The sequence below is a fragment of the Rattus rattus genome, chromosome X, assembly GCF_011064425.1.
Source record: "Rattus rattus isolate New Zealand chromosome X, Rrattus_CSIRO_v1, whole genome shotgun sequence".
In the NCBI taxonomy this organism is placed as follows: domain Eukaryota; kingdom Metazoa; phylum Chordata; class Mammalia; order Rodentia; family Muridae; genus Rattus; species Rattus rattus.
Window position 1 is genome coordinate 62,716,913 of NC_046172.1, and position 72,089 is coordinate 62,789,001.

The 72,089-nt window shown below is 36.2% G+C and overlaps 1 pseudogene; it reads right to left on the reverse strand.

Annotated features, from left to right (window-relative positions):
• Window positions 1-38,225: 38,225 nt before the first annotated feature.
• LOC116889381 lies at window positions 38,226-38,760 on the reverse strand (annotated as a pseudogene).
• Window positions 38,761-72,089: the final 33,329 nt, after the last annotated feature.

The window sequence follows — 72,089 nt, forward strand, 5'->3', positions numbered from 1 at the left end:
TAACATAGCTGAAGTACAATAATAGAACTTTAAAACCAGCTGTATGAAAGTGATTAAGGTTTTTAAAAACAGAATTAATAAATTCTTTAAGCAAATACAGAAACCACAAATGAACAATTGAAGGAAATCGAGAATTGTTCAATAGAAGCCAGAAATACACAAACAAACAATTTGAGGAAATGAATAATCCCCCCCCCAAACAGCCAGGAAAACATGAACAAACAATTAAAGTAATAAATGAGTAAAATATCTTAAAGAAGGTCAAGGAAAAAAAAACAATCAGTTGAAGGACACAGAACTGTTCAAGACCTGCAAATGTAAATAAAAGTAATGAAGGAAACACAAACTGAAGCAGGCTTCAGTTACAGAATATAAGAGATAAATGAGAGTCTCACACATTGAAGATGTAATAGAAAAAATGAATATATTCATCAAAGAAAATGTTAAATTTAAAAAATTCTGTCATAAAACAACCAGGAAATTTGGGATACTATGAAAAGATGAGACCTACAAATAAAAGAATAAGGAGGAGAAGAATGCAAGCTCAGATGTCCAGAAAAATATTTTCAAAAAATCATAGAAGAATTTTTATCTAACTTAAAAAAGAGGAGATGAGTATAAAGGTAAAGAAACATACAGACACCAAACAGATTGGACCAAAAAACAAAGTCCCCTTGCCACATAATAATCAAAGCACTACACATACAGAATATATAAAGAATATTGAAAGCTATATAGGAAAAAGATCAAGTAACATATAAAGGCAGACCTATGAGAATTAAGCCTGACTTTCCAATGGAGATCAACAATATAAATAGACCTATAATCACTAGTGAAATAGAAGCAATCATTAAGTCCTCTAGGAAAAACAAAGTCCAACGTGAGATGGTTTTAGTGTAGAATTCTACCAGACTTTCAAAAAACAGTTAATGTCAATACTCCTCAAAATATTCTACAAATTAGGAATAGAAGGAGCATTGCCAAATTCATTTTATGAGGTTGTAGTTATTCTGATACCCAAAACACATAAAAACTCAGCAAAGAAAGAGAATGTCAGACCAATTTTCCTTATGAACATTGTTTCAAAAATACTCAAAATACTTGCAAGCCAAATATAAGAACACAGCAAAAAGTTCATCCACCACAATAAAGTAGGCTTCATCCCAGGGATGCAGGAATGATTTAAGATAGGAAAATCAGGGAATATAATCACTATATAAATATACAGAAAGGAAAAAAAAACATGATCATCTAATTAGTTGCTGAATTTGAGAGGAGATGATTATGGGAATATGAAGAGTTGGAACAAGGAAAGGAAAGGAGAAGGAAATGACAAAATTATTTGTTAATTTAAAACAATAAAAATAAAACTAAAGAAATTTTACAGCTTTTCTGACTGCTGTTATGACCAAATCATTATTTTTTTTAATTTAAAAACTATTTTTATAAGTGTATAGTTGTTTTTAAATGAAAAGCTTTTTTGACAATTAATAAATATATTTAATTTGAAGTCATAATACCTCATGACAATATAGTTCTTTTTCTCTCTTTTTTTTTAAATGGGTATTTCTTCTTTACATTTCAATGTTTTTCCCTTTCCAGGTTTCCTGTCCATAAGCACCCTAACCCCTCCTCCTCCCCTCCTATAAGGGTGTTCCTCTCCCCATCCACTCCCCCTTACTCCCTCCCCCACAATCTCCTACACAGGGGGTCCAACCTTGGCAGGACCAAAGGCTTCTCCTTCCATTGGTGCCCAGCAAGGCCATCCTTTGCTACATATGAAGTTGGAGCCCTGGGTCAGTCCATGTACAGTCCTTCGGTAGTAGTTTAGTCCCTGGAAGCTCTGGTTGGTTGGTATTGTTGTTTTTATGTGGTTGCAAGCCCCTTCAGCTCTTTCAGTCCTTCCTCTAATACCCACAAAGGGGGTCCTGTTCTCAGTTCAGTGGTTTGCTGCTAGCATTCATCTCTCTCTTTGACATGCTCTAGCTGTGTCTCTCATGAGAAATCTATATCTGGGATCCTGTAAGTAAGCACTTCTTAGGTTCATCCATCTTATCTAGTTTTGGTGTGTGTATATACATGGACCACTTGTGGGGCAGAGTCTGAATGGCTGTTCCTTCAGTCTCTGGTCTAAATTTTGCCTCCCTATCCCCACTATGGATATTTTTGTTCCCCTTTTTAAGAAGGAGTGAAGCATCTGCATTTTGGTCATCATTCTTCTTGAGTTTCATGTGGTCCATGGATTGCATTGTGGGTAATTCGAGCATACCAAGTGTGTTTCTCTGTGATTGGGTTACCACACTCAGGAAGATATTGTCTAGTTTCATCCATTTGTCTATGAATTTCATGAAGTCAATTTTTTGATAGCTGAGTAGTACTCTATTGTGTAGATGAACCACATTTTTCTGTATCCATTCTTCTGTTGAAGGGATTTTCAGCTTCTGGCTATTATAAATAAGGCTGCTATGAACATAGTGGAGCATGTGTCTTTGTTATATGTTGGGGCATCTTGTGGGTATATGCCCAAGAGAGATATAGCTGGGTCCTCAGGTAGTTCAATGTCCAATTTTCTGAGGAACCTCCAGACTGATTTTCAGAATGGTTGTACCAGCTTGCAATCCCACCAACAATGAAGGAGTGTTCCTCTTTCTCCACATCCTCACCAGCATCTGCTGTCACCTGAGCTTTGATCTTAGCCATCCTCACTGCTGTAAGGTGGAATCTCAGGGTTGTTTTGATTTGCATTTCCCTTATGACTAAAGATGTTAAATATTTCTTTAGGTGTTTCTCAGCCATTCGGCATTCCTCAGCTGTGAATTCTTTGTTTAGCTCTGAACCCCATTTTAAATAGGGTTATTTGTCTCCCTGCAGTCTAACTTCTTGAGTTCTTTGTATATTTTAGATATTAGCCCTCTCTCAGGTGTAGGATTGGAAAAGATCTTTTCCCAATCTGTTGGTGGCCATTTTGTCCTAATGACAGTGTCCTTTGCCTTACAGAAGCTTTGCAGTTTTATGAGGTCCCATTTGTCGATTCTTGATCTTGGAGCATAAGCCATTGGTGTACTGTTCAGGAAATTATCCCTAGTACCCATGTGTTCAAGAATCTTCCCCATATTTTCTTCTATTAGGTTGAATGTATCTCGTTTGATGTGGAGGTCCTTGATCCACTTGGACTTAAGCTTTGGACAGGGTGATAAGAATGGATCGATCTGCATTCTTCTACATGCTGACCTCCAGTTGAACCAGCACCATTTGTTGAAAATGCTATCTTTTTTCCATTGGATGGTTCTAATCCCTTTGTCAAAGATCAAGTGACTACAGGTGTGTGGGTTCATTTCTGGGTCTTTAATTCTATTCCACTGATCTATCTGCCTGTCTCTGTACAAATACCATAGTTTTTATCACTATTGCTCCTAATACTGCTTGATCGTCAGGGATGGTGATTCCCAGAAATTCTTTTTTTTTCCTTTTCTTGAGCTGGGGACCCAACCAGGGGCCTTAAGCGCTAGGTGTAAGCCTCTACCACAAAGCTAAATCCCCAACCCCAGAAATTCTTTTTTTGTTGTTGTTGTTGTTGACAATAGTTTTAGCTTTCCTGTTTTGTTTTTGTTATTCTAAATGAATTTGCAAATTCTTCTTTCTAACTCTATTAAAAATTGAATTGGAATTTTGATGGGGATTGCATTGAATCTGTAGATTCCATTGAATCTGTAGATTGCTTTTGGTAAGATGGCCACCTTTACTAATTAATCCTGCCAATCCATGAACATGAGAGGTCTTTCTATCTTCTGAGATCTTCAATTTCTTTCTTCAGAGACTTGAAGTTCTTGTCACACAGATTTTCACTTGCTTGGTTAAAATCACCCCAAGTTATTTTATATTATTTGGGACTATTGTGAAGGGTGCTGTTTCCCTAATATCTTTCTCAGCCTGTTTATCCTTTGAGTAGAGGAAAGCTACTGATTTGTTTGAATTAATTTTATATGCAGCCACTTTGCTGAAGTTATTTATCAGGGTTAATAGTTCTCTAGTGGAATTTTTGGGGTCACTTAAGTATACTATCATATCATCTGCAAATAGTGATATTTTGACTTCTTCCTTTCCAATATGCATCCTTTTGACGTCATTTTGTTGTCTGATTGCTCTGGCTAAGACTTCAAGAACTATATTGAATAAGTAGGGAGAGTAGGCAGTTTTGTTTAGTCCCTGATTTTAGTGGGATTGCTTCAAGTTTCTCTCCATTTAGTTTGATGTTAGCTACTGGTTTGCTGTACATGGCTTTTACTATGTTTTGGGATGGGCCTTGAATTCCTATTCTTTCCAGGACTTTTATCATGAAGGGGTGTTGAATTGTGTCAAATGATTCCTATGCATCTAATGAAATAATCATGTGGTTTTTATCATTGAGTTTGTTTATATAATGGATTACATTGATGGATTTCCATATATTGAACCATCCCTGCATACCTAGGATAGAACCTACTTGTTCAAGATGGATGATCGTTGTGATATGTTGTTGGATTCTGTTTGCAAGAATTTTATTGAGTATTTTTCCATTGATATTCATAAGGGAGATTGATCTGAAGTTCTCTTTCTTTTTTGGGTCTTTGTGTGGTTTAGGTATAAGAGTAATTGTGGCTCCATAGAAGGAATTTGGTAGTTCTCTGTCTTTTTCTATTTAGTGGAACAGTTTGGACAGTATTGGTATGAGGTATTCTATGAAGGTCTGATAGAATTATACACTATACTCATCTGATCCTGGGCTCTTTTTGCTTGGGATACTTTTAATAACTGTTTCTATTTCTTTAGGAGTTATGGGGTTGTTTATATGGTTTATCTGTTCCTGATTTAACTTTGGTATCTGGTATTTGTCTAGAAAATTGTCCATTTCCTCCAGATTTTCCATTTTTGTTGAATATAGGCTTTTGTAGCAGGATCTGAGGATTTTTTTCAGTTTCCTCAGATTCTGTTGTTATGTCTCCCTTTTCATTTCTGATTTTGTTAATTTGGACACACTCTCTGTGCCTTCCCTCTTGTTATTCTGTCTAAGGATTTATCTACATTGTTGATTTTCTCAAAGAACCAGCTCTTGGTTCTGTTGATTCTTTGTATGGTCCTTTTGTTTCTACTTGGTTGATTTCAGCTCTGAGTTTGATTATTTCCTGCCTCCTCCTCCTTTTGGGTGCATTTGCTTCTCTTTGTTCTAGAGCTTTTAGGTGTGCTGTCAAGCTGCTGACATATGCTCTTTCCTGTTTCTTTCTGCAGGCACTCAGCGCTATGAGTTTTCCTCTTAGCACATCTTTCATTGTGTCCCATAATTTGGGGTATGTTGTACATTCATTTTCATTAAATTATAAGAAGTCTTTAATTTCTTTCCTTATTTCTTCCTTTACCAAGTTATCAGTGAGTAGAGCATTGTTCAACTTCTATGTGTATGTGGACATTCTTTCCTTATTTTTTTATTGAAAACCAGCCTTAGTCTATGGTGATCAGATAGGATGTATGGGATTATTTCTATCTTCCTTTATCTGTTGAGTCCTGTTTTGGAGAATGTACCATAAGGTGCTGAGAAGAAGGTATATCCTTTTGTTTTAGGATGGAATGTTCTATAAATATCTGTTAAGTTGATTTGGTTCATAACTTCTGTAAGTTTCTATTTGTCTCTGTTTAACTTCTCTTCCCATGATGTGTCCATTGATGAGAGTGGGGTGTTGAAATCTCCTACTATTATTGTGTGAGGTACAATGTGCTTTTAAAAAGGCTTTAGCAAGGTTCTTTTTACGTATGTAGGTGCCCTTGTATTTGGACATAGATATTTAGGATTGAGAGTTCATCTTGGTGGGTTTTTCCTTTGATAAATATGAAGTGTCCTTCTTATCTTTTTTGATGACTTTTGGTTGAACATCAATTTTATTTGATATTAGAATGGCTACTCCAGCTTGCTTCTTCAGACCATTTGTTTGGAAAGTGGTTTTCCAGCCTTTTACTCTGAGGTAGTGTCTGTCTTTGTCTCTGAGGTATCTTTCCTGTATGTAGCAAAATGCTGGGTCTTCTTTACATATCCTGTCTGTTAGTCTGTGTCTTTTTATTGGGGAATTGAGTCCATTGATGTTGAGAGGTATTAAGGAATAGTGATTGTTTCTTCCTGTTATTTTCGTATTTAGAGGTGGGATTATGTTTGTGTGTTTGTCTTCTTATGGTTTTGTTGCAAGGAGATTACTTTCTTGTTTTCTCAAGGGTGCAGTTTCCCTCCTTGTGTTGGACTTTTCAATCTATTATCCTTTGCAGGGCTGGATTTGTAGAAAGATACTGTGAAAATTTGATTTTGTCATGGAATATCTTGGTTTCTCCAGGTATGTTAATTGAGAGTTTTGCTGGATATAATAGCCTGAGATGGTATTTGTGTTCTCTTAGGGACTGTATGACATCTGTCCAGGATCTTCTGGCTTTCATAGTCTCTGGTGAGAAGTCTGGTGTAATTTTAATAGATCTGCCTTTTTATGTTACTTGACCTTTTTCCGTTACTCCTTTTAATATTCTTTCTTTGTTTTGTGCATTTGGTGTTTTGACTATTATTTGACAGGAGGAATTTCTTTTCTGGTCTAATCTATTTGGAGTTCTGTAGGCTTCTTGTATGTTTATGGTCATCTCTTTCTATAGGTTAGGGAGGTTTTCTTCTATAATTTGTTGAATATATGTACTGGCCCTTTAATTTGGGAGTCTTCACTCTCTTCTATACCTATTATCCATAGGTTTGATCTTCTCATTGTTTCTTGGGTTTCCTGTATGTTTTAGGCTAGGAGCTTTTTGAGTTTTACATTATCTTTGATAGATGTGTCGATGTTTTCTATGGTATCTTCAGCCCCCGAGATTCTTCTACCTCTTGTATTCTGTCGGTGATGCTCACGTCTATGACTCCTGATCTCTTCCCTAGGTTTTCCATCTCCAGGTTTGTCTCCCTTTGTGCTTTCTTTATTGTTTTTATTTCCATTTTTAACTCCTGGATGGCTTTGTTCAATTCTTTCTCCTGTTTGGTTGTGTTTTCCTGTAATTCTTTAAGGGATCTTTGTGTTTCCTCTTTAAGGGCTTCTACTTGTTTACTTGTGTTGTTCTGTAGTTCCTTAAGGGAGTTATTTATGACCTCCTTGAATTGCTCCATCCTCATGATAAAATGTGATTTTAAATCTGAATCTTGCTTTTCCCATTTGTTTGGATATCCCGTGTTTGCTTTGGTGGGAAAACTGGGATCTGATGATTCCACGTAGTCTTTGCTTCTGTTGCTTGTTTTCCTGCACTTGCCTCTCACCATCAGTTTGTCTCTGGTGGCAGCTTGTCTTGCTGTTTCCGATGGAGGGTTGACCCTCCTGTAGGCCTGTGTGTCAGCACTCCTGTAGACCTTGTTTCTTGTTTGCTTTCATCTGGTTATGGGAACAGAGGTGCTCTCTGCTCTCAGGCCTTTAGTCCTCCTGGCAGCTGGCTTTCATTCTTATGGCGAGGCAGTAAACCACAGAAGGTCCTGCACCTGACTCCTCCTAGGTCCCCCTATACAAAGGGCTGGATGGCACCTGGGGTGCATTTTCCTTGGTTCAGGGAATGTGGGCAGACAGTTGTCTCCTCTGATTTCTTAGGAGTGTTCACACATCTGAGGGTCCAGATCTCCACCCCACAGGATTTGGATGCAGGGAACTGTTTGGCCAGTTCAGTTCAGTTTTGGGTGCAAATCTGGATTGCAGGCTCCTGCAGCTGACTGCTTCTACATTCCTGTGTCCAGAGGCCCTATGCAGTTTCCTCTTGGGCCAAGGATGCAGGCAAAGGTAGGCAGAAGTGGCAATCTGTCCTGCAGTCTCAGGATTGTCTGCACTTCTTGGTGTTCAGCTTTCTCTTCCACGGGATTTGGGAGCAAGGCACTGTGGGATGGGATCAGATCAGTTCCGGGCACACCCAGAAACTGGAAGTGCCCTGTTCCAGAGGACTTCTGCCTTTGTGTGTCCTGAGTCTACCAGGCAGGTCACTTGGAGCAGAAAAGTTGGTCTTACCTCTGCTCTCAGGCATATAGTGGCTCCTGGCAGTTGGCTTTCAGCTCTAGGTGAGGGCAGTAACTGGAAGGGTCCTGCCCCTGACGTCTCCTAGGTCCCTATGCAGACCAAATCATTCTTATCAAATATTATAAATATTCTACTGGATATAAACACAAATAGACTCATGCTTCCCTGCACCACTTCCCTGTCACACAAACAGAAATATTCACAAGGGTTATCTTGAAGCACTAACTTAGTATGAAAGTAATGTGGTTTTTTACTTCATCACTTTGTAGGGGGTGATCGTACATCTTCTTGCTGATCTCAGTAGATTTGACAACAAGAAGAGTGACCTCTCCAACTCAGAGTGAAAACTATAATTTTTTCAGATGAATTTCAAAGCTTATTGGTATTGAATAATCATAATGATAATATTTGTACATGTTTATTATGACAATTCTAATTTATCATACTAAGTCATAATATTAGAGTTAAAATAATTTTTATAACCTGATGGTTTTTCATTTGGCATTATACAACTATTGTTTATATACCTAGAACATCTACTTGGAACAATCCTTAATTTTCTGAGACATATTTTTAGCATACAGAATAATTTTATATTTAGCAAACATTTTTCTTAATAGTCATGCATCTAAGCACATATATATGACATGATAAATACAACTCTGAATTTTTTCACAATTGATATTTGACTGATCAAGTTATAAACTGGAACTTGGATTATCTTTGTATTGTCATTTAATGATGCTTCAGCACAATTTGAGGAAAATTTATATTGTTACATTCTAATTGTGATATATGAAGGGAAAATCTTAATGATTATATATTATATTGTATATAGGTAAGATATAATTGTTTTACTTTGACTCTTGCTTTACATATTTTGCTTAGGTATGTGTGTTAACACTATCATGTGCTGAATCATTCAACTTAGTCTTAAATTACAGATTTCTTGACAATGCATCTTGTACATATTAAAATGGACTAATATTTTCTATATAATCTAGTGTATAATAAAATTTTATTTATATAAGATAGATTAAAATAGATAGAATGATATCTGTAATTGCTTATTAAAATGTGTCAAATGTCTCAAACTACATTTAGTGTGATATTATATTGACTGAGGATTACGCATTGTATCTAGTTGTTATATTTTATCCACATTTACTGTGAGATTACATTCCAGATTTTCATTCTTTTATGACACTGGCATTTTAAAATAAATATTTACAGATCATCATTAAAGTCTAATTCATTTTGTTTTATTCCTCCTACTCAAATTTATGTTGTAAAATTTTATAATGCCATATAAAGTTAAAAGTTTAATTTTAATATTCAAACACGTTGTTAATTACTCTTTTCCCCACCTTTGGCACATTTCTCTCTAGTATTCCTTTTTCCTAATTTGTTTACAAGTTTGTTTTTTATTTTCTCCCATAATTGCACTTATGATGTTCACATTATACTGTGTGGCTTCATTTTTCTATGCTTATCTCTACTTTATCAAAGCCAGTCTGACAATACACATTTCCACATAGGCTTCTTACTCTCTGCATTTTCTGTTTCCCGAATTTGTTTTTCCTATAGCATTTGTGTGCATAATCATGCAATATTTGCAATTTATCTCTAATTTCTGTCATGCTTCTCAGTTCCGTAAATTATTGATCCATGTCTCCTATTTTATCTGAAATGTCTAGCCTGATATTGGTAGATGGTTTTATGTTTCATATGACAGCAATAGAGTAGTGAACTTTCCTAACAAGGACCTTTTCAAATGCTTTTCTTTTAAAATGCAAAGGTATATAGAGATGAAATTGTGTAATTTCTTGATATTATTAAAATTCATTTTAAAATTTTGGCAATACGAAGTAATAGTATTCATAGACCCTTTTCATGTATCTGTATATATTTATGTTCTAATTTATATTTTCTCTTCCATGATTCTTTTGTTTGTCAGTAAGTGATACAGGTTTTTATATATGGTATATAGTTAGATACATATCTTTGTCCATTTTAATTATGTTTTTTGGGGAATAGTTCATTTATTATTCATCCACGTGCAATAAAAATAGATGGCTGACAAAAAAGGCAGACATCATGCCTATGCTATGCAAAATATGACTAATACAAAATTCAAATTTTCACACTAACGATGTGCTTTAAAATTCTCAGGGCATCTATTACTTTTGAGTTTATTATGCACAGGTTTAGAGAAAGGGATTTTACCTAAGGTTGTGTTATTATCATAATTAAACCATTTAATACAGAACTCTGTGTCATCAAGTAACTGGTAAAATATTCTTAGTGCTTTCATAACATTCTCTGTCATTACCTCTACTGCAAAGATATTATACTTCTGTTTATTTCTTCAACCCATTAAATGTACCATATTTTTACCTTAATGTCTGTTCAAATTGTTCCTTCTACCAGATAATCACATAGCTACTAATTTCTTGCCATTTATCTTAGCTTAAGGGTCATGTCCTCAGAGATTTTTTCTCTTATTCTTTAACATTTCTTTATTGTGTCAAATGACTGTGTGTATTTCTCATAATTATATATATCAGGTATTTTATTGTGTATTGATTAATTGATCGATGATTGCAACACTAGAAATTAAAACCATGGTTTCATGCATGTTAGGCAAGCACTCTAGCAGTATAAGCTAATTAGATTACTATTTGAATATATTTTATGTGTTTTCATATTTCATATTTCAGTGAATTTTATTTGTGAGGCACTACAATGCTTTTGCAAACTCCATGGATCAACAGATTTTTATTACCTCCTTTTCATTCTCTCTCTCATGCTTTTATCTTTATATAATACAGCGACAACTTATAAAATTACATCTCTTCAAAGCCCAGTAAATTTTGTGTGCATTTATATTTCTTTTATATACCAATTGCTATGGCAACAATTTAGACTGATTTTGTTTTTGAGCCTAATACTGCCACCTACTGTCCTTCCAATACCATTTCAGAATGAAAGCTTGAGTCTAATTTGCAATAGAATTCTGAGATCCTTGGGATATCCGGTATGCTGTTTAATCTGCAAAACATATGTAGAGGTAGACCTTTATAAAATCTTTCGGAATGCATAAAAATTTTTACAGTGTTCCTTGGTATCTACAAATACATATTCAGTAAACATTTTTCACCCAGGATTGTGAAGCCGAAAATCACCATGACTTTTTTTTTCATTTTATGTTTCTTTTGTAAGCTTACATCCAGATTTTTGAAGCAAAGCATTCACAAAGGTGCCTCACCCCATTCTTTGAACATGCATTGTATCTAGTGTACTTTTCTTTCGTGGGCTTCTCTGCAGCGTCGATCTTGCTTGGCTAGTATTTTGACATTAATAAGATTTCTTTCTTTCTTTCTTTCTTTCTTTCTTTCTTTCTTTCTTTCTTTCTTTCTTTCTCTCTTTCTTTCTTTCTTCACCTGTTTGACTTTGTTGAGTTCAATATGTTTAGAATTTCTTCACTGGCACCTATGTGACTGGCACTATGAGTCTTAGGTCTTGAACTTTAGACTGCAGTGCAAGCTTCCCGCCCCCCAATTAATTAATTATTGGGATTTCTGTCTTTTTGCTTTTTGCATAGATTGAAATATTTATTTTTAAATGTATTTTATTAGCTGAAAGAGTAGTAGCATACACCTTTAAACCTTTAATACTATTTTATGTGTATGGGTGTTTTGCCTGAATGTGTTTGTTTACTATGTGCACAAAATAGCTCGATGTTTCCTGGCTGTACATTTATCAGCACAAAAAGAGAATCCTTGAAAGAGCATAGTCTGAATGTGGAAAGTAGCAAATGAATAATAATATTATAAATATTCACTGTCCATAGTACTTTTATAAGAATGTGATATTTATTTGATCAGAGGAATATGTTATTTTTGGATTATGACATAATCTTGGAGAAACTATTTTGATTAAATTTATAGAATATTTATTTACAATTGCATATTTAGCTAAAGATAAAATAATTCTCTAATTTTGCATGTATTCATTTTTCTAAGTTGATCAGTAATTGATTTGACCGTCTCTTGTCTCTAATTTCAGAAATCAATGCCTAAAACTGTACCATTTGTCCAACAGCAACCGTCTATACTATAACAACCCATAAAATGCTGTACATATATGGAATAAATATACATAGGAAAATTTATGTAGACTACACTGTTGAGGAAAATGAAAATTTTAGAAAATAGAAGTTATAGCATGATCATTTTGTAGAAGTCATTTTTTCTGACATAGAGTACTATAGAAAATACATTAGATATTTGTGTTTATATGTGTGTATAAAAACCTGTTTACACATACTGTAGGGTTTCAATAGTTTTTTTCTTATAGTGAAATAACTTATTGGATATTATTTAATATATATGGTTGGTAGTATGTGCATATATAATTTTGTAATGAGAAACACAAAAGCATTTAGAAAGAAAATTCTTAGAATTGAAGAAAGTAGAATCCAGGGTAAAAAATGTACATTCTAAACTCAAGGTTGAGAATCTTTATGAATTTCTAAACAATTGTCTGAAGTTAAGCATGGTCATTTTAAGAAAAAGCAAAGAATAGTTAGAACAAGATATTAAAATAGTATTCACTAAGATCAAACAAACTTTTTGTTGGGTTATTATTCACTTTTTTAAATATGGACTTTACCAGATGAATACTACATACCACGTGCAAATTGTCTCAGTGGGATCGTTGATACACGGAGCTCCTAGCTCTATGAAAAGGAAAGATAAGTGGGCATTGATTGCATGCCGTCTGCTGTAAATACAAGAGTAAATTAGGCTTTGGGTGTATTTACAATGAGTAATTATCATTAATAGTTTTATTTATCATGCCAGGCCTATACAATTAAGACATTATAGAAGGCTTAATATAACTTTGATGTATTTGAGAAATGTATGCAGCAAACTTACATTTAGGAGCCTAAATATGAATTTCATTGTATCTACGTTATACAGATTGTCTCTCATCATTGCCTCAAGTAACCATGGAATTTATTGTCTCTAATTTCATAATAGAAATGTGGCATTAACAGTAGGAGATGAAGTAAGTTTTATGACGGCTCGTCTTTGTTGTTGTCAACTTGACTGGAATGGAATACAACCCAGAAATGAAGGGCTTCAGATTTTTTCCCTTGATTTGAAGTGGGTTAAATCACTTCTATTTTAGACCTTTGAGGTAGGAAGATACACAGCTTTGATAATTATCATGATGTGGGAAGATACTCCTTTAATCATAAATTGTGCTGCAAGTCTACATAAGGGCACAGAAAGAAGCTTTTGCTCTGTTTGTCCTATCCTTGTTAGCAAGTCCATTTCTTCACTGACATCAGAGGCTATTTCTTTGGGATTCAGGCATATACTAAGGACCATCTGAGACATCCACCTTGTGGACTGAACAACTAATGGATTCTTGGACTTTCCATTCACAGGAAACCATTGTTGGATTAGTGAATCTGCAGCCTATAAGTCATTCTAGGAAGAAGGTGGGGGGGAGGGGAGGGAGAGATTCATTGTATAAATTTTGTTGCTTAAGAGAACCCTGACTAATACAAGTTTATTTTTAGAGTTTGATTGCCCTTTCTTAATAATATTGCCTTCAAGATTTAAAAGGAAAATAGAGGATTAGTTATATGATTTTCATGTTGGTGCTGTTATAAGTAACATAAGAGTGAAAAGCCAAAGTCTGTTATTATTGAGTAGTAACAGACTTAAAAATAAACCATGATTCCTAGAAATAGTATAAAGAAGCATAATGTTTGCCTGGTCTCGGGTGATCATATTTATCATAATTTTTATGCTTCTTGCTAAATGAGTAAGTGCTTTAAGTGACATTTCAACAGGTGTTCCATCTGCATCTGTTTTGAGTGACTGTCCTCTGAGCCAAGCAGCTGTCATCTTGGGCATTCAGCTGTGCTCCTTGCACATAGTTGTCCCAGCCTGGCATATTGACAGTTTACATCTCCCTACAGTATCCACCTGCTCCCTACCAACTGTCGACTCTGCACATGGCCTCGGGGAGGGACTAGAGTATGTATTAGCCTTGGAGGGTGATAGTGGAAGGCTCTGTTTACTCTGTTATGGGACATTCTCATGCAGAATAATGCTTTCTAGGCACAGAATGTAGGGAGAAGGATCCACATTCCTGTAAGGAAGTCCAATAAACTAATGGGTTGCACAGAATGAACTTTGGTGGAATCATGCCTTGATTTGTTGTTGGAAGGAAAATGCATAGACATTGCTTGCATCTCCTCGCCCTGGGAAGGAATTTTAGCAACAGCATCTGCATTAAACTTGTTCTGGGCAATGTGTTATTACCATTGTATATACAACTTTGATTTATATGAAATAGGCAGCAGTTAAATTTCAATTTTTAGCATTCATAAAAAGAACTGCTCATCTATTAGAATATATATTTAAATATTCCATCTGCATCAGAATTCATTATTTTTAATGTTTTTTTTTATATTTTGATTTTAAAAATGGGTGCTGTATGGTAGTTCAGAGTGGGCTTGTCTCAGCTTTCCTGAGATTTCACGCATACATCACCCAGCCTGAAAGTGAGGTAGCCCCTGCACCTTGCCCACTCCAGCAAACTCTACAGGATAGAACCCAGACACCAAATTTTCAACAGAAAGGATTTTGAGTGTGTGTGTGTGTGTGTGTGTGTGTGTGTGTGTGTGTGTGTGTGTGTAGGAGATTTGGGGGAGCTTCAAAGGTAGCAGCAGCAACAGAAGCACAAGCAAGCAGGAAAAACATGAAAGCAAGAGACAGGCAAGAGAAGGTGTTCTATAAGAGTGGGTTTTTAAGAGGAAAAGCAGGGAGTCTGAGAGCGGGAGTTAGTAGATCCTGACTCAGTTTTGATTGTTGTACCTTGGTGTTTTGTCTCAGGAATGTGTCAGTGGCAAAAGAAGAGAATGGACACTGGGAGCTAACTTTAGGTTTGTAATCTAACAGTTTTCAGCAAGGTAGAGAGAAGGGTAAAGGGCAAAGCCTGTGTGCAATTTTTGCCAGGCTTGGAACTGTGTTTGTCATGTGTGGGTTTGTTAGAGCCCTTTCACTGACCATCACATTTCTGCTTCTCAATCCTCTTTCTATACTCTTCCCTCCCCCATTCACGCCCAATAATCCTTTGAAAGCTTCCTTGGGGAAAATTTTTTGGTTTTTAGCTTTTGTGAATATGCTTATTGAATTTGTGTTTTTATGTGTTAGATGAATATAAGTAGCATAGGTTTTTCTCTGGCCATAGTCATGAAACAGTAGGTAGTATCCTTTATTACTCAGAATCAGGAATTTATGACTTATAGTCGAGAAACGATGAGCATAAACCTTTATAAATTCAGGAGAGTGGTAATATTTGTTGAGTAAACATCACTTTATTATATAAGTAGAGTGAGTCTAGGTACTTTTTTTTTCTTTCTTTTTTTGATAGTTCCAAATTAACCCAGACCCATCCATTATGAGTATTGACAAGGAGAAAAAATGAAAAAGTCAGTATAAGTCATGTTAAACTTGTTATTACTGGGAAAGTGCTTTAGTAGTTTCTAATTCACTGCCAGTGCAGAGTACCCAAAGCTGGTGAAAGATGATGTCATTTTCGTAAGTATTCAGTTTTCTACAGGAAACCCTATGGTAATTGATGTATTACAGAAATTGGCTGTTTATTATTGAAGAACTGTTCAATTCCACTTTTAACAGATTTAGATCATGAAAAATATAGTGATTATATATCTATATCACTATATTTTCTATCTATCTATCTATCTATCTATCTATCTGACTTTAGATAGTATTTCTCTGTTAACTTAAAAATACAGAAATACTAAGGCACATCAGAATCCTATTTTTCCATATTTACTGAAAAAAATTATGCCACTGGATAAACTACAATTTTGAAACAAAAGTTTATTTTTATCCTAGAAATCCATGATTTTAACTTGTCCTTTCTAAGAGTTTTCTCTAAAGATCCACATTTTATTGTTGTGCAATTTATAGCCTTACATGTACATGTAGGAAGCACCATCTAATATAAGCATGGAAAAATTGTGGTGGTAATACGTTGGACAACAGAGACTCCCTGATTTAGAAACACAAGGAGTATAGATTCAGTTGTTATGAAAATCCCTTTGACATTATCAAGGAAAACTGAAATGTAAATATTTAATAATATTTAATAATAATGACAACTCACATAAACTACAAATTATTTTCTCCAATTGGTATAAAAGTGCAATGTATTCATCTCATGAGTGAAATAAGGTAGTTCTTATACTTTTTTTTTTGTGCCTGAATTAATAGAAATTCTTTCTGGTGAGCTAGGTGTCAAACTATTTAAAGATACCAGATGATTTCTGCAGATGATATGCTGTCTTGGAATTCTATGATGCTACAAATCGTAATTTGAACATTCATCTCTTCTTTTACAATGGTGCCTTAAAGTGACGATTAACAAAGACAATTAACTTTTATTGGACCGTTATTATGCACCTTGCACTGTACTATCATTTTATAAGGATTATTCTAGCAACATTTCATTATACTTCTGTGCAGTCATTACCATCATTATTTCCATTAAAGCACTGAGAAGGAATAGGTTTATAAGTTATATAACTTTCTCAATGTTGTACAGTCAATAATTTAGAATTTATATCTGCTAGTCTTAATCCAGAGACATTGCATCATAACTTGAAAATTCATTATCAACCAAGCTGTTTTCTACTGTCAAAGTCCTTTCCTAGGTGTCTCATAATTGCTAGGGGAGGATGTTTTCTATTCTCCATAGGCATATGAACCTAATAGCTCATTTACATTTTATACTTTTATTTTCTAAAAACATAAAATAGATAAGGCAAATGAATCATTACCTATGTTTTTTACCTGGCTAAATAATTACTGGATCTCTGCAATTTTGAATACACTTATTCTCTCTTTCCTACTCACTCTTAACTTCTTCTTCTGGAATAACTTCAAAACAAACTACAGGCATATCATTTATTGACAAATAATTTTAGCAGGTTAACAGCAACAATACTACATCTATGACACCCCCAACTAAAAATTTGTACCCATTATCATCCAACAAGCTTTTATATTCAACTTTTTATTCATCTCAAAAATATTTCTTCACATTTGCTTTGTTGACATGAAACTTGAGTTTATATAAGGCCTTGAAAAAGACATTTCTCTAAGGTTTGTGTAAAGTTTAAAGTACAGTAGCATTCATAGTCACAAGATTGACATCGTTGTACATATTTTGATAAAACTATAAAAATGCTTATTAGATAGATCTAGGAAATTATAGTCATGCACATTAAAGAAACCCTGAGAGCTTACATGTGTTCTGTGATCAACACAGTATATCTCAATATATCTAAATCTTTGTTTTTAAAGTTGAACAGCTTTTAAATCTGGAGGAATAGCTTAGCCTTAATGAATAAGAGCACTGAGTCCTCTTCAAAGAACCCAAGTTTGATTCAGAGTACCCACATGATGATTTATAAATATTTGTAATTCGAGTTCTGGGACATCCAACGCCGCTTAATGGCCTCTGCAGGCACTAGGTATGCACACAGTACAGACAGATTCATGCATGCCTATCTATACCTATAATATGAAAACAGAATTTAAAAATGAACAATTAAAAAAAATAAAATGTGACTTAATTATGTAGTATATTTTATATTTAAAGTTACAGAAAATATTTATTATTTTGCAATCTTATGCATGTACATGTTGTGCTTTGATCATATACAATGCCTACTTTTATGCTTATCTTGCTCCTATTTTAGCTGAGCACTTTCTTCCCAACAAGTTGCTTTCCCACTTTCAAATCTTTTGAGCAGATTGTGGGAAAATTGTAAGATCCAAATGATGATGAGGAAAGCTATATAAATGCTATCCCATGGAAACATCACTGCAATCGTGGAATCACAGTAGCCACAAGTCCTCCATGAACATGATGAGTACCTCAATACTCAGTCATGAAGGGGTGAGGAATTTGGGAGATTTCACCCTTCCTTGAACAGACTTTGGCAGTTAATGGCTACTCTGAGAGGAGGAGTGATTTTCTACAGCAGTTTTTACTGGCCCATACTCTAGTAAATAATCCCCAACAATGTTGTTGCAAGCAACCTGAATTAAACTTAGTGACCTACAAAATAATAATTATTATGTTTTGATCACACAATTTGTATAGTACACGGCCAGACACTGTAGATATATGTAGTGTTTTCATAAGATCTCTAGTTATTGTTTCTGAAAGAATCCTAGTCATCATACAACAGAGTTACCTGCCCTTCTGCATTTATTTTTGCACTGGTCCCAACAAAAATAAAATATGTAATACATGAGGGTAGACATTATTTAAACTAAAAGTTTCTGAGATAAAATCAATTATTTGTGAATTAGAAAATCTATTTATTGAGAAAAACCATAGGTTTTATTACATTTTCATACATGTAGAGCAGGCACTTTGATCGTATTACTCTCTCACTCTCATTTATCCCCTACCTCTTCATGATGTCTCATTGCTTTTCCCAACTAGTCCTTCCTTTTTACATCTTATTTTCCTTTTAAATTTAGATTCCAAATGCAAGAAAAAAGTGTGGTACTGTCATTTCGAGAGTGCCTCTCTTTACTTAGTGTGATAACCTGTAGTTTCATATTTTTCCATATAAATTAAATCATTTGTTTATTATTACTGAGGTAAAAACTCCATCGAGTTTATGTAGCATATATGATGAATTCATTAATCTGTTGCTGGGCATTTATATTGATTTTATAACTTGGATATTTGGAATATGTCTCAATGAACATGAATGTCAACTTAAATACTTACGCACATGACAAATTCCTTTTTATAATGTTTGAAAGTAGACATTATTCAAACTGAAATGTTCTGAGATAAACTGAATTATTTATATATCAGAAAACATATTTATTGATCAAAAGCACAACAAAATAATCTGTCATGCTACAGAACAACAGGAAATGGAGCCTAGATTTCCAGAACAGTGATTTAAATAAACTGGTTTTTTTAGGTAACACAAAATCAGCTATTTCACAGTAACATATTAGAAGTGTCGATTGTCCTCTTCAAGATTACTACAGAAATATAGATATGAATGAGACAAAGACAAAGGAAAATGCCACAAATCCTTACATGTCAACTTTAACTATTTTCTCAAATTCTAACACAGTTCATTGTAATATATTTGATTTTTTAGTCTCCTTCTAGACCTACTTGTGCTGCTCTGTTAGCTGATGTCACTCAGACTAGTAAAGTTTTGGGTTTTACTGCAGAATCTGTAGATTATCAATACCGATTTTTTTCCAATCATGAAAGTGCTGACTCTCCATTAATTTATGTTTTCTTTCCTTTTTTCCAGTAACAGCTTTTCAGCGTACCATATTTCTGTAGAGTTTACAAGAATCATTCCTAAAAAATTGAATTGTTGAAACAATAAAATATACTACTCTGTGTAATTTTTCATAACATACTTTCTTACACTATATAAATAAAACAGATTACAATTCATCTTATGTTCTATAATCTTAATAAATAAATTGTAAAATAATTTAATTTCATACAGTATGATTTTGTATATGGATGATGATGTTTCCTACAAAAAATAGGTGGGGTTAATAACTTCATATTTCACCATGTATATTTTTTACTCAGCTTTAAATGAGGTATGTTTTTAGAGCATAGAATTGTTCATAACATTTCTGTACAAGAATTACCATACAATTTATAGAGATTTCTACTCTTTCATTCTTGACAGTGAGAATTTGAGATTTTGGTAATCTTTGTACAATATATATATACTTGTAAGGAATATCTATATATGTCTGTATGTGTGTATTATACATGTTTATAGATTTATCTATATATATTATAATTAATTTTTCTGATTTCACAAAGCAACCTTTTGATTTGATCTTTATATATGATTATTTTTTGCAAGTTTAAAAGCTACAATATCTTTATTAATTTCTTGAAATTGTTACATATGCATGCAATATATTTTGATCATGCTTATTTCCCACTCTTTTTTATTGGAAAATTTTTTATTTATATTTCAAATGTTATCTCCTTTCCACTACCCAACCACACACACCTTCCTGCCTTCCCTCCCTGACATTCCCCTACATTGGGGGATCTAGCCTTAGCAGAACCAAGGGCTTCTCCTCCCTTTGGTGCCCAATAAGGCCATCCTCTGCTACATATGCAGCTAGAGCCATGGAGCTGTCCATGTGTACTCTTTGGATGATGGTTTAGTCCCTGGGAGCTCTGGTTGGTTGGTATTGTTTTTCTTATAGGGTTGCAAACCCCTTCAGGTCCTTCAATCCTTTCTCTACCTCCTACAATGGGGACCCCACTCTCAGTTCAATGGTTGGCTGTGAGCATTCACCTCTGTATCTGTCATGTTATGACAGATACTCTCAGGACACAGCCATATCAGGCTCCTGTCAGCATGCACTTATTGCCATCAGCAATATTGTCTGGGTTTGGTAGCTGTATGTATATGGGCAAGATCCCCAGATGGGGCAGGCTCTGAATGGCCATTCCATCAGACTTTCCTCCAAATTTTGTCTCCATATCTCCTCCTATGAATATTTTTGTTCCCCTTTTTTAGAAGGACTGAAGCATCTGCACTTTGGTTGTCCTTCTTGAGCTTCATGTGGTCTGTGGATTGTATCTTGGGTAATTAGAGCTTTTGGGTTAATATCCACTGATCAATGAGTGCACACCTTGTGTGGTTTTTTGTTTTTTTGTGATCACTCTGGATGATATTTTCTAGTTCCATCGACGCTATTATTTTAATCGCCAGTAGTTTCTAAATTGTGTGTAGATGTACCATACCCTGTATCTATTCCTCTACAATACATCTGTCTTTCCAGCTTCTGCCATTATAAATGCTTCTCTAAGCAACATAGTGGAGCATACTTTTGTATGTTGGACATCTTTGGGTATATGCCCAAGAGTGGTATAGCTGTGTCCTCAGGTAGTGCAATGTCCACTTTTCTGAGGAACCTCCGGACTTATTTCCAGAGTGGTTGTGCCAGTTTGCAATCCCAAAAACAATGGAGGAGTGCTCCTCTTTCTCCATATCCTCACCAGCATTTGAGATCATTTAGCCTTTCTGATTGGTATGAGGTGGAATCTTAGGGCTCTTTTGATTTGTATTTCCCTGATTACTAAGGATATTGAACATCTTAAGTACTTCTCAGCCATTCGATATCCCTCAGCTGAGAATTCTTTGTTTAGCTCTGTACCCCAGGTTTAATAGGTTTATTTGATTTTCTGGAGTCTACCTTCTTGAGTTCTTTGTATATATTTCATATTAGTCCTTCATCAGATATAGGTTTGGTAAAGATCTTTTCCCAATCTGTTGGTTGCCATTTTGTCCTAATGACAGTGTCCTTACAGAGCTTTGCAATTTTATGAGGTCCCATTTTGTCGATTCTTGATATTAGAGCATAAGCCATCGGTGTTCTGTTCAGGAAATTTATCACAGTGCCCATGTGTTCAGGGCTCTTCCCCACTTTTCTTCTATTAGTTTGAGTGTATCTGGTTTTATGTGGAGGTGCTTGATCCATTTGGATTTGAGCTTTGTACAGGGCAATAAGAATGGATTGATTTGCATTCTTCTACATATTGATCTCTAGCTGAACCAGCGCTATTTGTTGAAAGTGCTATCTTTTTCCACTAGATAGATTTAGATCCTTTGTCAAAGATTTAGTGACCATAGGTGTGTGGGTCCATTTCTTGGTCCTGAAATCTATTCCACTGATCTATCTACCTGTCTCTGTACCAATACCATACAGATTTTATCACTAATGCTCTGCAATACCGCTTGAGGTCAGGGATGGTTATTATCCCAGAAGTCCTTTTATTGTTGATAATTTTCTCTATCATTGGTATTTTGTTATTCCAAATGAATTTGCAAATTGCTCTTTCTAACTCTATGAAGAATTGAGTTGGAATTTTGGTGAGGATTGCATTGAATCTGTAGATTGCTTTTTGGCAAAAATGGCCATCTTTTATCCAATATTAATCCTGCCAATCCATGAGCACGGAGATTCTTTCCATCTTCCTTGGTCTTCTTCAATTTCTTTCTTCAGAGACCTTGAAGTTTTCTTGTCATCATGAATCTTTCACTTGCTTGGTTAGAGAGTCACTCTGAGGGATTTTTATATTATTTGGGACTATTGTGAAGGCTGTTATTTTCCCTAAATTTCTTTCTCAGCCTGTTTTATCCCTTTGAGTAAAGGAAAGGCTACTGATTTATTTGAGTTAATTTTATACCCAGCCACTTTACTGAAGTCGTTTATCAGGTTTAGTGAGATATCCAGTTGACTTTTTGAGGGGTCACTTAAGTATACTATCATATCATCTGCAAATAGTGATATTTTTGACTCCTTCCTTTCCAAATTATGTATCCCTTTGACATGCTTGTTGTCTGAAAGCTCTGGCTAAGACTTCGAGTCCTCTATTGAATAAGTAGGGAGAGAGTGGGCAACCTTGTTTAGTCCCTGATTTTAGTGGGGTTGCTTCAAGTTTCTCTCCATTTAGTTTAATGTTAGCAACTTGTTTGCTGTATATGGCTTTTACTATGTTTAGGTATGGGCCTTGAATTCCTATTCTTTCCAGGACTTTTATCATGAAGGGGTGTTGAAATTTGTCGAATGCTTTCTCAGCATCTAATGAGATGATCATGTGTTTTTTCTTTGAGTTTGTTTATATAGTGGATTACATTGGTGGATTTCCGTATATTGAACCGTCCCTGCATCCCTGGGATAAGGCCTACTTGATCATGACTGATGATCTTTTTGATGTGTTCTTGTATTCAGTTTGTAAGAATTTTATTGAGTATTCTTGCATCAATATTCATAAGGGAAATTGGTCTGAAGTCCTCTCTTTTTGTTAGGCCTTTGTGTGGTTTAGGTGCAATTTTAATAGTGGTTTCATAGAAAGAATTGTTGGGTAGTGTTCTTTGGCTTTCTATTTTGTGGAATTGTTTGGACAGTATTGGTATTAAGTCTTCTATGAAGGTCTGATGGAATTCCCCACTAAACTAATCTGGTTCTGGGATTTTTTTAGTTGGGAGACTTTTAATAACTGCTTCTATTTCTTTAGGAGTTATGGGACTGCTTAGATGGTTTATCTGATCGTGATTTCACTTCGGTGTCTGGTATCTGTTTGAAAAATTGTCTACTTCATCCAGATTTTCCAGTTTTGTTGAATATAGGCTTTTGTAGTGGGATCTGTTGAGTTTTTAATTTCCTCAGATTCTGTTTTTATGTCTCCAATTTCATTTCTGATTTTAACTTGGATACTCTTTCTTGTGCCCTCTGGTTAGTTTGGCTATGGGTTTATCTATCTTGTTGATATTCTCAATGAACCAGCTCCTGGTTCTGTTTATTCTTTGTATAGTTCTTTTCATTTTTACGTTGGTTGGTTTCAGCTCTGAGTTTGATTATTTCCTGCCTTCTACTCCTCTTGGGTCTATTTGCTGTTGGCTTTTTGTGTGCTACACGTTGTTATGGTGTGCTGTCAAACTATTTTTGAGTGCATGCTCTCTCTATTTCTTTTTGGAGGCACTCAGAGCTATGAGAAAGCTCTTTAGCACTGCTTTCATTGTGTCTCATAATTTTGGGTATGTTTTGCTTTAATTTTCATTAAATTCTAAAAAGTCTGTAATTTCTTTCTTTATTTTTTCTTTGACCGTGTTATCATTGAATAGTAGCATTGTCTCAACTTCCATGTATATGTAGGCTTTTCTGTCATTATTGTTGTTATTGAAGACCAGCCTTAGTCCGTGGTGATCTGAAACAGGATGCATGGAATTATTTCAATCTTTCTTGTATCTGTTTGACGCCTGTTTTATGACTAATTATATGGTCAATTTTGGAGAAGGTACCATGAGGTGCTGAGAAGAAGGGATATTCTTTTGTTTGAGGATGAAATGTTCTGTAAATATCTGTGAAATTTATTTGGTTCATAACTTCTTTTAGTCTCTCTGTGTCTCTGCTTAGTTTCTGTTTCCCTGATTTGTCCATTGCTGAGAATGGGGTGTTGAAGTCTCCCATTATTACTGTGTGAGGTGCAATGTGTGCTTTGAGAATTAGTAAGGTTTCTTTTATGAATGTAGTTGCTCATGCATTTGGAGCATAGATATTCAGGATTAAGAGTTCATCTTGGTGGATTTTTCCTTTGATGAGTATGAAGTGTCCTTCCTTATGCTTTTTGATAACTTTTGGTTGATTTTATTCGATATTAGAATGGCTAGTCCATCTTTTTTCTTAGGACTATTTTCTTGGAAAATTGTTTTTCAGCCTTTTACTCTGAGGTAGTACCCCTCTTTGTCTCTGAGGTGTGTGTCCAGTATGCAACAAAATGCTTGGTCCTCTTTATTATCCAGTCTGTTAGTCTACGTCTTTTTATTGGGGAATAGAGTCCAGTGATGTTAAGAGATATTAAGGAATTGTGATTGTTGTTTCCTGTTATTGTTGTTGTTAGAGGTGAAATTATATTTGTGTGGCTATCTTCTTTTGAGCTTGTTGAAAGATGGTTGCTTTCTTGCTTTTTTTAGGGTGTCATTTCCCTTTTTGTGTTGGAGTTTTCCATCTAATATTATTTGTTGGGCTGGATTTGTGGAAAGATAATGTTTTTATTTGGTTTTGTCATGGAATATCGTGGTTTCTCCATTTATGTTACCTGAGAGTTTTGTTGGATACAGTACCCTGGGTCCACATTTATGTTCTCTTAGGGTCAGTATGATATCTGCCCACGATCTTCTAGCTTTCATAGTCTCTGGTGAGAAGTCTGGTGTAATTCTGATAGATATGCATTTATATTTTACTTGTACATTTTCCCTTACTGCTTTTCATATTCTTTCTTTGTTTTGTGTATTTTGTGTCTTGACTATCATGTGATGGGAGAAATTATTTTTCTGGTCCAATCTATTTGGAGTTCTGTAGGCTTTTTCTATGTTTATGGGCATCTTTTTCTTTACATTAGGGAAGTTTTCTTCTACAATTTTGTTGAGGATGTTTACTGGCCTTTTACGTTGCCTGTTATCCTTAGGTTTGATCTTTTCATTGTGTCCTGGATTTCCTGGATGTTTTGGGCTAAGAGCTTTTTGTGTTTTTACATATTCTGTGACTGTTGTGTCAATGTTTCTATGCTGTCTTCTGCCCTTGAGATTCTCTCTTCTATTTCTTGTATTCCATTGGCGATTTTTGTGTCCATGACTCCCAATCTCGATCTCTTTCCTAGGTGTTCTATTTCCAGGGTTGTTTCCCTTTGAGATTTCTATATTGTTTTTAATTCCATTTTTAGATCCTGAATTGTTTTGTTCAATTCCTTCACCTGTTTGGTTGTGTTCTCCTATAATTTTTAAAGGGATTTTTGTGTTTTCTCTTTAAGGGTTTCTACTTGTTTACCTGTATTCTCCTGTATTTATTTAAGGGAGTTATTTATGTACTTCTTAAAGTCCTTTACCTTCATCATGAGATGTGATTTTATAAATCCAAATCTTGCTTTTTCAGTGTGTTGCGATATCCAGTATTTGCTTTGGTGGGAGAACTGGGCGCTGATGATGCCAAAGAGTCTTGGTTTCTGTTGTTTAGATTCCTGTGCTTATCTCTAGCTATCTAGTTGTCTCTGGTCTTCGCTGGTCTTGCTGTCTCAGGTAGTAGTTTGGTCCCTCTCTAAACCTGTGTGTCAGCACTCCTGTAGACCTGTTTTCTTTCAGCCAGATCTGGGTATAGAGACCTGTGGCACTGTGTCTGCTCTGGGTGCAGGAAGTAACAAGAAGGGTCCTGTCCCAGACTGCTCCTGGGCTCCTGTGTCTTGAGGGTTCCAGGTGGGTCTGTTGGAGCAGAAGTGGTGGTCTTACCCCTGCTCTCAGGTGTGTCAGCACTCCTGATATCTTGTTTTTAGGTATGGACACAGGCAGAGACTGGAAGGATCCTGTCCCAGATTACTCCTTGGTTCCTGTGTCCAGAGGGCTCCAGGTGGGTTCCTTTTGGGCCAGGAATGAGAGCAGTAGTGGCTCTCCCACCTGAGCTCTCATGATTGTACACACTTATTAGATTCCAGCTCTGTCCCCCACTGGATTTTGGTACGGAGAGCTGTGGGACTATGTCAGCTCCAGGTGCATGTGGAAACCGGAAACTAATTCCTACTCTTTCCTTTAACTCCTAGTCTTCTTCAATTCCACACCTCCTCATGACTTCTATTTCAAATTATCTTTTCAATGTAATTTGGATTTTCCTTTTTTTAGTGCAGTTGATCACTTGTTTTATTAAAAAATATTTTATGAACCTTCAGAATAATACACACACACATGGTTATACATGTATTATGCATACACAAGACGCCACACATCACACACACACACACACACACACACACACACACACACACACACAGAGTTTATTTGACTCCACTACCACTGTTACTCCTAACTTGTTTAGGTGTATGCCACCCACTAAAATTTTCATATCCTCTTTGTATATTTGAATTATGTATATTTCATACATGCATACAATGAAATACTATAGCTACTTTCTTATGTACTTTCTACAACTTTTCCCACATTGCCCCAGCTCATTTCCATCCCAAGTTTGTGTCTTTTTATCTTTTATGATAACCCAGTATATCCAAGAAGTACAAGTCATGTGTGCAATGGTATTTGCCATCCACTGGAGAATCAGAAACATACCAATGGCCCTACCCTGAATAAGTATTATCCTTTTCCTGTCAATAATATCTATCAATAGCTCCTCAGTGTGGGAACAAGGCTTGGAAATCGTGTACTTCATCAATGCCAGGACTTTAGATGTTGTACAGGTCATCTAGCTACTGTGAGTTTATAAGTGTGATAGTCATATCATGTCATGTCAAGACAACATTTTACCACACTCTTTCCTATCTTACAAATTTTATGTTCTTTCTGTCTCTTCTTACTCCATGATCCCTGAGTCTTAGTTTAGTGTGGTTACTGTATATATCCCTGTCAGGGCGGAACACTGAGTCTTCTATTCTAAACAATTTTGTCAATTATGTATTTCTCCATTGACTGCTGTCCACTTTAAGAAGGAAGGAAGAAAGAAGGGAAGGAAGGAAAAAGAAATATCTGACCAAAATTAAAAGTCTGTGGATACAAACACAAATATTTTCTGTATCCATTTTTCCATTGTAGGACATCTGGGTTTTGTTCAGCTTCTGGCTATCACAAATAAGGCCACTATGAACATAGTGGAACATGAGTCTCTGTGATGTGGTAGGGCATCTTTTGGGTATATGCCCAAGAGTGGTATAGCTGTGTCTTCAGGTAGATCTATTTCCAACATTCTGATTAACCTCCAGATTGATTTCCTTAGTGGTTGTACCAGTTGGCAATCTCACCAGCAATTGAGGAGTGCTCCTCTTTCTCTCTCCGAGAGCCAACATGTGCTGTCATCTCAATATTTGATCTTAGCCATTCTGATTGGTGTAAGGTGGAATCTCAGGGTCATTTTGATTTGCATTTCCCTGATGACTAAGGATGTTGAACATTTCTTTAGGTATTCTCAGCCATTCAACATCCCCCAGTTGAGAATTCTTTGTTTAGCTCCGTGCCTTATTTTTAATAGGATTATTTGATTCTATGCAGTCTAATTTCTTGAATTCTTTGTATATATTAGATATTATCCCTCTATCAGATGTAGGATTGGCAAAGATCTTTTCCTAATCTGTTGGTTGCCATTTTGTCCTATGGACAGTGTCCTTTACCTTATAGAGACTTTGTAATTTTATGAGGTCCCATTTGTCGATGCTTGATCTTGGTTGGAGAAGAAAGGAGGATGTGAAAAGGGGAACAGGATCAGTTATTGGGGGGGGTGCACAGGTGACAAACCCAGATGTCCAGCAGAATGAATGGAAATATGCAACCTCAGGCGTTGGGGGTTATGGGGCTCTCTAGAAAGTTCCAGAGACCTGGGAGGTGGAAGACTCTCAGAACTCAAAGGGAGGGGCCATAGATGAAATGCTCAACTGTAGGGAGAGGGAACTTAAAGAGTCCAAGTCCAGTAGAAAGACAGGGCCTCAAGTAGAGGGACAGGGTTACCAACCCACAGTCAATATTTTTGACCCAGAATTGTTCCTGTCTAAATGAATTGCAGCGACAAAGGAAAGGCTGTCAGTGACAGGTCCAACTTGGGATCTATCTCATGGGGGATGGGGGTGGCACCAAGGCCTGAAACTATATTACTTGTGCAATGGTGTGATTACAGACGGAATCATAGCATGACTGTCCTCTGAGAGGCCCAACAAGCAGCTGACTAAGACAGAAACAGATACTCTCACCCAACCATTGGACTGAAGTTGGGGACCACTCTGGCTTTATTAGGGGAAGGATTGAAAAAGCTGAAGGGGAGGGTGACCCCAGGAAGACCAGCAGTCTCAACTAACCCTGACCCCATAGAGATTCCAGAGACTGAGCCACCAATCAGACTGTATATATGGGGTGGTCCAAGGGCCAGACACATATATAGCAGAAGACTTTCAGATCTGGCCTCAGTGGATGATATTCCTGACCCTTGAGAGACTCAAAGACAGGCATGGTGAAGGTTTTGGGGGTGGGGACATTCTCTGGGTGACAGGCGGAGGATGAATGGGATCAGAAACTGTAGGATAGAGGACGAGACCTGGGGGAATGGCTGGAATGTAAATACAATAATTTAAAAAAATATATATATATATATATAACAGAAACAAGAATGTATGAAGGAATGAGAAAATTCAACTGTTTCTATGGTATCTGCATACTATTGTGAAGGAAAATTACTTGACTCCCAGACACATTAATTAGTGAGATATTTTTATGGTGCTGGGAATTGAACTCAGAGTTTTTCAAATGATAGGTAGATATTCTACTATTATGCTATATTGGAAAGCCCAGTGATTGATTTTAAATGATTTTATATTCTACTGTATATCTTGTTATATATTCCATCAGGGAGTAGCTGCCACCATAAGAACTAAAATAAACATCTCCTCTTGCTATGAATGATTAAAAATGCAATGGGAAAACAAGGAGACATTTGTACAGTTTATCATTTTTTAGAATGATGGCCTATACTAGACCAGTAAGAATGGTATTGTCAAGATAGCTTGCATGTAAGAGTCTGTCCTGTAGATAGAAGCACCATAGTTGGTGGTCTGCTCTCATTGAGAACCTCATGAAGAAATAGAGAATGGCAAGCTCTTTATAGTTAGTTTCTAGATAGAGGGTAAACATGACTGAGATTGAGCATCATTTAGGAATGTATGAGGATGATGATACAAATTTCCTTTATTTGGTATCTATCTCTAGACAGAAGAATTAGGCATCTTTTGAATGAGTTTATAAATCACTAGCTGTTCTGTCCCAAAGACAAGCTTATATAACTGGATATATTAAATAGACATTTTGTTCTTGGTTGCTCAGTAGCCCAACAAACCACCATTACAAAACTAGTAGGGTGGAATTAAGGGCTGGAGATGAAGAGTTATAATAAACTGTCAGGTACAAAAAGAACAAAACAAGGTAGGTGAGACATGAGATTAAAGAATAAGGATAAACTTGATAGATATCTCATATATCTATGATATATGTTTTGTAGACTTGAGTACATATTTAATCAGTTTCAGGAAAATGAATGCAGTTAATGTAAGCCATAAGTTAATGACAACTTACTCTGTTTTTGTTGGTGTTTTTATTTGATTTGTTAGTTATTTGTCAAACAATATGTAATGGCCAATAAAGCATGGTAGGTAACAATATGTAGTTGATCAAATTCAAATTCCAATTTTGGCAAGTACAAGTTTTATGATTTGAGGCAGAGTATTTAATTAAGTCAACCCTTATTTTACTTATTTGAGAAATGAAACAATCATCTTATTTGGACTAATAATTTGTTAAATATATATGTATATATATATATGTGTGTGTGTGTGTGTGAGAGAGAGAGAGAGAGAGAGAGAGAGAGAGAGAGAGAGAGAGAGAGAGAGAGAGAGAGAAGATATTCATGTCTTTCAGGGCTTTTTCTCTGCATTACAAGAAAAATCACTGTCTTCTGTGTCTTTCAGTTTTTATATTTTCTTTTTGTTCCCACCACACTTGAATATTCCTGCTAATTCTTTTCAATTTGAGTTGTTAACATGATCGTTTATTAAATTTAGAACAGATAAATTACCCTACTGTTTTATTTAATTTTTCTCTACTTGATACATTCATGATCATCAGGGGAAAGGAAGCTTCATTTTAGAAGATTGTTCCATAGGCAAGTCTGTGGGGTTATTTTCTTGATTAATGACTTATGTGAGAGATCCCTGATCTTGCAGTGCATTGTCCCCCAAAAGCTGGTGGTCCTGGGTATTATGAGAAAGCAGGCTAGAAATCTATGGGCAGCAAGCCAGTAAGTAGCATTTTTCCATGATCTCTGTTTTAGATCTTCCAGATTCTTGCTTGAGTTTCTTGTCTGACTTTCTGTTGCAGTAAATCCCAAATAAGCCTGTGCAAGGAAAACACAAATCAATTAATATGCATACAAGCTATGCACATAGATTGGGCAGATCTACCACTACACTAGTATATTCCCCATTTATGAATCCTTTGCAACTTGTGTTTTTTCTAGGGCACGTGCTTCTGCTCCATTTTCCTTCCACCTCCTCTTCTTCTGTCTTCCTCTCTCTCCTCCCTCTCCTTGTCTCTCCTTCTCCTTTCTCTCCCTCTCTTTCTGAAACTTTCAGCTCCAACTTGCCCTTTCACTGCCCAATCACCAGCTCTAGCATTTATTTTAAAAGTTAAAATGGGGAGAAGGTTCACATGAAGTCACCTGAGTACCTCTAAGGCAGCCAGCCCCTTTTGGGGAACTGGAATTAACATCAAAATACAAACAGGGGCAATCCACAACATTTCTCCTTTTTTGTCCAATTAAAAGGCTCTTTTATGGCTTTTTAACTGGACAAAAAGGGGGAAATGTTGTGGTTTACCCTGGAGTTATCTGTACTTTGATGCTAATTCCACTACCTCAAGGACAGCTGCCTAGTCACCTACTCAGGAATCAGGTGACTTCACCAGAAAATTCTCACCATTGAATTTGTAAAATACAGGTGGGGGCAGGTACAGGATGGAAGGAGGCCTGCCATTGGAGGAGAAGGAAGGATGGGTGGGAGAGAAGTTTGAAGGAAGAGGAGGAGACAGGAGCAGAAAGGAGGAGAGGAGAGGGAGAGAAGGAGAAGCTGTGGCAGGACAATGGAGGTTGACCTAAAGATTCTGCTGTGTATTTACAGGTTGTTATTAATGCTCTCAAGGGATGAATGAACTGGGCTTTGTATGTTTAAGTGGGCAATTATATCTTATCAATTGGATCTAAAAGTCTCTTTTTTTCTTGGATATAAAATGAATACTACTATTACTACTTGACAATTTATAAAGTGTAGGATAAACTTAATAACCGGTCCATCTGTTTTGTTGATTAAACAAAGCATTCTACCATTTATCCTAACTTAAAAGCTAATGGTTGTACATCTGACTTATGTTCTGATTTTAGATTGTATAGCATCTGAAATCCATACTCTCAAATCTATATCATCTTTCTCAATGCTAAACAGCTCGGGTTGGCTATGAAACTATAACCCATCTTCAACCTCATCAGATCCAAGAATAAATAATATTATGTGAAAATATAAGGAGCACAAAACATAGCTTACAAAAACTTAGCCAATTTATAGAGACTGCTGATCAACTGGATAGTCCCTCATTCCTCAAAACTTTGGAGTCTTCAGCCTTCTAGCTCAGGATCAGACAGACCTTTGTAATGCAGAATTTTGAGGGACTGATTACCCTGTGTTGGCACTGATTATTAGTCAACTATTCTGCATAGTGTGTCCTTTTTCTGGACAGTATTTTGTCTGTAGACGAATTGAGGCAATTCTTGTCTAGTATCTGTCTCTTCAGAATTGGAGCAACTCAATTCATGCTAAATTTCTTCTTTGAATCCAAGAAAGAGGTGCTGTTAGGAGCAGACATATCTCTCTAGTCAAATGATCTTTAATAAAGCAATGGCCATAAACTTCGCATTCTGTGAACTTCTGATGACTTTCAAGACTATTTTTGCAAAGCATTTATTTCTGAACTGTTAAGCTTTGACTACTCTCATCAATTTCTAACTGAAATATCTCAAAAACACCCTTTTACTTAACTCAGAACCATTAGTTTGCTGTCCCTTAACTCATATTGCTTAATCATCTAAATACAGTTTGTAATAGCAGTTATAGAAGGACTGTGTCTAAGCCTTGTATTCTTAAATGTGTAATAGGCATAATACCTATTACATGAGAGCAATATTAATCCCAATTTTTATATCAATAAAGAAATTCATACCAATGAAAGCCTTAAATTTGAATCAAATTCTGTACCAATGTAAGAGATTATAACTTCAACTTTGTGTCAATTATAAAGATCTCTACCAATATAAGCTATAGCTATGTAATGTTTTATAAGAGTAAATTTGATAACTTATCCCTATTTGTTTATTTCTCAAACTTCTGTGATATAACTATATCCCCTTTTTTTCTTCTTTCCCTTTGCCTAAAAAGGAAGGACAGAGAAGAGGAAAGGAAATGTAGAAATCTCTGAGTTTAAAGTCTTTAGTACCCTCCCTGTTCAAAGCTACATTTGTAAATTATCCCTTAAAATGACAACATATCTATAATTTATAAAATAATCAGAATGATCCATCCCAACATAAGGAACTGGGATGACAATCATTTTATGTCTTTTTTCAGTCAAATTGAGGGAAAGAATTGCCTTCTGGGGGCCTAAAGGAGAATAGGAAAATTGGCTATGTCAGAGTTGAGCTAGTGGCCATTCAGTCACTATGTGATGAGAACGTTTATTGTTTAGCTAACATCTTGACTATGACAATTTGAAAGGCTGGATACGCAAGTTAGCTGTTCTGGAAAAGTTTTGGAAACAAGTCTTTAAAAGAAGCAGCTTCGATGTATTTGAGATAGAATCAAATTTGGAGCTAGAATTGAAGGTCCCAGAATCTCAGCATCCCGAACTGTGAATCTGTTTAGGGCTGCCTTTCTCTTCCTTCATCCTGTAGTATACAAAACTTACAAGCAACATATAGTTCTGTGAAGAAATTCAGATGGTGTACATGCAAGGTGTACAGATTGGTTAATGAAGATGAATAGAGAAAGACAACTGCGTACAGATATTTTAGTCTCAGCTTGTTCCAGAGCTGTCTCCATATACAGAGCATAAACATCACCACATACATTACACCTATTTTGTTGATTGTGTTATTCTCCTTTTCTTCTCTATCACCAAAGATCTTTAGGAATTCCTTTTTGTCATCTCTGATTTTATCATGGAAGGAACCCACTCTTTTATTCCTTGTGGAAACATAGACATAACCCTTCCCCCAGCATAACATATTTTCCATTTTCTTTTCTGATGTCAGAATATCCTTAATTTAAACAGGCTGGAATAGTTGAATAGTTTTTTTCCACAATCCAATGTCTTTCAGCAGCTGTGGTGTTTTGTTCATTAGTGTTTAACAAACTTAAGGTTAATAAAGCACTATGTAATCTATCTTTGGGTGTTTTGTTGCCGCTTTTTACCTTTTAAGCATCTCCTTCAGAGTTTGATTAGATCTCTCCACAATCGCTTGTTCTCCAGGATTATGTGGTATGTCTGTAACATGTTTTATTTTATAATAAACATATCATAATATATATCATATATATATCAAAATACCAAAATATCATATATATATGCATATATATACATATATATGATAACTCATTTGTGATCATTTGTGGTAGCTGAAGAGTGAAGAGTGAAGTCAATTTAGAATCACACTGAATAAGTTTAGCAGTCTCTATGTGTAAAATAACTCTTTCTGTATATTGAGCATCAGTTACTTGAGTATTGCATATAATTCAGGTTTTTGAACTGACGTATAGAAATTCTCAGCCTTCTGATTTATATCCTGCCTTTCCTGATAAACTGACATCAGTATAAAATGTTGGGGCTTTAGATATTGGAGTTCTATTTATTATATGAAAGAGAATCCAATTAGTTCTTTTTGTGAACTGAAGCTGCTTGCTTTTAGGGTATCTGTTGTTAATCTCGCCCGTGAAATTACTCTATGTTCTTTGCCAGTGTTCATCTTGTGCCAATAATGAGGCAATTTCTGCATTAGTAAATGGTACCACAATTTCAGCTGGATCCATTTAGACTAATTGTCAAAGTTTCATTTTTCCTTTTTGTATAAATTTAGAGACCTTCTCAATGTAGGTTTTTAGTTCCTTAGTCTGTTTATGTGCTAAATATATTCATTCTAAGATATAATCTTTCCTCCGCATGAGAATTCCTGTAGAGGAATGAGTAGAAGGTAAGATGACTACGATATAGGCCATCTTTCTATCAATACATCTCAATTCATTAATACATATTCAATTTCCTTTCTACCATAGCTAACTCCTTCTCCAGCCTTGGCTGATAATTTCCTTGGGCTATTTAAATCTTTATCACCTTGTACGGTTTAAAATAAATTGCTTAGCTATTGAATATCTAAGCCAATTGTATGCCACAACTAGTTAATATTTCCCAGTAGCTTCTAAAAATCATAAGGGTCCATAATTGGTTTCTTCTGATTTGCACCTTTTGTTGCTTAACCTTTTGTAGACTTATTTTATACCTATATAATAATAGAATACCTCTTTATATTCTTTTGGGGTGATTTACAATTTCCAACAAGGCAGTTTTTTTTTTTTACTTCCTCCAACATTCTTCATCAAACATACTTTTTCACCCGAGTATGTGAATCATTCCTCGTCCATTCTTTGTCCTCATGGGGAAGCATCAAAATACAAAACAGCACCAGAGCAATCCACACCAATTTTCATTTATAATGGATTATAAAATGTAAACTGAAATAACTGCCCTGTCCCTGAGTTGCTTTTGGTATATGTTTTGTCACAGGAACAGAAACTTAACTGGGAAAAATGTCTTCATTATTTTGTTTCTATTTACTAGTTTCTTTACTATGATTAGTCCTTTTTGTTAATGCTAATCACATGAATATGTCAAACATACATATTTTAATGCTGTTTAATGTTTTTTTTTATATTTTTGTGACTTTTGGATTGGACAGTTTCTTCACAATTTGTTTCTATCCCATCCCTTTATAACAAAATTATAAAATGTATACATTACTACCAAATTGTCTCAGACATTGTTTGAGGACTATTCTTGGGCACACTAATTCCTAGGTATTTCTACTTCAGCATATGGATATTAAATTGGGCTCCCAATGCAGAAAAAGTTTACATAAAAAATACTATTTATACATTTGGAAGCCAGATAACTGTGGGACCCACACAGTATTTGGTATATGTATTGGTGGTTCCATGTTTGTTATATATTGGTCATGTTGAGGCTGTAGTGCAAGTGTAAGTAGTAGACCCCTGCCTTGGAGATACAGGACTGGTTTAATACTAAGCACTAGGAAAACATTGCCAGATTTATGTTGAACATCAAATTCAGTCATTTAGTCTGTAGAGGCTTGCCTAAAATTTTGCCCATGATTCTGTGGTGTGTGTTTTGAGCTTTCAAATGTAGGCTATTTCAAAGTCTGCCTTTTGGAAAGATTGATAGCAGCATGTTTCAATCTTCTTTATGAGTTGAATGGAAGAGAAATATTTTATGATCTTGGCTTTAGTAGGTAAGTCTGGTCCTATTCTAAATATAAATATTTAGTGACTAAGCATTTACATCTGCCAGGAACCATGATTTGGAGCTCAGAGAGCAGCAGATCCTAAATTTTTATCTACTGATTTCTCATATATTGGCTCACAAGGTAATTCCTCTATTTTGACTTGAATGCATGTTAATTAACTGTTTACAAAATAGTAACAGTATTTTATGCTTGTTTGACAGTAGTGCTTCAAAGGGTGAACTTACAATACCATATATATTTGAAGTGGGAGTGCTCAGTTCTCCCTCCCAATCCTCATTTCAACAGCTCTTTACTCTATTTAGAAAGTGTTCAAGCCACTCCTCATTCTCCTGTGTCTATTCTTGTTCCTTACTGGAATATTCTTTATATATGTTCTATGTTTAAATCACTAGCTTGATTCCTGACATTTGCATCAACCCACTCCCTTTGATTGCAGTTTTGAGTGCTTATCATTATTTTTTGTTTCAAAATAATTTATAATATTTCCTTTCTATATTCATATAACTGTGGTTCAGAATCTCTATCCAGGTCCTGGAAGATAAACCAAATAGTTTATCATATCTTATTATGTCTAATATATTTTTGGGGAAAGAAAGTTTTATTTAGCTTACAATTATAAGTTATAGCTCATTTGGGGGAAGTCAAGGTAGGAACTCGAGAAGCTAGACATGATCACATTCACAGTCAAAAAACAGAATATAAAAGCATTGTTGCTTGCTCTTAGCTAGTGCTCTCATATTGGTCAGGATTCCTGCTTAGGGAATGATGCTGCACACAGTGGGCTGTCTTCCTACTTCAGACAGCTCCCACAGACATACCTACAAGGCAACCTAGATAAGTTCTCATCCGGACTCTTCCCTGGTGATTGTAGGTTGTCTCTGTGACTTTGACTGTTAGAGCTGCTAAACACAGCAGGTAACTAACATTCCACTGTCACTTTCCCTTTACCATAAACTTAAGTATAAGCCTGGAGTTGGAAGATAATCACTCAATGCTATTGTTTGACTCAACTTGTCTTGAAAGGGGGCTTATCTAATATCAGCACTTTTAAACATTGTTTTGCTCACTTATTTTTGTGTTTGATGAGTGTAGGCACATGGTCACAGTGATGTCAGTGGACAACTTTGTAGTCAGTTCTGACCTTTTACCCTTAGGTGGATTTTGAGGATCAGAACCCAGGTCAGGCTTTGTCAGAAGGAAGGGCCTCTGGCCACTGAATCACTTTGTCAGCCCTATTTCCCACCTTTTTAAAATGACACTGTACTACTAGGTCAGAGGTACATGCAATCCTAACATTTTGGGATTTGTCTAAAAGGAAAACAAACAAAACCAGACATATTGCATAAGCCTGTATAATCCTAGAATATGGGAGGGAAGCATGAAGATCAGAAATTCAAGATCATCCTTGACTCCATAACAAGTTCAAGGCCAGCCTGGGGCACATGAGATTCTGTCTTAAAAACAAAGAAGCATAAAAGGGGATATTTTTATAACCACTGCCAAAATCAAGAAAGAACTGTCAGCTGTCCATCAAACAGTGGCAACCCAAACTGGCCACTGCTCTTAATGTAATGGCTTTTTGTGTGCCACACAGCATTCTTTACATTTATCTTCGTGTATGTTCATATGTGTACACACAGCACAGTACATGTAGGCGTCAGAGGACAGACAACTCTGAGTCAGGCTCAAGAGCAAGTACCTGATGGTTTTATTCTTGGAAGTGTGTATTACTATTTGCTGTTGTCTACCAATTTAAAAAAAAGTGATGGTTGGAGGCTGGAGAGATTGCTCAGTGGTTAAGAGCACTGATTACTCTTCCAGAGGTCCTGAGTTCAAATTCCAGCAACCACATGGTTCCAGCAACCACATGGTGGCTCACGTCATCTGTAACTGGATCTGATGCCCTCTTCTACCATGCGGTTGTACATGCAGATAAAAACTTCATTACATCCATCAGCATGATATTTAGTTTTAAAAGGTTCTTACAATTGTCTATGTGAGTGTATGTTGTCCTGTGGAGCCCAAATGGTGGCATCTCTTAGAGCTGCAACTACAAGGAAGTAGGTTGTGAGCAACCCCGTGTAAGTACTAGGAACTGAACCTGAGTCTTCTGCAAGTGTAGCAAGCTCTCTTAACTGCTAAACCAACCAACCCTGTGGCTCCCACTTATTTTAAGACAGTCTCACCGCGTAGGAAAGGCTGCCATAGAACTAGCTATGTAGATGAGGTTGTTCGGAACCTTGCAGCAATCCTCCTGTCTTAGCTCTCCCAAGTGCTCAGGGATTGTAGGTGTACAATCCATTGCCGAGCTCCAGAATGTTCTCTTTAGATGTTTCGATGCTGTAGCCAGGCGTTGTCACCATTATTCCTGGAAGTCTCTTGGTATGCATCAGCCTTTTCCTCAGTGATGTTTTGACTTGCTTCCCATAGTTCTTTCAATAACTTCTTCTTTTCTAGAGTCTCCTTTGCTCTTTTCTTCTTCTCTCGCTTTCTCCTCTCACCCTCGAGCTTCTCTTTGTGAACAGGGCTGTTTTCACCATTGTAGAAAACATCCACTTTCTCCTGGAGGATTTTCCGAGCTATCTGTTTTGATCCACAGACCGTGTTTGGTGGCACTTGACCACAGTGCCAGAGGGTACGTGTTTGAGCACTACACAGTTGCTGGTTTTGTTGGTGGCCAGGCCCCCTGGACCATATCCTTTTACGCACTGTTCTTCGAGCTGACTCTGATTCAGGGAAAGCAGAGCAGGATAGTCCTTCCTGCCTGCCACCTGCACAGCAGTGGCAGCCATTCCTGGGAAGAGCAGTGCTGGCTTCTCTTGAAGCCTGAGCCCCCAGTTCCCAGAGCATATCCTGATCAATGGTGCAGGGAGACGGAGCAAAGCCCAGGTGCTCATGTAAGATGTGGCTTGGTGTGGCAGGACCTGTTTCTGCACCAGTCCCCAGCCGGAAGCATTCAGTGAGAAAATAAACTACGGTGGATCGAGGATGTCTGAGTTTTCCAGGTCTGCCTCTAGTATTTCTTATAGTCCAAATATATACCCCTTGACTAAACCTCTCTGTTCATATATCCATACTTTACAAAATTACTTAACTTTGCCCCTGTTAGTTATAGATTTCATGGGATAAAGAAACTATTTCAGCCACCTATGGAAGAAGAAAATTTCTTAACTCTTTTACTGTATATTTTATAAGCAAAAAAAGACAATAAAATAAATAAAACCACAAAATGCACAGAACCTATTCTGATTTTCACCACAAGATGGAACCATTAGAATTTGGATTATAAAGAGAAAGAATAATTTGAAACTGAGTGAGAACTGCACGATTTTCAAATCTACTCAATTAAATATATCTTAAATAATCACTTATTGCTTATTGTGTAAAGCAGAAAATGATATCTATATTTTATACATTCAAGGTGCAAGTTAGTTCCTTGTCTTTTCAAGGAAACTTCTTAGAAGAGATTGCCATGATTTTGTACAAGGTAAGCATTCAGCACGTTCTTAAAAAAGGAAAGCATATCTCTAAGTGGTGCTTTATGTTTTATTTTTATAACATGGAAATCTAAAAGAATAAAGCTTATTATTTGTCCTTTTAGCATAAGAATGCACATGAAAGCTAAAACGCTTCCTCTTCTAGAAGCCTTGATAAACACATTATTTTATTACATGATCAAATATTATAACAATTTATTTTACTTTTATGTTTAATATTAGACAAATACTCATTACCTACTACTTGCAATGTGCTTAAAATGACACAAGTAAGGGTTGGAGAAATGTCAAATATGTGTCTATGCGTTCTTCCAGAGGATGGGGTTTCACTTCCCAGCTCACTAACGTTTGTAACCTCAGGACCAGGGGTTCTCATACCATCCTCTGGCCTCCGTGGTTTCCTGAATGCATGTGGTGGAAAAATCAAGCAAGAAGACACATGCAACACAAATTAAATAAACAATAATATGTTTTAAAAAGCATATATACATAACTTTCCACCATTTAACTTCTATTTTCACTGATGTTATTTACCCTTTGATAGTATTTTCTTGTTTTTATTAGCATATTCTAGTGTTTTTAAATTTTAAATTAATATTATGAATCTCTATGGAAAAACTTGAGTATTACATATGTTACCTTGGTGAATGTGTATGTTGTATGTTGCTCAAATTAGAACCAACTTATGATCTCAAATATTTATCTTTCCTGTAGTGAAAATATAGTAAATTACTTTTAGAAATATTAAGAGTTATAGTCAATCTATTATGTAATGGTAATGAAAGTTATTTTTATTATCCAACAATAACTAAGGACTCATAATCAGCTTTTCTCCATTGCCCTCCAGTATAGGGTAACCAGTATTCTACATTCAACTTTTATAAGATGAACATGTTTAAATCTCAAATTTTAATGAAATCATGTAGTACTTGTTCATTTCACTAGTCATAACGATCCTTGCTTCAGGTCATGTTCTAACAAATGAGATAATCTCATACTTCTTCCTGGTGAATACAATTTCATTGTGTATCAGTAATGGTTTTTTGTTTGTTTGTTTGTTTGTTTTGTTTTTGGCTGTGTATACCCAATAGTGAGATTGATAGGTCATATAGTAACTTTAAAAACTTTAATTGCCCTGGCAATGGGCAAACAGACATCTTGTGTGTTTGTTTGTTGTTTGTTTGTTGTTCTTTTTATACTAGTCATGGGCAGAGCAGATGACAGTCACCATTGTACATCCTAGCTTGATGCCTGGCTTGGTCACCAGAGCTGTCTTATGCCTAAGACTCATAGAAATCAAATCAAATCAAATCAAATCAAATCCTGGCAGTACAGTGTAGGAGGAAGAAGGCAGACTGCCATGCCACACACAGACTTGCCCTCCAGTACAAGCAGGTCATAGACAGTCTTGTGCCACCATGCCATGCACCATGGATGGAAGATGTTACCATAGGGTCTGCCAGTTGCATAGCTAGCCTACAATAGAGATATTATAATGTGCGAATTTGTGATTCTCACATCATACTGGGCAGTAGTAGAGCTGGCTCTGGATGTGTGGGTAGAGGTGATTAGCCCAGAGGAAGTAAGAGCAGGGGCGATTACCCTGCCTCCTGCTGCTGGTGGCTGCCCTGGCTGGCCTAGCTGCAGCAGTACTGGAGAAATCCCACCCAGGCACACATCCAGGGCTCTGAATTGGCCCACTCCAAACTCTATATCATCTGAGAATGATTAGGGTGTGTAAAAGGGCCAGTCTTGCTGTTCCAAAGCTGCAAGGTCTCCATGAAACAGGGCAGTAACAGGATAACCTGGAGGAGTCCCGATGAGGATCCAATATTGATGGTCACAGAAGCTAGAGATCTTGAACCAGACCAATGAATCATCGCAATGAACATTTGCAGGTGAAGATATGTGGACAGAGGGATATACTTTGGGACACACTGTGAATTGCTACAGCTTCAACAATGAAATGTTTTCTATGCTTTGTGTTATTTTTGTTGTTGTCTGTTTTATTTTGTGAGGAAAGTTTGTAAGGGCGAAGGGGACAGGGAGATGAGAAGTGTGGTATATCATGTGAAACTCACAAAGAATCAATAAAAGTTTTTAAAACCTTAAATGTCTTTATCTCTTTCTTCTCCCTCCCTCTGGGCTTAAGCTCTTTTTCTTTCTCTTTCCTTCCTTCCTTCCTTCTTTCTTTCTTTCTTTCTTTCTTTCTTTCTTTCTTTCTTTCTTTCTTTCTTTCTTTCTTTCTTTCTTTCTTTCTTTCTTTCCTGTTTACATCCTGACTATTGTTTCCTTCCTCTCCTCCCAGTTCCTCCCTCTCACCTCCAACCAGGGGTGCAGGACTGTTCTGGGTCCTCTGCATATACCTTACAGTTGTGTAGCTTGGTCTTCTTATGTAACTGCTACCAGTCCACAGGGCCTGTCTCTGACTCTGTTGCCTGTGCTTCGGGGACTTTTTCCTATGACCAGGTTGCTTCATGTAGAATTAATAGGGAAGTATCTAGTCTTACTGCAACTTGATAAAAATCTTATTTATTTATTTATGTATTTGTTTATTTATCTATTTATAGGAACTCCTGCAATATTTTTCAGAATTTCTGTACTATTTTTTATTCCTGTTACTAATGTATCACTATTTCATTTTTCTCTGTAATCTTGCTAGAACTTGGTATCTTTAGTTATTTCAGTAATGGTCACTTAACATGATAGCACACTGTGATTTGCATCTACCTGATGATAGTGAATGTTGAGTTTTTTTCATATACCTCTTGACCACTTGTTTTTACCTATTAAATAAGCATTTATTTGTGATTATTACCTGTCGTGGTTTGAATGAGAATTGTCTCTCCATAGGTTCATGAATTTGAACACTTGGCAGTGCAATTTTGGGAAGGTTGTAGAATGTTTAGGAGGTGGATCACTGCTGTATATCATTAGCTATGGGGGAACTTTAGGTATTTAGAACCTCATGCATTTCCAGGTCACACTCTCTGCTTTGTGTTTGTAATTGAAGTTGTCCCTTCTCAACCCCTGGAATCTACTGCAATGTTTGCCACTTTCCCCCATAACTGCTTCTTGCTGCTATGCTTCCCTGCCTTGATGTACTGACTCTTATCCATCTGGTATAGAAAGCCAAACAAACTCTTCCATAAGTTACATTTTAAATAGTATTGTATCACAGCAACAAGAACGTAGCTAATATATTGCCCTATGGTTACTTCCAGTCATTTCATACACCGATATTTTTAAAATAAATGTTTAGTTTGTTTGTATATTTAATAACAAAAGAGGTCTGGTATTCTTTATGTGTAAGTGTCTGAAAATCGCTGACGGAAGACTCCAGACTCAGATAGTATGCAAAACCAAAGAGGATTTATTCTCCAGAAACAAAGAGCATGAGGGAGTCAACCATTCTTTGAAATGTTCACCCCAGATAAAGGCAAGCAGGACTTCTTACAAGGAACCAGGGGAACTCTCTAGAACAATTAGGTAACTAAAATTTCATTGGTGGGTGCTAGGAGGTCACAGGTGACCAGTGGTCTACATTTCTATATCCTGAGCATTCAATCATGTGATGAAACACAGATGGCCCCCCTTTAGGAGATAAGATATATACCAATTTTTGTGGTTATCTCCAGGCTGCTCTTTGGGAGAGGGTTTTATGATCTTGTTCTGGATTTTATGGTCTGGTCCTAAAGCTGGTGTCTTATGACCTAGTTTCTACTTATTCCTGAAGCTGGTGCCTTATAGCTATTATTGAAAGCAAGCCTGGTTCTCAAAATGGAGACAAATGTGGTCTTTAGATGGGGACAAATGGTGTTTATGTTGTCCTTTCATATGTATCTTTACTATCAGCACATACTATATATTGGAAAGACATTCATTCCTCCAGATTACGTTCTTAGTGACTTTAGTAAAACCAAAACAAAACAAATCAGTTCTTTGTAGACTCATGCATTTAGTTCTAAGCTCTATATTCTGTTCTACTGCCCTGAATCTTGGTTCTCTCAGCACCATACCATTCGATTATACCAACTTTGTAGCGTACTTTGATATAGAGTATTCTATTCTTTTGATTTTTTTTCTTTTTTAAAATTAAGATGACTTTGGCTATTCATGGTTGTTTTGTGATTCTGCATAAGTTTTGGAATGTATTCATTTTCGCTAAATATGGTACACATGCTTTTTAGACAGGAATGACAATTTATGTTTAGATCACATTGCTCAGCATGGGCACTTTTGACAACATTAATATTTCAACATGTAGACTCAGGAGGTCTTTTCATTATTTTCTATACTTTAATTTTGTTCAATGATATTTTATTTTGTTTTCATTTAGAGGTCCATAATATATATTGGATATCTATTTATCTATTAAAATTTGTGTGGAACACAAGAGACTTCACATAGCTAAAAACAAAAATCTAAGCAGAAATAACATAGGTAAAGTTAATCACATTATCTGACTTCAAATTATACTATACCATTATAAAAAGAGAAGGATTTTGACAAGATATTGGCACAATAATACAAGACACAAAGAAAAATATATCTATGGAACCCAATTTTTGACATCATTTACTTTCAGGATCTCTCTGTTTAGTTTTTTTATCTGGATTATGTGTCTATTGGAGAGAATGAGATATTAAGCCACCCATTACTACTGTCTTGAGTATCTATATGTCACTTTTATCTATATTAATGTAGCTTTTAGGAACTTCGGTACTCTTGTGTTTAGTGCATAGATGTTTAGAATAGCAATTCCTTTAGTGGATTTTTTTCCCTTTGATGAATATGTAGTGTCCTTCCCTACCTCTTCTATTAGCTTCAGTTTGAAGTCTCTTTTGTCAGTTATTAAAATGACTGTATGATTTGCTTCTTGGGTCTGTTTCATGAAATATATTTTTCCAATCTTTTACTCTATAGCAATGTCTATTTTCTCTATACTGCAGAAAATCCTGTTTTCAGGTCCAATCTGTTAGTATGTGTCTTTTTTATTGGGGAACTAAAACAATTGATCTTCAGCGTTACCAATGAACGGTGTTTATTGATTTCTGTTATTTTGTTATGGTGGCACAATTCCCGCCCTCCTTTTGACTTGCTTGTCTAAAATTACTTATTTCTTGTGTATTCTTGGGTATAGTTAAACCAATTAGGTTAGAGTTTTCCTTCTAGTATCTTCTGTAGGACTGGACTTTTAGGCAGACAGTGCTTAAATTTAGGTTTATTGTGGAATGTCTTATTCTTTCTAGTTTTTTCTGAACTCTGGGTGGGTGGTTCAACTCAGGTATTCTGGCCCCAAAACTGCACTCTAAGCTGACTGATTCAAACTGGCTTATCTTTCTTTTCCCTGAAATTATCATTTTGGAAAAACTGCCTCTGAATTCTATGAACTGAACTGCACTGAATGCACTGACTGTACAAACTGAATGGAACTGCAGGAACACAACTGCACTGAACCACTCCAAACTGAACTCAACTAAACTTTATTGCATTACTGGAACTCAACTGAACCACACTCACTGAATTGCCTTTTCCACCTGACTCACTCTGCTGCTCTTCTAAGTCACCTCTCTTTCTTGTCTGTTCTTGTGTGAGCTGGGCATATTCTTTTACTCAGTCTGTCTAATCTTTCTTTGATTAATTATTTTGTCTGCCTCTCAATTAAATGTCACTTTAAACATGGCTGCTTCCTTCTGTAAACTAACTTTACCTTGTTAGGGATTAAAGTGTGAACTAAGGGTGTGTCTGCATTCCAGCCCAGAGAGATTAAAGGTGTGTGGCATGTCTGAATTCCAGCTGATTACATCGAACTAGAAGGTCTTTGAATGCGATCCTTTGCCAGAGCAGCCATGTTGTTTGTTGCTAGATTAAATTTCCTCTACAAGTTTTCTGCTGTCCTCTCTGGATCTTTAAGAGTATGGTGGTCATTCTTTGCCTAGTAGGGAATCCTTCTAAGATCCTGCCAGTTTTGACCACTAGGTGTGCCGGTAGAAGGGTGTTTCTAGGTGTTAGAGATGACACTAAAGAACTTTGAGGGCCTAGATAGATAGGGTCTGCAGGAAAAAAGAATGGCAATGTGCTACTAGGAACTGAATAGACTCCTGGGAATGGGAGCAGAGAGGAAGGAAAGTTGACAGCAAGTTGTCTGCTACAGAGCTGGAAAGAAACTTTCTGGGTTTGAATTAGAGCATAGGAGGGACTGCTTATCTGGTTTCCTGGCCCACACGTCTAGCAGGTTTCCAGGGAGAGTCTGGATTTTGGTGTCTGAGATGTATATATGCTTAGAAATACAATATTTTCTTGATTAGTTGATGCCTTTTGTTAATATGAAGAGCCCTTCTTTGTCTCTCTGATTAGTTTTACCCTAAAATCTATTTTGGCAACTACTAGTATTTTAACACCTTTCTGATTGTGAATCTTAATTTAGTACCTATAACTGTATCTTTTGACTAAGAGAGACCATTTGTATTTAGGGTTATTATTGGAAGTTGTATGTAGATTATAGTGAGGGTTTTTTTTTGCTGGTTTGTGTTTTTAGTTGTGCTTTTCATTTCATTTAGTTGTGCATTCATTTTTTTATAATCTCTTATCTGTGCATCTTTTTCTACAGTTTTAAATATTTTTTTGCTTATGATAATTTTGAGGCTATTGTGTTATAAATTTTTCTTCTCATTCAACTATGACAGATAGATTTTCTGGGCACAGTCATTTAAGTTGACAGCTGTGGCCTTTTAGAACTTAGAGTATATTGCTCTAGGCTCCACTGGCTCTCAGAAGAATACAATGAGCTGTTATCATAGGTTTTCCTTTATGTGTGGCTTATGTTTTTCTCTCTTACAGATTTCAATGTTTACTCTTTATTCTATTTATTTAGTGTTTTAACTATGCTGTCTACAGGGTGTTTCTCTTCTGGTCTTGTCTATTTGTGGTTCTGCATGTCTCTTGTTTGGAAAAATTTTCTTCTATTATCTTGATACAGGACTGATTTATGCCATTTTCTTGTGTTTTCTTTTTTTTTACCTATAGCTATAATTTGTATCTTGTTTAAACAGTTCTCTTTTTAAAATGTTTTATATTAATTATTTCTTTGGGTTAGATCTTCTAATTTATTTCTGAGTCCTGATATTCTATCTTCTGTTTGATTAATTTTACTTTCTCTCAAATTTTGTAATTTTGATATTGGGTTTTAAAATCTCATCTTTATTTCAGTGTATGTCTTCTTTAATGTGTCTATTTCTTTATTCATCTTTAAAATCCTGGATTTTCTTCACTTTACTCAGCTGCCATTTTTATTTGCTTGTATACCAATCATTGTTATCCTCTTGAAATTCAGTGAAATGTTTTTGTGTTTTCATTAAATTTCTTATATTTTTGATAAAGTTTATGATTTTTCTTTGAAATTCTGTCTGAGGTTTCATCTAAGTTTTTCTTGTTAGACATTAGTTCTATAGGACTAGTGGACTTAATTTGAGACATGCTGTTTTAACCATTCTTGTTCTGTCTTTCCATTTGACCTAGGCATGTGGACTTTTTCCTTTAGTTGTATATCTGATGTAATCCTCTGACTTTCTTTATCCTGGGACTGTGTAGAGCTCAAAACTTGAACTAGGCAAAGTAATGAGGTGGTTGAGTTTAAACTGGATCAGGCAAATATGGTTCACAAACCATTGGTTTTGAGCTAGACTTTTGGGTTCAGAGATGGTAGTGGGCAAAAAGAGGGATGGAAGAGGAAAATGGTGTTTTACCATGTAGAGATGGCTCTTGAACAAACCAACATTAAAGGCCATAGATAGTATGATCCTAGGCCTGTGTGTATAGAGATTGCCACAGGTAGAAAGAAGGAATGGTAGAAGTGGTAGGAAAAGAAGAAGCAACATATCTCAGAAATGGGCTTTACAAACAAAGGGTGTTTCTAGACCAAGTCTGAAAGTAGTCTGTGGTTGTGCAAATGTCAAGATATGGTATTTTGGGATCTTACTATAGAGTACCATTCAGTGAGAGACTTCAATCACCAGTACTAATCAACAAGGAAAAAAATGTATTATTACAGCAACATGAATTCTAGAAGAGATAGAAGTACACTTTAAATGGATTAAAATATTTTAATATATTATCAGTGACTATAAGCTCCAAACAAAGGAAACTATTGTAGAATGTAGTATGAAGCTAAAATTATGTAGAATAAATCCAGATATAACAAATGAACAAGATAAATGAAGGAATTAGAGACAGGTTTAAAAAATATGGGAGAAAGTGGTTAAAAATGAAAACAAAAACCTAACAAAATGGTGGAGCCGGTTTACCCATCCAGTCTGTTAGTCTATGATTTTTTAATTGGGGAATTGAGTCCATTGATGCTAAGAGATATTATGGACATTGATTGTTACTTCCTGTTATTTTTGTTGTTAGAAGTGGAATTTTGTTTGTGTGGATCTCTTCTTTTGGGTTTGTTGAAAGAAGATTAATTTCTTGCTTTTACTTGGGTGTAATTTCCCTCCTTTTGTTGGAGTTTTCAATCTATTATCCTTTGTAGGGTCATGGAAATAAATTGTGTAAATTTAGTTTTGTCATGGAATATCTTGGTTTTTCCATCTATGGTAATTGAGAGTTTTGTTGGGTATAGTAGCCTGGGCTGTCATTTTTGTTCTCAAGGTTTGTATGACTCTGCACAAAATCTTCTAACTTTTAAAGTCTCTGTTGAGAAGTCTGGTGTAATTTTGCTAGGTCTACCTTTATATGTTACTTAACCATTTTCCCTTACTTTTTTAAAATATTCTTTCTTTGTTTTGTGCATTTGGTGTTTTGGTTATAATGTGACAGGAGAAATTTCTCTTCTGGTTCAATCTATTTGGGATTCTCTAGGCTTCTTACATATTGGTGGGCTTCTCTTTCTTTAGGTTAGGGAAGTTTTCTTCTATAATTTTGTTGAAGATATTTATGGCCCTTTGATTTGGGAATCTTTGTTTTCTTCTATACCTATTGTCCTTAAGTTTGGTCTTTCCAGTATGTCCTGGGGTTCCTGGATGTTTAGGCCTAGGAGCTTTTTTCATTTTGCATTTTCTTTGACTTTTGTGTCAATGTGTTCTATGGTATCATCTGCCCCTGAGATTCTCTCTTCTATTTCTAGTATTCTGTTGGTGATGCTTGCATTATGATTCCCAATCTCTTTCTTAGTTTTTCTGTCTCCAGGCTTCGCTCCCTTTGTGATTTCTTTACTGTTTTTATTTCCATTTCTAGATCCTGGATGGTTTTGTTCAATTCCTTCGTTGTTTGATTGTTTTCCTGTATTTCTTTAAGGGACTTATGTGTTTCCTCTTTAAGGGTGTCTACCTTTTTACCTGTGTTCTCCTGTATTTCTTAATGTCCTTTCATCATGAGATGTTATTTTAAATCAGAATTTTGTTATTCAGGTGTGCTAGGGTATCTAGGATTTGCTGTGATGGGAGAGCAGGGTTCTGATGCTGCAAATAGCCTTGGTTTCTGTAGCTTATTTTCTTGTGCTTGCCTCTTACCATCTTGTTATCTCCGATGTTAGCTGGTCTTCCTGTCTCTGACTTGAGCTTGTCTTTCCTGTGAGCCAGTTGGCCTGTGATCTTAGGTGTTTTCAGCATTCCCGGGGGACAAGTTATTACCAGACAGGATTGGGGTTCAGAGAGCTGTAGCACAGGCTCAGTTCTGGGGCATAGATCAAAACTGGAAGGATGCTGTCCCCAGCTTCTCCATGGTTACTGAGTCCTGTGGGCCATGTGTGAACCAGCTATCGGCAGTAGTGGTGGTCTCTCCTCTGAGCTTAAGTGGGTCAGCATTCCTGGGAGACAAGTTATCACTAGGAAGCTATCACTACTGGGGTGTGTAGAGCTAAAATGAAAAGGGAAACACAACAACAGAATCTGATGAAATTAAAAAAATATTATCAGATCCATATAAGTCCTAAAGAAACAGAAGCAGTTATTAAAAGTCTCTCAACCAAAACAAGCCCAGGACTAGATGGTTTTAGTGCAGAATTCTATCAGAACTTTCAAAAAAGACTTAACACTATTACTTTTCAAACTATTCCACAAAATAGAAATGGAAGGAACACTATCCAATTCTTCCTATGAAGCCACAGTTATGCTGATACCTAAACCACACAAAGACCCAACAAAAGACAACCAATTTCTGCCTCTGGCATTAAAGATGTGGACCACAATGCCTGCCCATAACCTTTTTAAAATTCCTGTTCACTTTTCTTTAATTCCTTTTCATAAGTTGGAGTCTTGCTATACGGTCAGCACTCCCTTCATTCTATATAACATCAGGCTTTTCTTTGATCTGTTTACATTTCCGGTGTTTGTTTTTTCATCTAAGTGTACATTTTATATTTTTCCTTGATCATGTTGTTCCCTTTTCATTACAGATCTGCATATGCATAGCCACTAATGTCATACAACGCAGTCAATGCTAGTCTGTTTGAAAATGTCCTCTCCCAAAGCTGTTAATATATAACTCCATAATTTGGCTTCAGGGACATATTTTTTACTTGGACCAGGGCAGAAAGCAGCCATAGCCTTCACCAAAATATTACTAAAGTGACATCTATGCTACATGTTAATATTCTTTTCCTCTGAAGCTTCTTGAAATGGGCCCTGCACTGTCTTCCATAATACTATCCTTATGGCTCACTAAGTTTCTCTTAAAGTGTTCAATTGCTTTTCTAGGAAAATGTCCCAAAGTGTCAGTATTCTTCCAAACAAAAGCATATTACACATGTATCCCATTCCTGGTACCAAATTCTGTCTTAGTTAGGGTTTCTATTGTTGTAAAGAGATAGAATGGTTGTTGCAACTCTGATAGAAAATTAACTCATGCTGTCTTATAGTTCAGAAGTTTAGTCCCTTGTTGTAATGGTGGAAAACATTGTGGCATGTAGGCAGACTTGGTGCTAGAGAAGTAGATTAGAATTCTATGCCTAGATTCACAGGTAGCAGGGAGAGATAGTGAGACACTGGGCTGGGCTTGAGCTTTCAAAACCTTAAAGGCTACATCACAAAGGCATACATCCTCCAAATATAACTACTCTGACAAGAACATACCTCTAATAGTGCCATTTTCATTCAAACAACTATTCTGGGGAACTCTGCTTGCCAGAATAAGGCCCGCTGTCATTAATTTGTCAGAATATCTTATTACCTGAGATTCCTTGGATGAATCCCCTGGTATGGCTAATATTGTGTAAAGTTGGGCTGTCCTCTAAGTATTCTTAGAGTGTGGGGAGCAATAACTTTACTGAGATCTGTCCAGGCAAATGATCTGTCACATTCTGAAGATATTTTGATTGTTAATTTTTCTACTTAAGAGGTATGATTGTGAGTCTCAGGTAGCCCACTGGAGATTCAAAGGTTTCAGGTTCTACAGCATTCGAGAATCATTCCACAGGTTGATCTCACTTTGATATTGGGATTAATACTATCAAAATACAGAGTGATTCTCAATTGTCCTACTCGGCTGTTGGTGACCAAGGAAGGGCAGCACTGCATTCCCTTAAGCATTTTATTACTTGAATATATTCTATTGTCATCTTAACTTTCTACTTTGTCTGAGTCATGCCTTCTTACTATCCACAATTGCCTCTCAGTTGTGCTGTCTCTACTGGGGAGCTGTAGCAGATGAAATCTAGGATGTGCCTGGTTGTTCCTTGTTGTATTATCAGGATCACTAAATCACTGATAATTTCTCTCTCATGAAGGCACCTGACCTTTGTCCTAGAACTAATATATAATGACAAAATGATACTCCTTTTTACTGATGACCTATTTAACATGAGAATCATTGTCTTGCCAAAATCTGAAACAGATTTTTGACTCTGATAAGCACTGAAAGGTTGAATTGAAGGTTGGCTTCAAGTCTTTCTTTTTTTCCCCTCCATCTTTATTAACTTGGGTATTTCTTATTTCCATTTCAATTGTTATTCTCTTTCCCGGTTTCCGTGCCAACATCCCCCTAACCCCTCGCCCTCCCTTTCTATATGGGTGTTCCCCTCCCCACCTTCCCCCATTACCACCCTCCCCCCTACAATCACCTTCACTGGGGGGTTCAGTCTTCGCAGGACCAAGGGCTTCCCCTTCCACTGGTGCTCTTACTAGGCTATTCATTGCTACCTATGAGGTTGGAGCCCAGGGTCAGTCCATGTATAGTCTTTAGGTAGTGGCTTAGTCTCTGAAGCTCTGGTTTGTTGGTATTGTTGTCCATATGGGGTCTCAAGCCCCTTCAAGCTCTTCCAGTCATTTATCTGATTCCTTCAATGGGGGTCCTATTCACAGTTCAGTGGTTTGCTGCTGGCAATCGCCTATGTATTTGCTGTATTCTGGCTATGTCTCTCAGGAGAGATCTACATCCAGTTCCTGTCAGCCTGCACTTCTTTGCTTCATCCATCTTGTCTAGTTTGGTGGCTGGATATGTATGGGCCACATGTGGGGTTTTTTAAACAAGGCTGCCTGACTTATGTTTTGAATAAGGATACAGGTTTCTATACCTTCACTGGGGAGCTGCACTATTGGACTTAAGTTTTGCTTGGATTCGTTTTTGTGTGTTATTTGTCTCTTTCTCTACATTTTTGGTGAAAAGAGTCACTGCTTTTTCTCTTCCTGTGTTTTCAATAGAAATTTTTCCTCCCTTTAGGACCTTCTTTGGATAAAACTGATGCCATTTTTTTGTCTACAACTACACAATATTTTAAAAGAGAAAATAATAATGAAACAGGATGAGAAAATAAAGGGGACTCAGAGAAAATCGATACTATAATTATACATGTAAATGAATAATGTTAATATTCATATTAAATGCTGATAGTGTAAGCACTCCAAAGGCACAACTGAGAATAGAAAATAGCAGAACTCAACTCTACATGAAAGAGACATCGTCATGTACATAGACAAATTTAAGTAAATAGCAGAAAATGTTGTCCTAGAAGTGTTATATCTGTAGTTGTAGAGTAGATGTTTACTATTAAATAAAATATGTTTCACGACAAATGTGGTTTTATAACAAAATGATAAATGTATCTATTTATAAAATAAGAAAAGCTATTAAAATATTGCAACTCAAAATATTAACACAAGACTCAAGAAGTTATCTCAAAAATATAGACAATATACTTTATTTAAATTTTGAGTAGTAGGCTTCCTTGAAAGTTCCAATGTAACAGAAACTGACCTCAAAAATTCTTAGTCTTTTATGTTAGCCAGGTAAGTAATGGGAATTCAGGAACATGTCACCATTTCTAACATGGAAATATCTTTTTTCCATTAGGTATTTTTTATTTACATTTCAAATGTTATTCCCTTTTTCCTGGCCATAAGCACCCTATCCCATTCCCCTCCCTATCTTCTATGAGGGTGTAACCCCTCCTCAGACACCTCCCTTCCCACCCCCTGACATTTCCCTGCACTGGTGGATCCAGCTTTGGCAGGACCAATGGCTTCTCCTTCCTTTGGTGCACAACAAGGCCATCCTCTGCTACATATGCAGCTGGAGCCATAGGTCTATCCATGTGTAGTCTTTAGGTAGTGGTTTAGTCCCTGTGAGCTCTGGTTGGTTGGTTTTGTTGTTCTTAGGGGGTTGTAAGCCCCTTCAACTCCTTCAATCCTTTCTCAAATTCCTCAAACGGGAACCGTGTTCTTAGGTTAATGGTTTGCTTATAGCATTTGCCTCTGTATTTGTCATGCTCTGGCTGTGCCTCTCTGGAGACAGCTCTATCAGGCTCCTGCCAGCATGCATTTCTTGGTTTCATCAATATCTAGTTTTGGTGGCAGTATATAAATGGGCTGTATACCCAGGTGGGGAAGGCTCTGAATGGCCGTTCTTTCAGTCTTGGTTCCAAACTTTGTCTCCATATCTTCTCCTATGAATATTTTTGTTCCCCTGTTTAAGAAGGACTGAAGCATCTGCACTTTGGTTGTCATTCTTGAGCTTCATGTGGTCTGTAGATTGTATCTTGGGTAAATTGAGCTTTTGGGCTAATATTCACTGTTCTGTGATTGAGTTACCTTACTCTGATGGTATTTTCTAGTTCCATTCATTTGCCTATGAATTTCTTGAAGTCATTGTTTTTGATAGCTGGGTAGTATTCCATTGTGTAGATGTACCACATTTTCTGTATCCATTTCTCTGTTGAAGGACAGCTCGGTTCTTTCCAGGTTCCGCTAAATAAGGTTGCTATGAACACAGTGGAGCCTGTGTCTTTGTTGTATGTTGTAACATCTTTTGGGTATATGCACAGGAGAGATTAGCTAGGTCCTCAGGTAGTGCAATGTTCAATTTTCTGAGGAACCTCCAGACTGATCTCCAGAGTGGTTGTACCAGTTTGCAATCCCACAAACAATGGAGGAGTGTTCTTATTTCTCTACATCCTTGTTGAATATAGGCTTTTGGAGTAGGATCTGATGACTTTTTGTATTTCCTCAGATTCAGTTGTTATGTTTCCCTTTTCATTTCTGATTTTGTTAATTTGGATACACTCTCAGTGCCCTCTGGTTAGTCTGGCTAAGGGTTTATCTATCTTTTTGATTTTCTCAAAGATCCATCTCCTGGTTTCATTGATTCTTTGCGTAGTCCTTTTTGTTTCTTCTTGGTTGATTTCAGTCCTGAGTTTGATTATTTCCTGCCTTCTACTCCTCTTGGGTGTATTTGCTTCTTTTTGTTCTAGAGCTTTTTGGTGTGCTGTCAAGGTCCTAATGTAAGCTCTCTCCTGTTTCTCTTTGGAGGCACTCAGAGCTATGAGTTTTCATCTTAGCACTGCTTTCATTGTGTCCCATAACTTTGCGTATGTCGTGCCTTCATTTTCATTAAATCCTTAAAAAGTCTTTAATTTATTTCTTTATTTCTTCCTTGACCAAGTTATCATTGAGTAGAGTGTTGTCCAACTTCTATGTATATATGGGCTTTCTGCCTTAATTGTTGTTATTGAAGACCAGCCTTAGTTGTGTTGATTTGATAGGATGCATGGTATTATTTCAATCTTGTTGTACCTGTTCAACCCTGTTTTGTGTGCAATTATATGTTCAATTTTGGGGAAGGTACCATGAGGTGCTGAGAAGGGATATTCCTTTGTTTTAGGATGAAATGTTCTATAAATATCTATTAAATCCTTTTGGTTCATAACTTCTGTTAGTTTCACTGAGTTTGTGTTCATTTTCTGGTTCCATGATCTGTCCAGTGATGAGAGTGTGGTGTTGAAATCTCCTACTATTATTGTGTGAGGTGCAATGTGTGTTTTGAGCTTTAGTAAGGTTTCTTTTATGTATACAGGTGCCCTTGTATTTGGACCATAGATATTTAAGATTAAGGGTTCATCTTGGTGGATTTTTCATTTGATGAATATGAAGTGTCCTTCCTTATCTTTTTTGATGACTTTTGGTTGAAATTTGATTTTATTCGACATTAGAATGGCTACTCCAGCTTGTTTCTTTGGACCATTTGCTTGGAAAGTTGTTTTCCAGCCTTTTATTCTGGGGTAGTATCTGTCTTTGTCCCTATGGTGTGTTTGTTGTATGCAGCAAGATGCTGAGTCCTTTTTATATATCCAGTCAGTTAGTCTATGTCTTTTTCGTGGGGAATTGATTCTATTGATACTAAGAGAAATTAAGGAATAGTGATTGTTGTTTCCTCTTATCTTTGATGTTAGAGGTGGAATTTTGTGTAGCTCCCTTCTCTCTGGTTGGTTGGCATTGTTATTGATATGGGATCTTGAGCCCCTTCAACCTCTACCAGTCCTTTCTCTGATTCCTTCAACGGGGGCCTGTTCTCAGTTCAGTGGATTGCTGCTGCTGGCATTCGCCTATGTTTTTGCTGTATTCTGGGTGTGTCTCTCAGGAGAGATCTACATCCGGTTCCTGTCAGCCTGCAGTTCTTTGCTTCATCCATCTTATCTAGTTTGGTGGCTGTATATGTATGGGCCACATGTGGTTCAGGCTCTGAATGGGTGTTCCTTCTGTGTCTGTTTTAATCTTTGCCTCTCTATTCCCTGCCAAGGGTATTCTTGTTCCTCCTTTTAAAGAAGGAGTGAAGCATTCACATTTTGATCATCCACCTTGAGTTTCATGTGTTCTATGCATCTAGGGTAATTCAAGCATTTGGGCTAATAGCCCCTTTCAATGAGTGCATACCATGTGTGTTTTTCTGTGATTGGGTTACCTCACTCAGGATGATATTTTCCAGTTCCATCCATTTGCCTATGAATTTCATAAAGTCATTGTTTTTGATATCTGAGTAATATTCCATTGTGTATATGTACCACATTTTCTGTATCCATTCCTCTGTTGAAGGGCATCTGGGTTCTTTCCAGCTTCTGGCTATTATAAATAAGGCTGCGATGAACATAGTGGAGCACATGTCTTTGATATGTTGGGGCATGTTTTGCGTATATGCACAGGAGAGATATAGCCGGGTCCTCAGGTAGTTCAATGTCCAATTATCTGAGGAACCTCCAGACTGATTTCCAGAATGGTTGTACCAGTCTGCAATCCCACCAACAATGGAGGAGTGTTCCTCTTTCTCCACATCCTCGCCAGCCTTTGCTGTCACCTGAATTTTTTGACCTTAGCCATTCTCACTGGTGTGAGGTCGAATCTCTTAGTTGTGTTGATTTGCATTTCCCTGATGACTAAGGATGTTGAACACTTCTCTTTCTTTCTTTCACTGAATATTTTTTATTTACATTTTTCAAATGTTATCCACTTTCCTGGTTTCCCTACAAAACCAAGTTATCCCATAACCCCTCCCCCAGCTTCTATGAAGGTGCTTCCCCCCACCCCCTGCCCACTTCCTTCTGCCTCCCCCACCCTGACATTACCCTTCACTGGGACCTCAAGTCTTGAACACTCCACCATTGTATGTGGGACTGAAAGCTGGTACAACCACTCTGCAAATCAGTCTGGTGGTTCCTCAGAAAATTGGACAAAGTAGTACCTTAGGACCCAGTTATACTACTCCTTGGCATATACCTAAAAGATGCTCCAACATATAACAAGAACACATGTTGTACTATGTTCATAACAGCCTTATTTATAACAGCCAGTAGCTGGAAAGAACCCAGATGTCCTTCAAAATAGGAATAGATACAGAATATTAGTACCCAATGGACTTCTAATCAGGTATTAAAAACAATGACTACTTGAAAATTTTAGGCAAATGTATGGAACTAGAAAATATCATCCTGAGTGTGGTAACTCAATCACAAAATAACATACATCATGTGCACTCACTGAAAAGTGGATATTATCCCAAAAGCTTCGAATACTCAAGATACAATTCATAGACCATTTGAGGCTCAAGAAGAAGCAAGACCAAAATGTGAATGTTCACTCCTTCTTAGAAGAGGGAACAAAATACGCATGGGAATTAGAGGGTGGGAGGGACCTGGGAAGAAAGGAGGGAGAGGGGATGGGGGGGCAAGATCCAGTATGAGAGAAGATAGGTATGATATACAGAGCATTAGTAATTTAAACATAGTTGTGTAGCAATGGGTGATGGGGAACTGGGGATAGCCACCAACAAGTCCCAGATGCCAGGAAAGCAAGAGGCTCTCAGGACCAAGCAGGGATGAGATTAGCTGAAAAGCCCCCAAAAGTGGAGGGAGAACCTGTAGAGACCATATCCAGAGATTAGGCATGACCTCTAGTTGTAGGATGGGACCACTCTCCCTTGTCAAAATTTTAACCCAGAATTGGTCCTGTCTCATAGAAATACAGGGACAAAGAGTGAAGCAGAGGCTGAAGGAAAGGCCATCCAGAGACTGCTGTACACGGGGATCCATTCCATATTCAGCTACTAAACCCAAACACTATTGCTGATGTCAAGAAGTGCTTGCTCACATAAACATGATATGGATATCTCCTGAGAGGCTCTGCCAAATCCTTAATGACACAGATGAGAATGCTTTCATCTAACCATTGGACTGAACATGGGGACCCCAATGGAGGAGTTAGAGAAAAGACGGAAGGAGCTGAAGGGGATTGCAAATCCATAGGAAGAACCACAATATCAACCAATCAGATGCCCCCTTCCCATCACAGCTCACAGGGACTAAAGCACCAACTAAAGAGTACACATGGAGTATTGTCTGGCATCAATAGGAGGAGAGATCATTGGTCTTGTGACAGTTTGATACCCCAGTGTAGGGGAATGACTGGGTGGTGAGATGGGAGTAGGTGGGTGGGAAGTTGAGCATCCTCATAGAAACAGGGGAGGGGGTGTGGGAGAAGGGGGACCTGGAAATTTGAAATGTAAATACATAAACTATCCAATAAAAAGGGGGGGAAGAAACAGATTAAAGGAAACTCTTTAATATAGGACTCTTAAAACAGGCCCATCGTTTAAGGTTGTCTACTACTCATGGACTCCCGTACCCCATATACTGGATCCTGGAGCATACTAAAACAAGCAATTTAACTTATCTCATATGTGCAATTTTAAAAGAATTTAATTCAGAAAAAAAATGTTTCTTGGTCTCACAAGCCACGGGTTCTTTCCTACCCTCAATTCCAAACTCCCCGCTTATAATTTGGGTGGGGAGTTCTCCTGCACACTTGTATACTGAGTCTTGAGGTCCCTCTCTCAGCACAATAAAACTCTATCCCTGCCATTGAGGTTGATTTTAGTTTTTATTCTTTCATTTCCATCTGTTAGTTTAACTCTTATAGATGAAAGTATAGAGAAAATTTCAGCCCAATTAATATATTTATGTTTTTTACTTGTAAAACATTGCAATCTTAAGTCACACAAATACATGTTGAACACCATAAACAACCCAAAGAGGTTATTGAAATAATCTAAGATATTGTTTGGGCTAAATCGGTAGTGAAAAAACATGTAAATTTATTCAGCATTTATTTTTATAGTCAGCAAACCAGTATTGCAATGAATTGGTTGTGGAAAGTGTAATTACAATGTACTGTTCCATTCATGGGTGATGAATCGGCAGAATAAGATTCATATATAATTCCTAATGATTTCTAAATATTTATTCTTGTATACAGAGATAAGTATAGCTTTCGACCTTTATCAAAGAAGCTACCATTTTTTGCATTAGTGGGAATGTAACACAAAAATCTACAACTTGTCAAATGACTTGTCAAATGAGAATAACTGACTTAGGGGTACCTATTCTCAGTTGATACATCTTTAAAGATTGTCTCTACACCCAAGTCTCAGGAAATGGTATAGGAGAGAGGGTATAAAGTTTTTAAGCTCCAGAGGACCTGCAGCCTGCTACAAGAAAAATGTCTCTTAGGTATGACACGGATGCAGCACCCAAGAAATCTCAATGCCGTGCTTTCTTAAGCAAGTCCTGTATAATGACTCCATCAGTAAGCATGCTAACATAGATAGGGAAATTTTGTACGGCTCCACTGCTAGAGAGGAAAAGCCATAGGCAGTCACTGACTACTGGGAGCAAGAGAATCCATTTTCTCCAAGGACAAATCCCCCTGATGGTTTATCAAATTCCAAGTAGTCAGCCCTAAACACATGTGCATATGAGAAGTACTAAATAAACTCAGTAGGGCGAGTGTGTGTGTGTGTGTGTGTGTGTGTGTGTGTGTGTGTGTTTGCATGTTTTTGTGTCAGTTTTGCATGTAAACCATGTTCGTACATCCAAAAGCAATAATAATTGAGAAAAGGTCATGATTATGAGGCAGACATGGGAGGTGTTTGGATGGGGAAGAGAGGGTTAGAAATATAGTAATCATGTATGAAATTCTCAAGAGAATAAAATATTTACATAAAATGATAGAAAGGTGGCAGTGGGGATAAGGGAGTAAGTGAAGGGGAAATAATAGGCATAGATTTGATAGGGACATATTTTACGTACATATGAAACTCTCAACAATTGAAAAACAATTAATTCCACAATTAATTAGCTGTGTATCTGTGTATACATAATTGCATGTATATGGATATGGAAACCAGAAGTCTATGTTGGCTCTTTTTCAGTATCAATGTCTACATTAGTTTTATTGATATGGTCTTGGTGGATCTCTGAGTTTGAGGCCAGCCTTGTCTATAGAGCAAGTTCCAGGACAGCCAAGGTTATACAGAGAAATCCTGTCTTGGAAAAAATATGTACACATACACACAGACACACACACAGACATGCATGCACACACACACATACACACACAATCTCACAGTGAACCTGGAATTCACCATTTCAGCTTGCCTGTGAGCTCCCTTACATTCCTCCGTCTTTACTCCTAACCCCAAGTACTGAGATTATACTGTATATTACTCTAAACTGCTTTCATGAAGTAATCAGAGCTCAGATCCTCATGCTTGTACAGCAAGTACTTTGTCCCCTGAGCCATCTCCACAGCCCTAATTCTGTCATTTTAAAAAACTTTTATCATTCTCATAGAAGCATGGGGAGGGCAGAGGGGTATGGGAGAGGGAAGAAAGGGGCTAACATTTGAAATACAAATACATAAAATATCCAAGAAAAGTAAAATTATTAAAAAAATAAAAACAAAAAACTTTTATCAGTGCTAGAACTGATCAAAGTCATATGTTTAAAAATTAGCTTTGGATTTAACATCTCACTGCATTTACTAAGTTCTTCACTACTGTCGATACCTAACATTGAGTATTTGTATTCTGATTAATGTTACTTAATTTAAATTAGTAGATTTTTTTTCTAGATATAATCACCATAATAAATATAATCAGGTAGGGAAAAAAAAGTAAAATTGGACACTTGATATTTGGACTTTAGTTTAATAAATTGATTCTCTTTTAAAAACTATCATTTTATTTTAAAAAAAATTCATGCATGCATATTATGTGTTACAATCATCTTCATCTCTATTGCTTCCCCAACTCTTTCTAGATCCACTTTCCCACTTCTTCCAAAATTGTGTCCTCATTTTTTTTTAATGTTTCATGGAGTCCAGTTCATACTCTGCATGTACACAAAGGTTTAGTTCCATCCACTGGAATGCCTTGGATCTACCAGTGGGGTCAACCTTCCATGACCCATACCTTTAAAGGAAACTAAGTTTCTCTTTCCCAGCAACCATAACCTGTCTGTGGCTCCTCCACTGTGGGGAGGGTTCCTGAGCCTCTCCCATCTCTATGTTGGAATGTTCTGATCTCTTACACATGGAAATCCATTCAAGGTTTGTTTTAGCTACGCATGTGGGTTCTTTTGTCATCAATGTTGTGTAACCATTTAGAAACTCTCATTTAAATGTTATTCTTAAGTTTGTCTTTAATCAGGGACTTTTTTTTTATTAACTTGAGTATTTCTTATTTACATTTCGAATGTTATTCCCTTTCCCGGTTTCTGGGCAAACATTCCCCTAATCCCTTCCCCTCCCCTTCTTTATGGGTGTTCCCCTCCTGACCCTCCCCCCATTGCCGCCCTCCACCCAACAATCACGTTCACTGGGGGTTCAGTCTTAGCAGGACCAAGGGCTTCCCCTTCCTCTGGTGATCTTACTAGGATATTCATTGCTACCTATGAGGTCAGAGTCCAGGGTCAGTCCATGTATAGTCTTTAGGTAGTGGCTTAGTCCCTGGAAGCTCTAGTTGCTTGGCATTGTTGTTCATAAGGAGTCTCGAGCCTCTTCAAGCTCTTCCAGAGGAACATTTTTACTTAAATAAAATCGACTTACTCTAACACAAAATGGAATACATAGATTTATTTCCCCCTATTTGTATAGCATTTATTTGCTTTTCTTTTCTTATTGCTGTGGTTAATACTTCTAGCACCATGTTGAATGAGTAGAGAAAAAGGATACCTTCTTTTGCTTCTGCTGTTAGTGGAAATGACTGAGGATATTTTAGTATAAAGATGACTATAACACTCGAACTGTATATAAGAAATACTTAAGTTAATAAAAAAAAGATGACTATAGGTTTGTTATATAAAGCCGCTTATTATGTTGTGATGTTTCTTTTTTTCAATTTCCAGGTTACTCAGGAATTTTATGGTAAAAGGACGTTGTATTTTGCCAAAAGTCTTTCTTCATATATTGAGATGATTATATATTATGTAATGTTTGTTGATTTGTATATGCTGAGACATGCCTACATATCTGTAATGAATTCAAGTTAATTGTGAATGTTCTTTCTGCAAATATTTGGGAGATTTTACATGCACATTCAACAGGGAAATGAGTGTATAATTTCTTCTTATTCTTTTCTTTGTCTTCAACTTGTAATAGTAGTAGACTCTGTAAATGTTTCACAGTATTCATCTTTGTGCTATTTTGGGGACTATTGTGTTTATTCTTTAAGGCACTGATGGATTTGAGCAATGGAACTAAACCTGAATTGTTCTTATTTTGGAGTGTTTTTTTTTTAGTAGATTTTCAGTCCCATTGCTTGGTACACATAAGAACTTCTTCAACTCTGTGATTCTCAGAAGTACCAGGTCAAGTGATTTGGTGAAAGTCTCATTACTTAACTTTTCTTTACAAATCACAGTTTTAAAATATACTGTATCTGAGCAAGTAAAAGCAAATTTTCAATAAAATATACTTGCTTATGTGTATTTGTACATATGAGTATTGCAGCTAAGTTGGGAACAGTGCCTTTCTTTTCAGTATTTCTAATGATATATTGCAGTTTTGAAATATATACATAAACATATATAGACATATGCATATTAAAAGTAGTGATCTCAAGGTGCTCTTCTCTGAAGTACAATTCACTAAAATTCTGTTGTTCTAGTGATGTTTCATGAACGTTAGTCCTGTGTATAGTGATTTTATTCTTTTTTTATTCTTAATCTATTTTTTCCGTGTATGTTAGCCCATTCTTTTTTTATTGGCTATTGTAATTGTGTACATTTCAAATGTTATCCCTATTCCTGGTTTCCCCTACACAAACCTCCTCTCCTGCCCCCCTCACCTTGCTTCTATGAAGGTGTTTACCCACCCACCAATTCCCACCTCACCACCCTGGCATTCCCCTACACTGGGGCATCCAACCTTCACCAGGTCCAAGGGCCTCCCCTACCACTGATGCCAGATAAGGCCATCCTGTGCTACGTATGCAATTTGAGCCATGGGTCCTTCCATGTGTACTCTTTGGTTGGTGGTTTAGTCTCTGGGAACTTTGGGGGGTCTGGTTGGTTGATATTGTTCTTCTTAGGAGGTTGCAAACTCCTTCAGCTCCTTCAGCCCTTCCCCTAACTCCTCCATTTGGGGTCTCAGTGTTCAGTCCAATGGTTGCCTGCTAGCATCCATGTCCGTATGGGTCAGGCTCTGGTAGAGCCTCTGAGGGGCCCAATCTTTATTTTAACTGAGAAATGCACATATGTCCAATGGATTTATTGACTTTATTTCTATCAGTTACCTGAATTAGCAGTCACAGGCTAGTATCGTGTATGTCTGTACTATCACTGTCACTTTTTGTTAAAATTTACATGTTAAATTATGGTCAGTTGTGTCACTTCATAGTGACTCCCAAATATGGAGGTAAAAATGGGCCCACATTTAATTGGTAGATTTCGATTCTTATAACTGACTATTGCTGTACATCATTTGTAATATGGAAAATTAATTGGGCAAGACATTTTGATTGGCAAGATGCTGTACTACAGTGCTTTTTTAAATAAAGGAAACAGTAGAATGTATATTTTATGAACAGGGGTAAATGAAAACAAACTATATTAACTGAAGCATTTGTGTCAAACTATACTAACTGAAGCATTTGTGTCTCAATAGTGAATATGCAAATAAACTCACATTATGTTGTCTAACTAAAGACAAATTTTCAATAGCTTTGCATCTATATATTTTTTCAATGTCTTGTCAATTGCTAACAAATCAGGACTTATCAAAAGTAAGAACTGAGGTATTACACAAACCCATGCATATTATTTTTGAAGTATTTGGGAACAAACTTAAAGTCTTGTTCTGTGGCCTACAGTCACTTATTCAAGGGAGTAAGGAGAATGTCATGTCCTTTATGTTTGAAAGGAAATTGAATCCTCTCTTATACTGTGACGTCTGGAAATAATTCTAGATACTCTTTTTATCTGATTTTTTGTAGTTCTACTGCTTATTCACAAAGAGACAGAGTAGCATGGTCAGAAGACACTGAAGTTTGGTCCATCAGGTGGCTGCCTCTTGGGACTGTTTTTTCTTTAGTACATTGTTTTCAAAACTATCCTTTCTGCCTTTATGGCATCTGAGCTGCTCTTCTTTTTCTTATTATAAACTTCATATGGGAGTAATTGATAGTAAATATAATACTCATCATTTCAGTTCTGTTTTAAACAACAAATAATTAAGAGCTAACAAAAAGAAAATAGTGAAATGTCATTTTTTAATCCTCACACTCCTCATAAGGAGGCTCAGGGACTTGCAGCTCTTTGTCAGCTAAGTTTTTCCTGCTTCTACCATTTGGCACATTACCTGAAGAGGATTCTATGCTGGTAATTATTTTAAAATTTAAGAGGTCACCTACAGTGCAAAATGAGGGATAAACTGTTTTAAAGCTTTGCAGGAGAGCTCTATTTGCAGTATTTCAAATAAAAAATTTTAGAAGTTTTTGTGTTTAGAATGAGAAGATTTCCATCTGAACTTCTATGATGTAAATAATTTAAAGTCCCTGGAGAAATAAATGGAGGTAATGTATGGCAGATTCAGGGTGTATTCTTTGTTTCTTTTATATCCTTAAGGGGAGAGTTATAATCTCACTCCAGAAGCCAGGTCCTCCTTTCTACAATAGCTTATTATCTACATCACATTATGTTGTCAAAAGAAAGAATCAATGAGCATCCACAGTATGGTACATGATGGTTTTCTAACATGCAGCCTCCCTTGTTTGCCAGGGAGTATCAGCATAGCAATTAGCAATTTCTGAAGAATAATGTAGTTCAGTTTTTATAAAAGCACTGGTGTTAAAAAGCTCAGCTAAAGCATTTTTTTTCCTGGATTGTTACTGACTGGCTATTTAAAGAGCTTCCTTAAGAACCGTTTTAAATTTTATTTCATGATAAATGTGATAGTTTTCTTTGATCCTAAATTACATTCCAAACATTATTTCTACCAGTACCATTCTAGAGAAGAGGAAGAAGTGTAGATGAGCTTTTAAGAAGTGTACCTTTGAGTGCAGGGGGGCAATTTTATACTTACATAAAGAGTCAGTACAGGCTTTTCTTTGAGATGTAATTTCAAAGAAAAGAATTTCTCCATTATTTATATCCCTGACCAAATTCGCAAGTACATGAAGAAAACGAGTGGATCAAATAAATCTCACATCAAATAGAAGTAAAAACTTTTTATCCTTTATTTTCTTCTAATTAAAGATAGAATAAGTAATTTTGATAATCTTGATTCCTTTCTTTTCTTTCCTCTACTTTCTACATTCTGTTTCTTCTGGTATGAAATACAGTTGCCACAAGTGAAAATGTTATATTACTTCTAAGAATGGTAACCATATGGAATAAACAAATGAAAATGAAACAGAATAAAGCCAAAATTATTGGAACAAATTTGGGAATTAAAGCTTCTGGTCAATGGGGTCCCTGTGGGTTGCCCTGATGCTGTTTGTATTTGATGTTAATTAAGCTTCCCCAAGAGGTGCTTCCTGGGAGGAGGAGTGAATCAGGTATTCAGGTGACTTCATCAGAACTTTCTCCCCATTTTAACTTGTAAAATAAAGACTAGAGTCTTTGGAAAGGGGAAGGGAAGGAGTCACTGAAGTGTTGGGGAGAGGGGGGAAAGGAAGAAAAGTGGAAAAGGAGGTGGAAGGAAGATGGAGCAGAGGCATGTGGCCTGGAGAAACTGCAAGTTATCAGGGATCTCATAGCTGGGGAATAGAGTAGTGTAGTGTTAGATCTGCCCAATCTAGGCATGCATCTTGTATTAAAATTAATTCTAATTAAGTAAATATTTTAAATTTTCTATTATATACTATTATCATTTGTAACAAAGCAATTAAGAACAAAGTAAGCCAAATTTGAAAATCATGAGTTTTAATTTACATATGGGTTCCCTATTACTTTTAAGGTATGGACTTATTTTTATTCTAAGTGCATGAGTCTTTGCATTCATTCATGTATATGTACAACACGTGTATACTTGGTGACGATGAAGACAAGAAGAGTGTATCAGATCCCCTGGAACTGATGTTATTGAGACATTGTGAGTCACCATGCTGTGGTTGGGACTGAAACTTAAAATGGCTCCTAAAGATTGTCACTTTGTCTTTGTGACCTGTAGTTTTAATACTTTTGTAGTTATATGATAGTTTCATATTAATACTAGTTCATAAATAAAAATACATTACAAAATTTAAGTCTATTAATCAATGTATAAATTTTATTAAAGAAAATATGAGAACTTTTCCAGCATTTAAATGTAAATCACATTTCTATTAAATTAATTCTGAGGTGATGTTGAAATCAATTGGGGCTTTCAGAATTGTATTAGGTAGTAAGGAAAATTGATAAGTCATTAACTAAAACATAGTATTTTCTTTTATTAGTATTTTATATTTTGCTACACTTTAGTTGTAGAATATATTAATGGATTTGTAAAATTTTCTACATATTTTTACTTGAAAATGTGACATTGTTCTTCATACAACTGTTACTTGACACATGCAAACACAAGACACTTACACATAATATCCAAAATGCACTAATGCCAAATCTTCAAAACATTTTATTTTTTAAAATATAATTCTCTAAAGTTTTTCTCCATGGATCTAAACTCTCAATTGTTAGTGATGATAGGACATAAATAAATAAATGAATAAATAAATGAAGTACGTAAGTAAGTAGGCAAGTATGTTACGATTTTTTTTTTTGTCCTTATTGCAAACTACTACATCTAGGCTAATATCACAAAGCATTTTCTAGTGGCTTTCTGGTTCTAATACAATTTCAAGTAACATTTTTAACTCTACTTATTCATTTGTTTTTGTTAAAGTCCATTGTTGGTGGTCGAAACTCCATGGCTGAGTGGAAAACTGTTAAATGCTTGGGCTTGAGCGTGGATAATGAATTCTTTGCAGAGTTCCAGTCCTTTAAAAATATTTGAAACACACTTTCATGCTGTCATAGTACATTGCATGGTTTTATGGAAATATATTTTAATAGTTTTATTCTGGTAAGCAGTGCACAAAGATTACTCCACAAAGACTCTCTTGCCCTATTTAATGCATTGTTTCTTTCCCTCTTTTCTCATTCTTTGTCTTTCTCTTGTCATTTTAACCTTTGCATATTAAAGCATGCTTTTATAAGACAAATCCAATTCTTCTTAGGCAGGTTAGGATGTCAGTTGTGAGTTGTGAATAACTAAAACTATGACAAGATTCTGATACAAGTTTCACAATGCAGACTTTAAAGGTTGTTGCTTCTTAGGGATCCATTAAAATGCTATCTATACTTTTCTCTGTTAGAATTCAATACTACAATATCAGCTTAGTAATATACAAGACAATTATTTTGAGCGTAGTGGTATTTTTACTAATTTCTAGGAATAGCCACGTGAAAGAATTGTTGAAAAGGTATTGAAAAGATGCAATATATATGTATATTGATAATTAAGAAACCCAATACCTTTGTGGACTGAAACTGAAGAAAGGTAAACAGATACTGGACTACTTAAAGTATACATTTTCCAGCTTACACTTTTGACGTATCATGAAGGAGCTCCTTGTGTCACATAACTCAGACCATATTGAAGAAATCGTGCACAAGGCAATGGAAATTATTTCACTGGCAAAACCCAATTCTGTTCAAGTACCAATAGAAGATGGAAGAAATCCTTTCTTAAAAAATTAAGTGCAGTAATTCTCTGAGAAATGAACTTTTTGCTTCATTACTATGTAGAGTAAATAATTAATCATATCACACCTCCAAATCTTCAAAGATTATAGATCAATACTCATTTTGTAGTATTAAGTTTGAGGACTCCTCATCATTTATGCTTTCCAATCCTAAGAAAGATGTATGCAGAGGAGCCACATGTAAGCAATTCTACCATGTGATTAAAAAAATATGGGATGAACAAGGCACTATAGCATTTGCCCTTCTTGAAGTATGTGTGCTGCTTTCCCAGGGGAATTTCATACAGTGCTTCCAGAAACAAAATCCTTGTAGGAAGCTTGAATTATTTTACAGAGAATATTGAGAACAATTGGGTTGTTTTCTCACTGACCAAAAGTATTTTAGTGTAAATTTGAAAACATGTTTGTTCCAGTGATGGTCTTCTAATATTTCTGAAATAATGAACTATAGGAAGTTATATTAATTAGAAATTACACAAAGGATGAATAGGGAAAAACATGAAAAAACTGAATGTTAAGAAAAATATGAGAGAACTGGGAAAACTTTGGTTTGAGGAATTTGAAATAAAATGTTTCTGTTGAATATCATCCTGAGTGAGGTAACCCAATCACAGAAAAACACACATGGTATGTACTCATTGATAAGTGGCTATTAGCCCAAATGATTGAATTACCCTAGATGCACAGAACAAATGAAACTCAAGATGGATGATCAAAATGAGAATGCTTCCTCCTTCTTTAAAGGGATCAAAAGTACCCACAGGGGAATAGGGAGGCAAAGTTTAGAACAGAGGCAGAAGGAACACCCATTCAGAGCCTGCCCACATGTGGCCCATACATATACAGCCACCAAACTAGATAAGATGGATGAAGCAAAAGAAGTGCAGACCGACAGGAACGGATATAGATCTCTCCTGAGAGACACAGCCAGAATAAGGCAAATACATAGGCGAATGCCAGCAGCAAACCACCGAACTGAGAACAGGACCCCCGTTGAAGGAATCAGAGAAAGAACTGGAAGAGCTTGAAGGGGCTCGAGACCCCATATGAACAACAATGCCAAGTAACCAGAGCTTCCAGGGACTAAGCCACTACCCAGAGACTATACATGAACTGACTGAACCCCCAGTGGAAGTGATTGTTAGGGGAGGGCGGTAATCGGGGGAGGATGGGGAGGGGAACACCCATATATAAGGGGATGGGGAGGGGTTAGGGGGATGTTGGCCCGGAAACTGGGAAGGGGAATAACAATCGAAATGTAAATAAGAAATATTCAAGTTAATAAAGATAAAAAATAAATTTAAAAAATTTAAAAAAGAAAAAGAAAAAGAAAATGCTAATGAAAATGTCTCTGTCGATCTGTTTTAGGAAAGACAAAATTTTATATTATTTCTGTTTGTTCAGCAATTCTCCACTAGATAGGTCAGTTTATTTGGAAAATCCCAAACTTCTTGACTCTAAGGCTGTATGATTCCAAGAAGGGGATCATTATGGTCTCATGGAATTCTGGAAGCAAACATGAACAATTAAACTGACTGCTATTTTCACCATCTGCTCTCCCATAATCCACATTTAAATTGTATTAGATTCCCCAATATATATGATACTCCATGTAAATATTTCAAACTTCTAATAGAGTTACACATTAGGGGGACATAATTTAGTGAACTATATTACACTGCCGTGAATGTTTGAAAATCAAAAGGAAATGAGTTAGATCATTTTCAACAAGAAGTAAACAAATAATTTACTTCAGAAATCTATGATATTTTAATAAAACAATCCTTGTGTCTACTTATTCTAAGAAAATAAATGTCAGGATTTTATCTAATAATTTTGTTTAGAACTAGATAGTCTATTGTTGAATTTTTCTTTTCTGACATAGACCTGGGACCTATATTATTGTATTTATTAACAAATTGTATTTTGTATATTTTTAATCTCCCTTTATCAGAATTTAAATATTTTAGCAAATTCTTCTTTTACTGGGTGAGACAGAATTGGAAACTTAATTATAAAACTTCATAGTAAGTTCATTTTTGAGAGAAGACAATGTTCAACTTCTCCTGAGGAACAATATGAATATATGGTAGCAGGAAAATAAGTGTGTTTAAAAAGTTGGTTTGGAATGCAAGGCCTAGGAGGAAGGGAAGCAAAAGAATCAGAAGAAATGGAAAATTATTAAAATTAATAGAAAAATAACACTATAGAGGTAGTTGAAAATATTAAAATTATGAAGTTTCATGATGCATTAAAAATCTTCGATAAAAGGCTCAAATCACCAGTTCCAATGAGTGCTCAAGTTTTTATCAAGCTTATATATATATATAAATAACCTTTATCAGTTGATACAGTTACCTTATCAAAAGGATGTTAAGCCTGGATTTAGCCTTTAGCTTGCATAGCATGCCAGAATCCACTTACCTATTATTCATATTTATGAAATTGTCAGAGCACTATAGTTAAGGAAGATTTCCAAGGAATGCATTTAAAGTTATCTTAAGTCCTTTAAATTTTCTAAATAATTTACTACTATTTAGCTCTGAGTTTAAAATTTATATTTAGAAAAAAATGATGTTTACATTTGAATTCATTAAATTTTTATAGGATGAAGGGAAAGCATGCATAATGTCAATTTTTCTTGTCCAGATAAAATAAATTGAGGATTACATGGCTCAAAATAGCACAAAAGGGATTTCATTTCCTATGTATTCTATTGCCAATGGTGAAGACTATAGTTGTACAAAATCACAATTATTTGAATATTCATTGACTATGCCTAGCTTTCAGACAGCAAACAGAGAAAGTGCTACCGTGAAAATAGAGGCATCATTTCTTGATCACTTCAAACATCTTGTTATAAACTTAATAGGCAACTCAAGCTCCATGGCTGCAGAGGATATTATCTTAAAGGGCACAATAGAGTGCTTATTAGATTAGTCTTAGATGTTTATTTGCCAGTTGATTTTTTTTACCATGAAGCTCATTCCTTTCCTTTATCAATTTCTCCAAAGATGCTAAGAGCAAAGAAACAGCAAAATTATTTTCATGAACCCAATCACAGTTTTTCATCAAATTACAGCTATGATACAAAAGTTCTTGCAACCAAAAATTAATTTCAATATGAGATTAAAGGTAAGACAATGTATAATCATCTTATGACATAGATCCTTTTATAGTTCGTGTCATAAAACATAGCCATCCTAATTAATAGTAAGGAAGACAGTTTAATCTCCTACTATGTTTGAATGCCACAAATAATTTGTTCAATGAAATGTGTAAATGGAGTGATAGACTTGTTATGATATACTTGTAATTGCATTCCATCTGCAGTCTAAATTAACAGATTAAATAAATTCCTTTGTCGACAATGTCAATTTTACTATAATGGATAAGTAGTAAAAAATATATTTTAAATATTTATTAAAAAGTCTGCAAAAATGTACAAGAAATTGCATAATGAACTTCTGACAAAATTTAATGAAAAAATACAAATTGAACAGCTAGAATATTCATAAAAATAAAATCAACTTTCTAAGCTAACCTTTAACAATTAGCCACATTTGACACATTAATTTTAATAATATATAATCTTTTTTTTCTTTCTTTCTTTCTTTTTTTTTTGGCTTTTGTTTTTAACAAAAGCTTTACTATTTTGCCTATGTCTTTGTCTTGGTAGCCTAGATTCTGGAGATCTGCCCTCCTTAGCCTCTTCAGTACATGGATTATAGGGACACAGTTACATCCCTACTTTAGTTTGTTTTGTATACATGACATCTGAAAATAATGAAAATTTTATCTGTTCATTGTACATGTTTATCATCCCAATATGCATCATGCTAGGAGGCTGAGGCACTATGTTTGACACACATCTGAGGCCAACTTGACCAAAATAGTGGCCTTGGTCTAGGCCAGCATAGGTAATACTGTGAGACACTGTCACAAAACAACCACAACAAAATCCCAACCAAAATGCAATAATATAATTTTATGTTTTTTACTTACTTTACATTCTGCTCATTGCCTCCCCCTCCTGTTCACATATCCCCACAATTCTACCTGCTGTCCTCCCTCCCCTTCTACTCTGAGAGGTTAGGGACCCTGGGTATATTTCTCCTACCTTGGCACATTAAGTAACCGCAAGGTTAGGTGCATTATTTCAAAATGAGATCAGCAAGGCAGCCTAGCTGGAAGAACATATCCCACCTACAGACAACACCTTTTGGGATAGTCACTGTTCCATTTTTTCTGGACCCACATGAAGACCAAGCTGCACATATGCTATATATCTGTATAGATCTAGTCCATGTATGCTCTTTGGTTGGTGGTTAAGACCCTGAGGGCTCCAAGGGTCCATGTGAGTTTACTCTGTCTTCCTATGGAGTTCCTATCTCCTTCAAGATCCACAATCCTTCCCCCAACTCTTCCATAAGAGTCCCCAAGTTCCATCCACTGGCTATGGGTTTCTGATCTGTCTGAGTCAGCTGCTGGTTGGAGCCTCTCAGAGGATGTGCTATACTCCTGTTTACAGGTATAACATGATATCATTAATAGTGTCAAGAACTGGTACTTGCCCATGAGATGAGTCTCTAGTTGGCCTGGTTAATACTTGGTTATTCCCTCAGTCTCAGTTCCACCCTTCTTCCCTGCATTTCTTGTAGACAGGATAAATTTGGAGTGGAAAGTATTGGGGATGAGTTGGTGTTTCCATCACTCCACTGGGGTTTATGCCTGGCTACAGGAGGTGGCCTCTTCAGACTGTGTATCTCCAATGCTGTGAGTTACTGCTAAGGTCACCCAGAGATTCTTGGGTGCCTCCCTTATCCCACACCTCTATATTGTTCTGAGGATGTCTAGCCCACTTCCTCATCCCTGCCAGTTGCAGATTTCCATTCATCTTCATGGCTATCTCCTCCCCATACCTGATCCTGCAGCCCCCACTCCCT